Source organism: Euprymna scolopes, chromosome 16, assembly GCF_053919585.1.
Source record: "Euprymna scolopes isolate OS-2025 chromosome 16, ASM5391958v1, whole genome shotgun sequence".
NCBI lineage: Eukaryota > Metazoa > Mollusca > Cephalopoda > Sepiida > Sepiolidae > Euprymna > Euprymna scolopes.
In genome coordinates this window covers 148,005,627-148,077,715 of record NC_136497.1, presented here as the reverse complement: position 1 = coordinate 148,077,715, position 72,089 = coordinate 148,005,627, and the positions used below count along the sequence as shown (strand labels likewise).

Here is a 72,089-nt window from a genome sequence, read left to right as displayed (position 1 = left end):
CAACGTAGTGGTCGAAGGATCCCAGGGGAGATAGAACGGAACATGAACATAGCTCAGGGGAAGTTGTGAGAAAAAGGTCTAGAAGGCTTGCATACTGACCAGTAGTATCAGGCACACGGGTGGGTGCGTGAACAATCTGAGTGAGGTCATAGGCAATCGCAAAATCAGAACAGAACCTTCCCTCATCATCTGTCTTATTTGAGTGGGTCAGCCATTCCACATTATGGACATATATAAAGAGTGGGTCAGACATTTCACATTATGGACATATATAAAGGATGTATTAGCAAAAACAATATTCTTCCTTATCTGTAGCCTTGGCAAAAACAGAGCCATCTTTAGATTTTAAAGGAAATATAGATGAAGATTCTTGTTCTATATGCTTGTTTGATGTTGCTATAGAAAGCCTTTGCTTCTTTACAGAGAAAATATTTCAGCGGACAACGCAGTTCACCACTTATACTTTATCCGACGAAGTTGCACCACTGCCGTCTTTCTTTATACTTCGTTAAAGGCATCCTCTGTTTTTCCTGTGGGTGAGTCAGAAGAAGAAAGAAGTATAGCGTAGTCTCTCTCTGTTTCTCTTGAATAAGATGGAAGATAACATCATTTTCATTATTACAAACAAGTTTCAACGTTTGTTTTCCTTAAGACCCAGTCATTATATATATATATATATATATATATATATATATATAAATAAATTAAATACGATACGTGTTGAATTGAACCCTTTGAAACCAAATACACGCCACAAAGAAACAACACTACAGCTTATTTTAAAAGGTTTACTGAAAAAAAAAATGAATTCAGGTAACTTGACTATGTCGTAGAGTTTGCATCCAATGTAGCCACCTTCAGCCTCAATCACCGCCTCGATACGGGCTCAAAAGTGAGAGCATGCTTTTTAAACAAGCGGTGGTGAAAGCTCAGTTAATACTTGGGAGATTGCGGCGACTAGGCTGACCTTTGTGTTGTGGGAGGTCATGTTGGTGATGTTCTATACGGATAGCCAAACGAATTAGTCCAGAACGTTCAGAGACAAGAGACAAATAGTTTTGGAGCTAGTTTTATTAATGCGTGTATTTTGAAATGTAAATCACTGGCGACCATGTTTGAACAGGCAGCATATGAAAGGGGACAACCCTCAGTTTGTTCAGGTATGCTGAAAACGAATATCGCAAGGAAAATTAGCTGAGACGAATAGCTTTAAAGCAAGTTTTATTAATGCGTGTATTTTGAAATGTAAATCACTGGCGACCATGTTTGGACAGTTTTAACAGGCGGCGTATGAAAGGGGCCAACCCTCAGTTTGTCCAGGTATGCTGAAAACGAATATCGCAAGGAAAATTAGCTGAGACAAGTAGTTTTCGAGCAAGTTTTATTAATGCGTGTATTTTGAATTGTAAATCACTGGCGACCATGTTTGGACAGTTTTAACAGGCGGCGTATGAAAGGGGCCAACCCTCAGTTTGTTCAGGTATGCTGAAAACGAATATCACAAGGAAAATTAGCACAGACAGACAGACTACTAGTTTTGGAGCTAGTTTTATTAATGCGTGTATTTTGAAATGTAAATCACTGGCGACCATGTTTAAACAGGCGGCATATGAAAGGGGGCAACCCTCAGTGTGTTCAGGTATGCTGAAAACGAATATCGCAAGGAAAATCAGCACAGACTGACTATAGATTCACCATCAAAGTAGTGAAATATTTTTTTATTTTATATAGGAATCACTACTTATCAAGCCCCAGAGGCCACTCGAGGATAAGGAGTAAAGTGTGTACAGTAGTCAATGGACAATATCATAGTAATCGTTAGAAGTGTAAATTTGGTAAATTGGATTATTTAAGAGGAACGGCTCATCAAGAACTTATTTACATTGGACTTGAAGACGACGAAATAAAAATATAAAGTTGAAAGAACTATCATTTTAATGATGCCTTTCAAATCGTAAACTGCCTATTTACATTTTTCGAAGATAATAAAAAGTGGAAAAAAAAGCAAACCTATAGAATCCTAAAAAGATCTCCCGGGAGCATTTTTGCAACATGAAAAATATACAAACCAAAATAAAGAGAGGAGGCAACCCTACTCAAAAATATGGTTTATTACATCGCATAAAAAAAAGAAGAATCGGGTGCTCCAATAATACGATAATTTGGTGGGGAAGTAAATTGTTTTCTTTTTTCTAACTTGGTTTTAAAAAGTTTTTATTGCTAACATTTATTTTCATAAACTCTAACCACACCTCACAACCCTAATCCCGACCGGTCGGGGAAAAAAGTTTTTATTTTTTAAAATTTTGTTGAAACCGACAACACACATACGCACGCACGTACACACATACACACACACACACACACGCACGCACGTACACACACACACACGCACGCACGCACACATAAGCATCGCTTCTTGTCACCAAGCTGAAGAAGAGAGAAAGTGGGGGAAGGGGAGAAAGGGTCGGGTTCTCTGCACTGCACGTGCCGGGGTCAAACAGAAGTTAAATAAATGGCTCGACGAAGTTGTGTCTGAACGTTTTATTCTATGAAACTTAAGATTAATAAAACGAAATAATCGTGACCCGTGGAAATTCCACGGCGAATATTTAGCATTCAATAAAAGGAAAACGAAAAAGTAGTGAACAAATAAATATATAAGAAAATGAATGTAACCAAAGGCAAGATAAGTTACGCTTCTGCCTACCTAGATCACATTTTTGTTGTTTTAACTTATTTGAAAACGTTTAATTAACACAAACAAAAATGGCGCACAGTTTTAAGTTAAAACAATAAAGAAGTGTCTGACATTTTACAGACATCTTGTGAGACTCGATAATCGCTCCAAACTCGAAAATTAAGCAAAATACTGGTAGCAACACATCCAATAAATGTCAGCAAACGTTCGAACATGTTTTGTTTTTTCACATTAGCGAAACTCTTATCAGAGCAAAAGCGAAAATGAGAGGTGCCCGGAAAACTCGTCCCGGGAAAACTCGTCTCCGGAAAACTCGTCTCGGGAAAACTCGTCTCCGGAAAACTCGTCTCGGGAAAACTCGTCCCCTTTCGCTAGGTAGGAAAACTGGTCCCTTATTGAATTAATATCGATTGAAAACACATTTTATGATCGTTCTTGAAGGAGAAATTGTTATTTTTTAAAAATAGACTATAGCCCCCCGCATAATATTGAACAAAAAAATATTTTTACTTGTTTAATTTTTTTTTTTTTTTTTTTAAATAAAATCGATTTTCTAAGTGTCCGTTTTCTACCTAACTGGCTAAGTTCTTAGTGGTTTCACTTATTTTAAAGCGTTTATTATGTTCATAAACGAGACCGCATATTTTTTTATATTAATATAAAAAGAATTTACTTATTTACTGTTGTTATAAAAGGGTAAAATCGATTTGGGTTTGTATTACTGTACACATAGATTCGAAAAAATTGTCAAAAAACAAATATATAACAAATAAATGTTATCAAAGGCAAAATAAGTTACTTTCCTACCAAACTGGATATATTTTTCGTGTTTTTATTCCATGTAACATGTTTATTCAGCTCGAAAAACATACAGTGTTTACCGATGTATTGGACAATTCAAAATAGCGGCCGACTCTCTCTTAAACACAGTAAGTTCGGGAATAGGTGTTATAAATAATAAACTAGACAAAATACTATTTAAAAAAAACACCGAATATATGTCAACCTATGTCACGGTAATATATATTGAGCGAATTTCTAACAGCATTTTGTCTAGTTTATTATTTTTCGAATCTATGTGTACAGAATACAAACCAAAATTTTAATATTTTTTTAAATATAATTTAGAGAGGGGGGGGTTATATCTCCCTCGGAAAAACAGCCAACAAAAAATGAAATTAAAAAGATTCTTGATAAACGATAGCGGAGTTTTCAATAAAATTGATTAATAAATTTATTTAGTGATTACTTTTTCTCTGAATGATTGATTTTAGAATTTTGAAGTAAAAATTAAAAAAATTAAAAATGAGTTAACGAGAGATTGTTAGCACATGGCATCTCTCGCGCCAAAAAAATATTTCGCTTTTGATTTATTAGTTAATTTTTGCAGAATTTGACAGGACGACAATAAATGTTGATAATTGATAGAATTATAATTTTAAATAACGCATGAGTGCATTGCATTTGGTATGAGAGAAAACGAAAACATAACAACAAAAAACTATCATAATTAAAAAACCAAAACAAAAAAGTAACGCTCCCAGTTTTTAATTTTTTTGTTTTGTTTTTTTATTATTGTTTTTATGACTCCAAAAAACATCGTTAAAATAAGAACCAAAAATTTATTTAATTAACTTTGTATGAACATAATAAACGCTTTAAAATAAGTGAAACCACTAAGAACTTAGCCAGTTAGGTAGAAAAAAAAAAAAAAAAAAACATTAAACAAATAAAAATATTTTTTAAAAATATTATGGGGGGGGGGGCTATAGTCTATTTTAAAAAGCAATATCTCCTTCAAGAACGATCATAAAATGTGTTTTCAATCGATATTTATTCAATACGGGACCAGTTTTCCTACCTAGCGAATGGGGATGAGTTTTCCCGAGACGAGTTTTCCGGAGACGAGTTTTCCCGAGACGAGTTTTCCCGAGACGAGTTTTCCGGAGACGAGTTTTCCTAAATTCAAAATGAGAAGCAAACACAAATGAAGAAGTCGGTTTTTATCGTTGAGCACAAAAACAAAAACAGAAAGAGTATCTTATCTAATAGGCCCCGTGCTGTGCTATAGGTCAATCTCCAAAGTCTGTCCCCTCGCCTCAGTGTTGCATCCCTGTTTACAAGTACCTTAATGGGATGTGCTCTGATGAACCCATAGCACTTATACCAGTGCCCGGAAAACTTGTCCCGGGAAAACTCGTCTCCGGAAAAACCGTACCCGGAAAACTCGTACCGTTCAGTTTGTTCAGGTATGCTGAAAACGAATATCGCAATAAAAATTAGCAGAGACAAATAGTTTTGGAGCTAGTTTTATTAATGTGTGTATTTTGAAATGTAAATCACTGGCGACCATGTTTGAACAGTTTGAACGGGCGGCGTATGAAAGGGGCCAACCCTCAGTTTGTTCAGGTATGCTGAAAACGAATATCGCAGCAGAACTTAAAACACTTGTTCAGGTAGGTAGAAGAGTAACTTATCTTGCCTTTTGGTAACATTTATATATTATATATTGTTTTGTATTTTTTTTTTTTTAACTTTTACGCTTTGTTGTCTTAACTCCGAAGGATTAACCTTAGAATTTCCACAGGTCTCATTAGTTAAAACGAATTATTTCGCAGTTCAAATTGGCGTGAAATAAACAAATCTGACTGACACAGGATTTGCCATTTCCGGTTGTCGCCGCCGACAACGCTCTTACATTTACAATCGAAAGCGTCGCCGAGTTCGTTCGTCGCTGTGTCTGGGTGTGTGTAGGAGTGGGGGCAAAGTTGTAACATTCAATACATAGAATCAACAGCTTTAATTTCTATGAATCGTCATTCGCGTATCGGTGCGAAGTCGAGTGTCGGCGTTCTTGTCTCGAAGTAAGTTTTTTTAACACAGTTGAGTTGGAAATGGATTTCTGCACGTCCATGGCTGGATGATAAGAATAACAATACAAATAACAATAATTATTATCTTCAAGTCTCTTCTTAAAGGGGCATTCGGCTACGAAGTTACAACTAGCTAATCGACACCCGACACTGTCAATGAGTTATGCGAAACAGACGGACTCTTCCGCTGTATCAAAGTTATTAAGTGTGGTTAGACTGAAACTCATTAAAGCCAGTAATCTAAGTTTCAACTAGCTAATAGACATTCGGCACTTTCAATGAGTTATGCGATCACCGCCACTTGTCCAAAAACGGACTGTTCCGCTGTATCACAGTTATTAAGGGTGGTTAGAGTGTAACTCATCAGAGCCAGTAACCTAACTTACAACTAGCTAGTCAACATTCGACACTGTCATTGAGTTATGCGATACACTGCTAATTGTCCAGAGACGGACTGTTCTACTGTATCACAGTTGTAAAGGATGGTTAGACTAAAACTCATAAGAGCCAGTAATCTAATTTACAACTACCTTATCGACAGTAGACACTTTCACTGAGTTTACGTGTGTGTGTGTATTTTTGTGTGTGTGTGGTTCGTTAACATTTGGACTGTCCATTTTAAAATCGTTCGGGTATGCTGAAAACGAATATCGCAAGGCACAGACAAATAGTTTTCGAGATACTAATGCGTATATTTCGAGATACTAATGCGTATATTTTGAAATGTAAATCACTGGCGACCATGTTTGAACAGGCGGCATATGAAAGGGGCAAACCCTCAGTTTGTTCAGGTATGTTGAAAACGAATATCGCAAGGAAAATTAGCATAGTCTGACTATAGATTCACCATCAAAGTATTGAAATGTTTTTATTTTATTTTACAAAGGAATCACTGCCTATCAAGGCCCAGAGACCACTCGAGGGGTTAAAGAGTGTACAGTAGTCAATGGACAATATCATAGTAATCGTTAGAAGTGTAAATTTGGTAAATTGGATTACTTAAGATGAACGGCTCATCAAGAACTTGTTTACATTGGACTTGAAGACGACGAAATAAAAACTATACAGTTGAAAGAACTCGCGAAAAATATCATTTTAACGATTCCTTTCAAATCGTAAACTGCTTGTTTACATTTGTGTACATTTTTCGAAGATAATAAAAAGTGTAAAAAAAGGCAAACCTTTAGAATCCTAAAAAGATCTCCCGGAAGCATTTTTGCTACATGAAAAATATACAAACCAAAGTAAAGACAGGAGGCACCCTACTCTAAAATATGGTTTATTACATCGCCTAAAAAAAAAAAAGAAGAATCTTAATTTAGACGCTCCAATAATATGATAATTTGGTGGGGGAAGCAACTTGTTTTCTTTTTTCTAACTTGGTTTTAAAAAGTTTTTATTGCTAACATTTATTTTCATAAACTCTAACCACACCTCACAACCCTAATCCCGACCGGTCGGGAAAAAGTTTTTATTTTTTTAAAATTTTGTTGAAATCGACGAAATGTTCGTTTGGCATTATGTGACCAAGCTAAATCAAAACTAAATAAATTTGACCTGATGTCGAGTTTATCTAAAAGCGATACTCGAGTTTCACTCGGACTTATTCCTCGTTCAATTCAAGTTTCACAACATCTTGATTACATTGTTAGATGACAGTACAAAGAATAGATTTCTAAGTAATAATGTTTTTATTTCGGCACGGTAGCATAACTGCATAGGATGCATATATTTTTTTAAGGAGAGACTGGGTGTTTATACTACGCTGGGGTAGGTCGTAAAAGTAACCGTTTTTTTTTTAATTGCAATTTTTAAAGAAATCATTACCTTAAAAGTTAAGACAGCCATTCTTAATGTAGAGAGGGGAATGTTAACTATTCTGTACTTTCATCCAATAATTTAATAGACAAAAGATAGGATAAAAATTGAATTTAACTTCAAAATTTTACCCAAAAATATCGCAGAAGTTTTCTTTGATATTTTTTACAAGTTGCCCCAGCGTAGTATTATCACCTCTAACCTCTCCATGATAAGAACGGCTTTCTGAAAAACAAAAACAACCTAGAAAGCCGTTCTTAACATGGAGAAATCGGGGGGAAGGGGTTCATTCCGAAAATCGTTCTTAAAATCGGGAGGTTGGGGTGTTTATACTACGCTGGGGTATGTCGTAAAAATAACCTTTTTGTTTTTACTGTGCCGCACTGCCGCACTTTAATAAATAAAAAAAACTTGGGAAATTGAAACACTCGCCCAAAGTTATATTTACTGACGAAGTTTAATATCAGGAATAGACTCTGACCAAAGACCACATACCGTATGCTGTTACCCTCTCTCTCTCTCTCTCTCTCTCTCTCTCTCTCTCTCTCTCTCTCTCCTTTCCCCTCTCTCTTTCTCTCTCTCTCTCTCTCTCTGGCTTCTCCGTGCCCCTGCTACTAAGTTTATATATATATATATATATATATATATATATATATATATATATATATATATATATATATAGATAGATAGATAGATAGATAGATAAAGAGAGAGAGAGAGAGGGAAAGAGAGAGAGAGAAAGGGAGAAGAGACGGAGACAGAAGCGCACACACACACACACACACACACACACACACACTCTCTCTCTCTCTCTCTCTCTCTCTCTCTCTCTCTCTCTGCACGTGTCTGCACTCGTGCCGGGGTCAAATCAACTTTACGTTAAAAACTGTCATGAGGTGGGGAGGGGTGGGACTCAGGTATCAAGCGAATTTGAAAGTTAACGAAATGGATTTCATTTCAACGTGCAAATTTCTCCTTCCCTTCGCCCCCCCCTTCCCCACTGCCTCCCTCTTTCGAGTTGGGGTTGTTTTTAGGTAGTAAAAATAACCATTTTTTTTTTTAGTAAATTGTAATTTTTTAAGAAATCGTTACCTTAAAAGTTAAGAAAGCCATTCTTAATGTAGAGAGGAGCATGTTAACTATTCTGTACTTTCATCCAATAATTTAATAAGCAAAAGATAGGATAAAAATTGAATTAAACTTGGAAATTTTACCAAAAATATCGCAGAAGTTTTCTTTCATATCATAGAAAATTAAGCAAAATACTGGTAGCAACACATCCAATAAATGTCAGCAAACGTTCGAACATGTTTTCTTTTTCACATTAGCGAAACTCTTATCAGAGCAAAAGCGAAAATGAGAAGCAAACACAAATGAAGAAGTCGGTTTTTATCGTTGAGCACAAAAACAAAAAGAGTATCTAATCTAATAGGCCCCGTGCTGTGCTATAGGTCAATCTCCAAAGTCTGTCCCATCGCCTCAGTGTTGCATCCCTGTTTACAAGTACTTTAATGGGATGTGCTCTGATGAACCCATAGCACGTATACCAGTGCCCGGAAAACTTGTCCCGGGAAAACTCGTCTCCGGAAAAACCGTACTCAGAAAACTCGTACCGTTCAGTTTGTTCAGGTATGCTGAAAACGAATATCGCAAGGAAAATTAGCAGAGACAAATAGTTTTGGAGCTAGTTTTATTAATGCGTGTATTCCGAAATGTAAATCACTGGCGACCATGTTTGAACAGGCGGCATATGAAAGGGGCAAACCCTCAGTTTGTTCAGGTATGCTGAAAACGAATATCGCAAGGAAAATTAGCACAGACAGACAGAGTTTATTTTGGGAGCTAGTTTTATTAATGCGTGTATTTTGAAATGTAAATCCTTGGCGACCATGTTTGAACAGGCGACATATGAACGGGGGCAACCATCAGTTTTTCAGGTATGCTGAAAACGAATATCGCAAAGAAAATTAGCAGAGACAGACAGACTACTAGTTTTGGAGCTAGTTTTATTAATGCGTGTATTTTGAAATGTAAATCACTGGCGAGCATGTTTGTAACAGGCGGCATATGAAAGGTGCCAACCCTCAGTTTGTTCAGGTATGCTGAAAACGAATATCACAAGGAAAATTAGCACAGAGAATAAGTTTCGAGATAGTTTTATTAATGCGTGTATTTTGAAATGTAAATCACTGGCGACCATGTTTAACCAGGCGGCATATGAAAGGGGGCAACCCTCAGTGTGTTCAGGTATGCTGAAAACGAATATCGCAAGGAAAATCAGCACAGACTGACTATAGATTCACCATCAAAGTAGTGAAATATTTTTTTTATTTTACATAGGAATCACTACTTATCAAGTCCCAGAGGCCACTCGAGGATAAGGAGTAAAGTGTGTACAGTAGTCAATGAACAATATCATAGTAATCGTTAGAAGTGTACATTTGGTAAATTGGATTATTTAAGAGGAACGGCTCATCAAGAACTTATTTACATTGGACTTGAAGACGACGAAATAAAAATATAAAGTTGAAAGAACTATCATTTTAATGATGCCTTTCAAATCGTAAACTGCCTGTTTACATTTTTCGAAGATAATAAAAAGTGGAAAAAAAAGCAAACCCATAGTATCCTAAAAAGATCTCCCGGGAGCATTTTTGCAACATGAAAAATATACAAACCAAAATAAAGAGAGGAGGCAACCCTACTCAAATATATGGTTTATTACATCGTCTAAAAAAAAGAAGAATCGGGGGCTCCAATAATACGATAATTTGGTGGGGAAGTAAATTGTTTTCTTTTTTCTAACTTTGTTTTAAAAAGTTTTTATTGCTAACATTTATTTTCATAAACTCTAACCACACCTCACAACCCTAATCCCGACCGGTCGGGGAAAAAAGTTTTTATTTTTTTAAATTTTGTTGAAACCGACAACACACATACGCACGCACGTACACACACACACACACACACACACACACACACACACACACACACACACACACACGCATGCACACACACACGCACGCACACATAAACATCGCTTCTTGTCACCAAGCTGAAGAAGAGAGAAAGTGGGGGAAGGGGAGAAAGGGTCGTGTTCTCTGCACTGCACGTGCCGGGGTCAAACAGAAGTTAAATAAATGGCTCGACAAAGTTGTGTCTGAACTTTTTATTCTTTGAAACTTAAGATTAATAAAACGAAATAATCGTGACCCGTGGAAATTCCACGGCGAATATTTAGCATTCAATAAAAGGAAAACGAAAAAGTAGTGAATAAATAAATATATAAGAAAATGAATGTTACCAAAGGCAAGATAAGTTACCCTTCTGCCTACCTAGATCACATTTTTGTTGTTTTAACTTATTTGAAAACGTTTATTTAACACAAACAAAAGTAGCGCACAGTTTTAAGTTAGAACAATAAAGAAGTGTCTGACATTTTACAGACATCTTGTGAGACTCGATAATCGCTCCAATCTCGAAAATTAAGCAAAATACTGGTAGCAACACATCCAATAAATGTCAGCAAACGTTCGAACATGTTTTCTTTTTAAATTAGCGAAACTCTTATCAGAGCAAAAGCGAAAATGAGAAGCAAACACAAATGAAGAAGTCGGTTTTTATCGTTGAGCACAAAAACAAAAACAAAAAGAGTATCTAATCTAATAGGCCCCGTGCTATGCTATAGGTCAATCTCCAAAGTCTGTCCCATCGCCTCAGTGTTGCATCCCTGTTTACAAGTACTTTAATGGGATGTGCTCTGATGAACCCATAGCACGTATACCAGTGCCCGGAAAACTTGTCCCGGGAAAACTCGTCTCCGGAAAAACCGTACCCAGAAAACTCGTACCGTTCAGTTTGTTCAGGTATGCTGAAAACGAATATCGCAAGGAAAATTAGCAGAGACAAATAGTTTTGGAGCTAGTTTTATTAATGCGTGTACTCCGAAATGTAAATCCTTGGCGACCATGTTTGAACAGGCGACATATGAACGGGGGCAACCATCAGTTTTTCAGGTATGCTGAAAACGAATATCGCAAAGAAAATTAGCAGAGACAGACAGACTGCTAGTTTTGGAGCTAGTTTTATTAATGCGTGTATTTTGAAATGTAAATCACCGGCGAGCATGTTTGAACAGGCGGCATATGAAAGGTGCCAACCCTCAGTTTGTTCAGGTATGCTGAAAACGAATATCACAAGGAAAATTAGCACAGAGAATAAGTTTCGAGATAGTTTTATTAATGCGTGTATTTTGAAATGTAAATCACTGGCGACCATGTTTAAACAGGCGGCATATGAATGGGGGCAACCTTCAGTGTGGTCAGGTATGCTGAAAACGAATATCGCAAGGAAAATCAGCACAGACTGACTATAGATTCACCATCAAAGTAGTGAAATATATTTTTTATTTTATATAGGAATCACTACTTATCAAGCCCCAGAGGTCACTCGAGGATAATGGTTAGAGTGTGTACAGTAGTCAATGGACAATATCATAGTAATCGTTAGAAGTGTAAATTTGGTAAATTGGATTATTTAAGAGGAACGGCTCATCAAGAACTTATTTACATTGGACTTGAAGACGACGAAATAAAAATATAAAGTTGAAAGAACTATCATTTTAATGATGCCTTTCAAATCGTAAACTGCCTGTTTACATTTTTTTACATTTTTCGAAGATAATAAAAAGTGTAAAAAAAATCAAACCTATAGAATCCTTAAAAGATCTCCCGGGAGCATTTTTGCAACATGAAAAATATACAAACCAAAATAAAGAGAGGAGGCAACCCTACTCAAATATATGGTTTATTACATCGCCTAAAAAAGAAGAAGAATCGGGTGCTCCAATAATACGATAATTTGGTGGGGAAGTAAATTGTTTTCTTTTTTCTAACTTGGTTTTATAAAGTTTTTATTGCTAACATTTATTTTCATAAACTCTAACCACACCTCACAACCCTAATCCCGACCGGTCGGGGAAAAAAGTTTTTATTTTTTTAAATTTTGTTGAAACCGACAACACACATACGCACGCACGTACACACATACACACACACACACACGCATGCACACACACACGCACGCACACATACGCATCGCTTCTTGTCACCAAGCTGAAGAAGAGAGAAAGTGGGGGAAGGGGAGAAAGGGTCGTGTTCTCTGCACTGCACGTGCCGGGGTCAAACAGAAGTTAAATAAATGGCTCGACAAAGTTGTGTCTGAACTTTTTATTCTATGAAACTCTTATCAGAGCAAAAGAAATTTTATTCAAAAATCTTGCAGAAGTTTTCTTTGATATTTTTTTTATTTTACAAGCTGCCCCAGCGTAGTATTAACACCTCCAATCTCTCCATGATAAGAACGGCTTTCTGAAAAAAAAAAAACACCTCCCAATCTAGAAAGCCGTTCTTAACATGGAGAGATTGGGGGAGGGGCATTCCGAAAGTCGTTCTTAAAATGGAGGGAGGATGGCGTTTTGTAACTATTCCGTACTTGCATCTAACTATTTAATAAAAACCATCAAATGTTAAATAAAAATAAATAAAAATAAGATAAATAAAAATAAAAAAACATCAAATCAAATAAAAAAAATGATCAATGTGTAATATCTGTTAACGAAAATATATTTTTTAATTATTAGCAAATAATTCAAAGTGTAGTATCTGTTTTATTATTATTAATGACAGTTTAAAGGCTCCAAAATCACTTTCGAATTCAACATCAACTGTCGCATTAACTCGCATTCCTACAATTCTGAAATCTCGTCCCAATAGTGTAGAAGCGCCCATTTCAACCTAATAACATGGATTTCAATTTGATAAAACAACTATCTAATAAAAAAAATGTACTAATTTTTATACAAATACAGAAAAAAGAAACGGTTACTACGTTTAGCCAGAAAGAAATAATTAGTAATTATGCATTTATGTTACCGTGTTTTTGTGTTTGCATTTCCTTTTTTGTTTTGTTTTTTTTTCGTTTTTTCATTTGAAATTCAAGTTTCACGACAACTTGATTACAATGTTAGAATACAAAGAATAGATTTCTAAATAATACCGTTTTTATTTCGGCACGGTAGCATAACTGCATAGGATGCATATACTTTTGAACGTTTTTGTTTTTTTCCTATTATAATTATACGTATATTTCCTTGTGTCTATGACGTAACTGTTCCTTAGTTCGTCTTTATCAATGTTACAGCATATTCCAAATATCACATCAATCTGTAGAGTGGTTTATTTAAGTGATATTTTAAGTTTTAATTAAAGAAAAAACAGATACTAGTTTGATTTTGTCCAAAATGTATGGGTCGAAATATTTCTTTCCACGTGGCTGCAGATTCCCGCTAAATTTCTTGATATATATATATATATATATATATATATATATATATATCTATATATATATATATATATATATATGTATATATATACATATATATATTATTTTTTTAACTTTTTATAACTTTTTAAATTTCCGGGTGCTAACCTCTCTCTCTCTCCCCCTCTCTCTCTCCCCCCCCCCCTCTCTCTCTCTCTCAACGACGCACACACCCACATACACACACACTTGCATAAACACACACACACACACACGCCCACGTTCACTCTTCAAACTAAACAAATTTAACTCAGCACACACACTCACATAAACACATACACACACACACACTCGCATAAAGACACCAACACACACAAAGTATTACTCTGTGTGTGCGTGCGTGCGTGCGCGCATATCACGCCACATTCACTCTTCAAACTAAATAAGTTTAAATGAACCAATGAAAAGGCAGCTAGGTAACACAAACTCCATAAAAGGTAAAAAGGTTGTAACGTCTACTGTGAACTGTTCGATTTTTCCCGGAAAAAGTTAACGGTTTTCACGCCGATGGTGAAATATAAAAGGAGCCCTAAAACGGGCTGGAAATTCAGTTTGGACCCTGGCAGCGAGATGAGTTCGAGATGCCGCTCCTCTGTCTACTTCTCTGATGTCAAACAAAATAAGGTATTTCTTCTCATTTCAAAGTAGACGACGCATTTATTTCAGTTGTGTAAACTGCACAAGTGTTCAAATGAACGGTGTTAGTATGCACAGTTCATAAACACGTCGAATTTCTTTTCAAAGTTCGACACTTGTGTAGTTTACACGATTTTAACGTTTAACGTCTTTTTATATTTAATTTTATATTTTATTATACAAAATACTGTTAGAAACCTAGCCAATCGATATTACCGTGACAATTGTGCAGTTTATAAACCGTGCTGTTCTTGGAAAAAATATTTTAAATTTAAATCTAAATTAACGTCTTTTTTTTTAGTTTGTTAGATGAAAGCATACATATAATATTATTTAAGAGCGGTCAATAAACTATAGAATTACCCTGACAATTGTGCAGTTTATAGACCGTACTGTTCTTGGAAAAAATATTTTAAATTTAAATCTAAATTAACGTCTTTTTTTTTTAAATTTGTTAGATGAAAGCATACATATAATATTATTTAAGGGCGGTCAATAAACTATAGAATTACCGTGACAATTGTGCAGTTTATAAACCGTGCTGTTCTTGGAAAAAATATTTTAAATTTAAATCTAAATTAACGTCTTTTTTTTTTAAATTTGTTAGATGAAAGCATACATATAATATTATTTAAGGGCGGTCAATAAACTATAGAATTACCGTGACAATTGTGCAGTTTATAAACCGTGCTGTTCTTGGAAAAAATATTTTAAATTTAAATCTAAATTAACGTCTTTTTTTTTAAATTTGTTAGATGAAAGCATACATATAATATTATTTAAGGGCGGTCAATAAACTATAGAATTACCGTGACAATTGTGCAGTTTATAAACCGTGCTGTTCTTGGAAAAAATATTTTAAATTTAAATCTAAATTAACGTCTTTTTTTTTAGTTTGTTAGATGAAAGCATACATATAATATTATTTAAGGGCGGTCAATAAACTATAGAATTACCGTGACAATTGTGCAGTTTATAAACCGTGCTGTTCTTGGATAAAATATTTTAAATTTAAATCTAAATTAACGTCTTTTTTTTTTTAATTTGTTAGATGAAAGCATGCATATAATATTATTTAAGGGCGGTCAATAAACTGTAGAATTACCGTGACAATTGTGCAGTTTATAAACCGTTCTTTTTTGGATAAAATACTGGATGTGTATTTTCCCCCCTAAAGTCCAACCCTATCCTCACCGTGGTAGGGGGGTGTAACGTTGTAGTTTAACAGCTACACGGCTAAATGGGCTCTGGCAAAAAAAAAAAAAAAAATCCAGAAAATGTCGGCATTAGTTTGTTGCGTCCGTCATCTGGTCGTCTTTTTATATGCTTGCATGTGGCGAGCATAAAGGCGTGAAGGGAGCAGGCTGAAAGGAGAACAATACCCGAAAGATGTAAACCGAACGAAAGAGAAAAATGGGCCTCCCTGCAAGGCCCCGTGTTCTCCCCAGCCTGCTCCCAGTTTCCCCGACTTTGCATGCAACTGGTTTTGAGCTTTTGGAAAGCTCTTTTCTCAGTGTCGGGGTGTTGACTCCACTTCCAAGTTAACAAATAGCTGCAAGTCTGGGTACGGTCCGATTGGTTCCGAAGCTCTTCCGCTGTGAGGTGCGCTTTCGAATCTCCCGAAGGGGGCTACCCTCTAAGCAGGCGACACGTGCTCGTGTTACTATGTAATGCATGCTTGCCTCGACTCGACTAAGGACGACTAGAGTTCGACTAGATTGTGTGCTCACAAGCCGCTTTAAGGCCGCTTTTATTATTCCTACTGTCTAGGAACTCCGAAACGGTATGGTAGTGCAATTATATATGACCGTCCTCCAATACGAAATGGTAGTGCAATTATATATGACGGTCCTCCGATATGATAGTAGGAATGCCAGTTTTGTGAGCGATCATCGTCGTCTTATGAACACAAATTAGTGGTCTCTTTACGAATCCTGTTGGGTAGAGAGAACACCTCTGTTTTCTGCTCCGCCTGTTACTCTGAGTAGAAACCGCTTTTTAGGAGATGTTCGCAGCAAAGCTTGTTTTTATATAGTGCCCCTCCTTTCGGGAGTTCATCACCTCGCTGCCCAGACGAGAGCTTTCTCCGGTGGAACCTCTTTTTTTTTTCTTTTTTTTTTATTTTACTTTCCAGTTTAATGGCGAACGAACAGTCACCAGCAAGTGGTCTGCACCGACAGGAAGATGAGTATAGTATCACCCTTTCTTCTTTTTATTTCGATTTCAGTCTTTGTGATTTGATAATTTAATTTAACTGTTTCCATTGTTCCAGCTTTCACACAGCAGTAGATTATCAACACTATAAATATCATCTCTTTTTTATAGATTGGAACAAGCAATGAAACCTAGCAGCATCACCGTTCCTGTCTGCCACATGTCTTGTGCAGTTTGAATCCAGTATTTCTTTCTTTGCGTTCAAGCACATCTGGGTACAATCAAACTGCGTATGATGTATGTCTATCTGTTTCTTCCAACATTAGCATCTCGAAGTCTTGGCAGCAATCATTGTCATAGAAGTAGAGTAAGTATTCTTTTTCTTTCCTTCTGTGTGTATATTTTTGTAATTTCAGGTACTCCCCTTGATCATGGTGGAATTCTACTATCAGCTATTGTGAGAATTATGTGCATTGGAAAAAACAACTGAATCCAGCAGCATCACCTATCCTAGCTGCCACATGTTTCCTGTAGTTACAGAAGTCCTCAAGTAAGTGTTTCTTTCTTTGTGTACATGCACATCTGGGTACAATTAAATTCTAAACTATTAGCGTTATTTAAATGAATGCAGTTCTGCTTGTATTTCTTCTCATCAGCTAACTTATGCAACTACAAAAACCAAAAGTAGTACATGGGTGTTTGATCATAACCAGAAAGTTAAATATATCATTAAAAAAAAAGTTTTTAAATTATTAAAAAAAAGAAGTTTTTAAATTATTAAAAGAAAAAAATCCTCACAGTAAAAATTATATATATGTAACAAAGAACACAAACAAACATGAAATTGCCATAAGTTTCAGCAAGAAGCAGAAAAGAGAAAAAGTGAAGATAACACCTGGGAAGTAACAGGTAAGAGTTTTCCTTATTTTTATCTCAACTAGCACAGATTTTTTTCAAATATACATTAAAAAAAATTACCCAAGTCAAACAATTGATGGAATAACTAAGCATTAAAGTTCAATTAAGCATAAAAAAGATAACTTCTAATAATTATGTCATCTATATACAAATTGTCTCCCTTGAATATGTGTGTATATATATATATATATATATATATATATATATATATATATATATATATATATAAAATCAAGGGAGACAATTTGTATATAGATGACATAATTATTAGAAGTTATTTTTTTAATTGAAATATATGTATATATATATATATATATATATATATATATATATTCAAGGGAGACAATTTGTATATAGATCATCTAATTATTGGAAGTTATTTAATTCAAATATATATATATATATTTATTTAAATTAAAAAAATAACTTCTAATAATTATCATCTATATACAAATTGTCTTCCTTGAATATATATATATATATATATATATATATTCGAGGGAGACAATTTGTATAAAAATCATTAGAACTTATTTTTTAATTGACATAAATATATATATATATATATATATATATATATATATATATATATATATACAATATATATATATATACATATATATATTAAAGGCAGACAATTTGTATATAGATCAGATAATTATTAGAAGTTATGTTTTAATTGATATAAATATCTCTCTCTCTCTCTCTATATATATATATATATTTATATATATGAATATATATATATATGAATATATATATATATATATATGAATATATGTATATATATATATATATGAATATATATATATATATATATGAATATATATATATATATGAATATATATATATATATGAATATATATATATGAATATATATATATATGACTATATATATATATATATATATATATATGAATATATATATATATGAATATATATATATATATATATATGAATATATATATATATATATGAATATATATATATATATATTCATATATATATATATGAATATATATATATATGAATATATATATATATGAATATATATATATATATATATAAATATATATATATATGAATATATATATATATATATATGAATATATATATATATGAATATATATATATATATATATGAATATATATATATATCGGTGTATGCTGCCCCCCTCCCCAACCAAAAAAAAAGCAGAAAAACGGTTAATTTTTTAAAATTTGACCCCTATTATGAACCCTTAAAATTTATGGTTTTGGGCTCCAATGGAGATATTAAGTTAGATCCATGTCCAAGGAAACTATATGTAAAATTTCAAGTGTTTAAACCCATAATTGTCGGAGGAAATTTGTAGGGTTCTCAAAGGCCAAATCATTGAACTTTGACCCCTTAATCGCAAAATTTCTGTTCAAATACAAATCACATAAATTTTCTAAAATCTCAGTACCCTTTTTATCAAAATTTGGAATATGTAGACTAAAATTGACAGAGAAATGTACACCCAGACAGACATATTCAATTCTATAGATAGATAGATAGATAAATAATGAGAGACAGAAAGATAAATATATACAATGATTAATGAATTAGTAGAGATAGTTGTTAAATTTTGGGAAATATGTATGGCAATTTGATGGTAAGACTTAGAGCTAACTGTTAATATTTAAAATATATACACAGAAATTCAAATGACAGGACTTATATGTAGAGTGCTCAATACATCAGTAGAGCAAGGTAATAACTTAAAATAAATGTAAACGTCAGTTTAGATAACCACAATTGTTTTGGTATTCTTGTGTGAATATGACATAATTTAATATAAATTTTAATAATTTTATTCTAAATGTTAGGGTTTTCAATGAAAAATCTAAAATGTCAATATATATATATATAAATATTTATATATATATATTTCAATAAAAAAAAACACTACTAATAATTATGTGATCTATGTACAAATTGTCTCCATTTTTTTTAGCACTGTTTAAAGTGTAATTATTAAGTAGAAATCTAAATAAAATGTCTTTATTGCTCTATGTCTAATTGAGCACTCTTATATAACTCTAGTTAAATCTTAATGTTTACTTATCCTGTAATAACATAAACGTTTTATAATATCAGCTCTGTCTAGTTTTGAACACTATTTAAAGTGTATTTACTAAGTACAAACCTAAATAAAATGTCTTTATTGCTCTATGTCTCATTGAGCACTCTTATATAACTAGTTGAATCTTAATGTTTATTTATCCTGTAATGAAATAAAATAAATATAAAAATTGAATATATATATATATTTATAAATATATATATATATATATTTCAATTAAAAAAATAACTTCTAATAATTATGTGATATATATACAAATTGTCTCCCTTATATATTATATATATATATATATATATATATATATATATATATTTCAATAAAATAAAACTTCTAATAATTAGGTGATCTATGTATTAATTGTCTCCCTTGAATATATATATATTATACATATATATAAATATATATTTTGTATATATATATATATATAAATATATATATATATACATATTCCAATAATAAAATAACTTCAAATAATTATGTGATCTATATAACAATTGTCTCCCTTGAACATATACATATATAGATTATCTATATATATATATATATATATATATATATATATATATATATATATATATTATAAAAATAAATAACTTCTAATAATTATGTGATCTATATATAAATTGTCTCCCTTGAATATATATATATATTTATATATATATATATATATTAATATATTTATTTCAATAAAAAAATAAGTTCTAATAATTATGTGATCAATACACAAATTGTCTCCCATTTTCAGCACTATTTTAAGTGTAATTATAAAGTAGAAATCTAAATAAAATGTCTTTATTGCTCTATGTCTTATTGAGCACTCTTATATAACTCTAGTTAAATCTTAATGTTTACTTACCCTGTAATAAAATAAACGTTTTATAATATCAGCTCTGTCTAGTTTTGAATACTATTTTAAAGTGGATTTATTAAGTACAAACCTAAATAAAATGTCTTTATTGCTCTATGTCTAATTGAGCACTCTTATATAACTAGTTCAATCTTAATGTTTATTTATCCTGTAATAAAATAAAATATATATAAAAATTGAATATATATATATATATATAAAAATATATATATATATTTCAATTAAAAAAATAACTTCTAATCATTACGTGATATATATACAAATTGTCTCCCTTGAATGTATATATATATATATATATAGTATATATATATATATTTATTTCAATAAAAAAAACTTCTAATAATTAGGTGATCTATGTATTAATTGTCTGCCTTGAATATATAAATATATATATTATATATATATATAAATATATGTTTTATATATATATTTATTTATATATATATATATTTCAATAAAAAATAACTTCTTATAGTTATGTGATCTATATAACAATTGTCTCCCTTGAACATATATATATAGTTTATATATATAAACTATATATATATTATATATATATATATATATATATATTGATATATATATATATTTATTTAAAAAAAAACTTCTAATAATTATGTGATCTATATATAAATCGTCTCCCTTAAATATATATTTCAATAAGAAAAATAAGTTCTAATAATTATGTGATCTATATACTAATTGTCTCATTGAATATATATATATATATATATATATATATATATATATATATATATTTCGATGAAAAATTACTTCTCATAATTATGTGATGTATATACAAATTGTCTCCCTTTTTTTAGCACTATTTTAAGTGTAATTATAAAGTACAAATCTGAATAAAATGTCTTCATTGCTCTATGTCTAATTCAGCACTCTTATATAACATTAGTTAAATCTTAATGTTTACTTATCCTGTAATAAAATAAACGTTTTATAATATCAGCTCTGTCTAGTTTTTAGCACTATTAAAAGTGTATTTATTAAGTACAAACCTAAATAAAATGTCTTTATTGCTCTATGTCTGATTGAGCACTCTTATATAACTAGTTGAATCTTAATGTTTATTTATCCTGTAATAAAAAAAATACATATAAAAATTGAATATATATATATATAAATATATATACATATATATCAATTAAAAAAAAAACTTCTAATAATTATGTGATATATGTACAAATTGTCTCCCTTGAATATATATTTATATATATATATATATATATATATATATATATATATATATATTATATATATATTTATTTCAATAAAAAATAACTTCTAATAATTATGTGATCTATATATAAATTGTCTCCCTTAAATATATATTTATATATATATATATATATATATATATATATATATATATATTTCAATAAAAAAATATGTTCTAATAATTATGTGATCTATATACTAATTGTCTCATTGAATATATATATATATATATATATATATATATACATACATATATTTCAATAAAAAATTACTTCTAATAATTATGTGATGTATATACAAATTGTCTCCCTTTTTTAGCACTATTTAAAGTGTAATTATTAAATAAAAATCTAAATAAAATGTCCTTATTGCTCTATGTCTTATTGAGCACTCTTATATAACTCTAGTTAAATCTTAATGTTTATTTATCCTGTAATAAAATAAACGTTTTATAATATCAGCTCTGTCTAGTTTTGAGCACTATTTTAAAGTTTTATTATTAAGTAAAAATGTAAATAACATGACTTTATTGCTCTATGTCTCATTGATGGAATTGAAATAAAAATATATATATATTTACTTCAATTAAAAAAGACTTCCATTAATTATGTGATCTATATATAAATTGTCTCCCTTGTATATATATATATATATATATATATATATATATATATATATATATATATATATATATATTTCCTTAAAAAAATAACTTCTGATTATTATGTCATCTATATACAAATTGTCTCCCTTCATATATATATATATATATATTTATTTCAATAAAAAAAACTTCTAATAATTATGTGATCTATATACAAATTGTCTCCCTTGAATATATATATATATATAGATTATATATATATATATATATATATATACATATATTTATATATATATATATATATGTATTTCAATTAAAAAAATAACTTCTAATAATTATGTCATCTATATACAAATTGTCTCCCTTGATTATATATATATATTTCAAGTAAAAAAATAACTTCTAATAATTATGTGATCTATATATATATATATATATATATATACCAATGATGCTTGCATGTGCTCCATAGTTTTATATAGCTGTGTAGTAAGTTTAAAAATTGCTTTGTTTAATTATACAAGACGATTTTACTTTAAGAGTGCTCAATGCATTTAAAGAGCTTTGTAGTAATAGTTGGAAACATTTTGGCAATTATTTTAGACAAATCTACTTCCAGAGTGCTCAATATATTAGTAGAGCTAAATAAAACATTTGAGAAACAGATATGGCATTTCAACTGCATAAATTTATTTTGACAGAGTACAATACATTAGTAGAGCTAAATATAGACTTTCAAAAACATGTATGGCAATTCAGCTACACGAATCGAAAGCATAAAATTCAGAAAACATGAGGAGCTCTGCAGTATGTTTTGAAAACCTAAATGTCAATATGTAAGTATAGATATACTGTAAGTTTTTAATATATATATATATATATATATATATATACATATATATATATATATTAAAAACTTACAGTATATCTATACTTACATATTGACATTTAGGTTTTCAAAACATACAAATATATATATATATATATATATATATATATATATATATATATATATGACAAGTATTTGAAACAAGTTTCCTATTTGAGTGCCTAATATATTTGAGAGCTCTATGGTAACTTTATAAAACATATTGCAAAATTATGTTAGATAAATTGTCTTTGAGAGTGCTCATTTCTAAGTAGAGCTCTGTAGAAAATTTCTGAGACATGTTCAGCAATTTAAGTTCATATGAGTTAATAAATAGAGCTATATAGTGACTTCTGCAAACTTATGTGGCACTTATCCTAGACAAGTTAACTCTTGTAGCTGTGCAATACGTAAGCAGAGTTCTGCATTAGTTTTGGGGTATGGTTCTCACTTTATTAGGGCAATAACTTGGACACATTATACTATGGACAAATCCATTGATGACAACCAAAGGTAACCTGTTTTTTTCGACTCTGCTGCATAAGACTCATCCGTCTTGGTTCACTCTTGGGACATTAAAACAAAAAAGGTGAAGAATTAAAAAAAGAATGCAAAAATGTAAATGTCTTTGCAACTCATTCATTTTCACTTTCATAACACAAAAACATCTGTAAAAACTTGATAAAAGAATGCACAAACAATAAAATACAAATTTGCTGTCTTGGAATCTGAAATCAGTAGAAACATCCCCTACTGAAATTCCTGCACACCTCAAAAAAAAAAAAAAAAAAAAAGAATCCTTCCCAATGCAATACTTTTCAAGCAATTACAGTGTCAGACTTGGTACTGCAATGACTCTGTAAACTGAAAAAAATATACATAATAAAAAATGTTAAGCAAAATTGATTCATGTTAACACCTCTCCCAACACCACAGATTAACTACAAAAATACTTGATAAAGCAAGACACAATTACAAATGTGTATGAAAAAAATTAAAATAAAAAAAATAAAAAAAATCAACCAAGCAATTGCTCATGATTTTCTGGTGTTTGATGGAATGTGAGTAGGCATACAGCCTGGATAATTTTCCAAGGTAAGTGATGATATTCATCATTATTGTCTTTTTGGATTAGTTCAGATATATCTCATAACTATAATTGTTTTATCTATATATTTATATGTCTAGATGTTATGTCTGCTATTTGCATGTTCCCTATAGAAAAAAGCTACATAAAATCTACAAGTGTATTCTGATGTAAAATTAACCAGTAAAAACAATGCTTGTGTTCCTGATATACCAACTATTTCTTATTAGCATATAAGTTGAATCATGAAATGTATCTCCCTTACCTGTCTCTCTTTATACCTCTGTATTTATCTAGATCTGTCTATCTCTCTTTTCTTATTCTATATCCCTATTCCTCGCCTTGCTATCCCCTATGTGCGAACTTATAAATTTCAACATGTCTAGATTGATAAGCTTCTCATTTACCGGTACCTAACTCCCGTTTTGAAGTTAGAAGTTTTAACTTGATTACACGTTGATATGCCAAGGTAAAAGTAGGCATCGATGAGGCACATCCAGACGCCAACCTACACGGTGCAGAGAAAGGACAGAAAAAAACTAAGTCCCGATGTGCCTAGCAGATTAGAAGGCATTTTGCTACGCCTACATGCACCCAACATGGCAATAGGCGTCGATCGGGCACTTCCAGACACTTACTTACACTGTTTTGAACTTAGAAATTTCAATTGAATACTCGTGGACATGTGTTGGTCTAGTAGCTCCTCATCTACCTATACCTACGTCCACCCCTGTAAGGACTTAGAAATTTTAACTTGAATACACGTTGACTTGCCTTGGTCTATAGGATTCTAATCTATCTATACCTACATCCCCTCTTGTTTGTACTTGAATACAATCTGAGATGCTTCGGTCTTAAGGATTCTCATCTATCTATAACTACATCCCCTGTTGTTTGGACTTAAAAATTATTCACTTGAATACACGCTGAGATGCCTTGGTCTATAGGATTCTCATCTACCTATAACTACGTCTCCTCTTGTTTGGACTTAGAAATTATCAATTGAATACACGTTGACTTGCCTTAGTCTATAGGATTGTCATCTATGTATACATACATCCCCTCTTGTTTGGACTTAGAAATTTTTCAATTGAATACAATTTGAGAAGGCTTGGTCTATAGAATTGTCATCTATCTATACCTACATCCCCTCTTGTTTGGACTTTGAAATTTTTCACTTGAATACAATCTGAGAAGGCTTGGTCTATAGGATTATCATCTATCTATACCTACATCCCCTCTTGTTTGGACTTAGAAATTTTTCAATTGAATACACGCTGAAAAGGCTTGGTCTATAGGATTCTCATCTATCTATACCTACGTACATTCTTGTTTGGATTTAGAAAATTTTCAATTGAATACAATCTGAGAAGGCTTGGTCTATAGAATTCTCATCTATCTATACCTACATCCCCTCTTGTTTGGACTTAGACATGTTTCAATTGAATACAATCTGAAAAGGCTTGGTCTATAGAATTGCCATCTATCTATACCTACATCCCCTCTTGTTTGGACTTAGACATGTTTCAATTGAATACAATCTGAAAAGGCTTGGTCTATAGAATTGCCATCTATCTATACCTACATCCCCTCTTGTTTGGACTTGGAAATTTTTCAATTGAATACAATCTGAGAAGGCTTGGTCTATAGGATTGCCATCTATCTATACCTACATCCATTCTTGTTTGGACTTAGAAATTTTCAAATTGAATACACGCTGAAAGGCTTGGTCTATCAGATTGTCATCTATCTATACCTACATCCATTCTTGTTTGCACTTAGAAATTTTTCAATTGAATACAATCTGAGATGCCTTGGTCTATAGAATTGTCATCTATCTATAGCTACATCCCCTCTTGTTTGGGCTTAGAAATTTTTCAATTGAATACACGCTGAAAAGGCTTGGTCTATAGAATTGTCATCTATCTATAGCTACATCCCCTCTTGTTTGGACTTAGAAATTGTTCAATTGAATACAATCTGAGAAGGCTTGGTCTATAGAATTGTCATCTATCTATAGCTACATCCCCTCTTGTTTGGACTTAGAAATTTTTCAATTGAATACACGCTGAAAAGGCTTGGTCTATAGAATTGTCATCTATCTATAGCTACATCCCCTCTTGTTTGGACTTAGAAATTGTTCAATTGAATACAATCTGAGAAGGCTTGGTCTATAGAATTGTCATCTATCTATAGCTACATCCCCTCTTGTTTGGACTTAGAAATTTTTCACTTGAATACACGCTGAAAAGGCTTGGTCTATAGAATTGTCATCTATCTATAGCTACATCCCCTCTTGTTTGGACTTAGAAATTTTTCAATTGAATACACGCTGAAAAGGCTTGGTCTATAGAATTGTCATCTATCTATAGCTACATCCCCTCTTGTTTGGACTTAGAAATTTATCAATTGAATACAATCTGAGATGCCTTGGTCTATAGAATTGTCATCTATCTATAGCTACATCCGCTCTTGTTTGGACTTAGAAATTTTTCAATTGAATACAATCTGAGATGCCTTGGTCTATAGAATTGTCATCTATCTATAGCTACATCCCCTCTTGTTTGGACTTAGAAATTTTTCACTTGAATACACTTTTAAAAGGCTTGGTCTATAGAATTGTCATCTATCTATAGCTACATCCCCTCTTGTTTGGACTTAGAAATTTTTCAATTGAATACACGCTGAAAAGGCTTGGTCTATAGAATTGTCATCTATCTATAGCTACATCCCCTCTTGTTTGGACTTAGAAATTTTTCACTTGAATACAATCTGAGAAGGCTTGGTCTATAGGATTGCCATCTATCTATACCTACATCCACTCTTGTTTGGACTTAGAAATTGTTCAATTGAATACAATCTGAGATGCCTTGGTCTATAGGATTGTCATCTATGTATACCTACATCCCCTCTTGTTTGGACTTAGACATTTTTCAATTGAATACACGCTGAGAAGGCTTGGTCTATAGGATTGCCATCTATCTATACCTACATCCATTCTTGTTTGGACTTAGAAATTTTCAAATTGAACACACGCTGAAAGGCTTGGTCTATCAGATTGTCATCTATCTATACCTACATCCATTCTTGTTTGCACTTAGAACTTTTTCAATTGAATACGATCTGAGATGCCTTGGTCTATAGAATTGTCATCTATCTATAGCTACATCCCCTCTTGTTTGGACTTAGAAATTTTTCAATTGAATACAATCTGAGATGCCTTGGTCTATAGAATTGTCATCTATCTATAGCTACATCCCCTCTTGTTTGGACTTAGAAATTTTTCACTTGAATACACGCTGAAAAGGCTTGGTCTATAGAATTATCATCTATCTATAGCTACATCCCCTCTTGTTTGGACTTAGAAATTTTTCACTTGAATACACGCTGAAAAGGCTTGGTCTATAGAATGTTCATCTATCTATAGCTACATCCCCTCTTGTTTGGACTTAGAAATTTTTCAATTGAATACAATCTGAGATGCCTTGGTCTATAGAATTGTCATCTATCTATAGCTACATCCCCTCTTGTTTGGACTTAGAAATTTTTCACTTGAATACACGCTGAAAAAGCTTGGTCTATAGAATTTTCATCTATCTATAGCTACATCCCCTCTTGTTTGGACTTAGAAATTTTTCACTTGAATACACGCTGAAAAGGCTTGGTCTATAGAATTGTCATCTATCTATAGCTACATCCCCTCTTGTTTGGACTTAGAAATTTTTCAATTGAATACACGCTGAAAAGGCTTGGTCTATAGAATTGTCATCTATCTATAGCTACATCCCCTCTTGTTTGGACTTAGAAATTTATCAATTGAATACAATCTGAGATGCCTTGGTCTATAGAATTGTCATCTATCTATAGCTACATCCCCTCTTGTTTGGACTTAGAAATTTTTCAATTGAATACTATCTGAGATGCCTTGGTCTATAGAATTGTCATCTATCTATTGCTACATCCCCTCTTGTTTGGACTTAGAAATTTTTCAATTGAATACACGCTGAAAAGGCTTGGTCTATAGAATTGTCATCTATCTATAGCTACATCCCCTCTTGTTTGGACTTAGAAATTTTTCACTTGAATACACTTTGAAAAGGCTTGGTCTATAGAATTTTCATCTATCTATAGCTACATCCCCTCTTGTTTGGACGTAGAAATTTTTCACTTGAATACACTTTGAAAAGGCTTGGTCTATAGAATTGTCATCTATCTATACCTACATCCCCTCTTGTTTGGACTTAGAAATTTTTCACTTGAATACAATCTGAGATGCCTTGGTCTATAGAATTTTCATCTATCTATAGCTACATCCCCTCTTGTTTGGACTTAGAAATTTTTCACTTGAATACACTTTGAAAAGGCTTGGTCTATAGAATTGTCATCTATCTATAGCTACATCCCCTCTTGTTTGGACTTAGAAATTTGTCACTTGAATACAATCTGAGAAGGCTTGGTCTATAGGATTGCCATCTATCTATACCTACATCCACTCTTGTTTGGACTTAGAAATTGTTCAATTGAATACAATCTGAGATGCCTTGGTCTATAGGATTGTCATCTATCTATACCTACATCCCCTCTTGTTTGGACTTAGACATTTTTCAATTGAATACAATCTGAGAAGGCTTGGTCTATAGGATTGCCATCTATCTATACCTACATCCATTCTTGTTTGGACTTAGAAATTTTCAAATTGAACACACGCTGAAAGGCTTGGTCTATCAGATTGTCATCTATCTATACCTACATCCATTCTTGTTTGCACTTACGAATTTTTCAATTGAATACGATCTGAGATGCCTTGGTCTATAGAATTGTCATCTATCTATAGCTACATCCCCTCTTGTTTGGACTTAGAAATTTTTCAATTGAATACAATCTGAGATGCCTTGGTCTATAGAATTGTCATCTATCTATAGCTACATCCCCTCTTGTTTGGACTTAGAAATTTTTCAATTGAATACACGCTGAAAAGGCTTGGTCTATAGAATTGTCATCTATCTATAGCTACATCCCCTCTTGTTTGGACTTAGAAATTTTTCACTTGAATACACGCTGAAAAGGCTTGGTCTATAGAATGTTCATCTATCTATAGCTACATCCCCTCTTGTTTGGACTTAGAAATTTTTCAATTGAATACAATCTGAGATGCCTTGGTCTATAGAATTGTCATCTATCTATAGCTACATCCCCTCTTGTTTGGACTTAGAAATTTTTCACTTGAATACACGCTGAAAAAGCTTGGTCTATAGAATTTTCATCTATCTATAGCTACATCCCCTCTTGTTTGGACTTAGAAATTTTTCACTTGAATACACGCTGAAAAGGCTTGGTCTATAGAATTGTCATCTATCTATAGCTACATCCCCTCTTGTTTGGACTTAGAAATTTTTCAATTGAATACACGCTGAAAAGGCTTGGTCTATAGAATTGTCATCTATCTATAGCTACATCCCCTCTTGTTTGGACTTAGAAATTGTTCAATTGAATACAATCTGAGATGCCTTGGTCTATAGGATTGTCATCTATGTATACCTACATCCCCTCTTGTTTGGACTTAGACATTTTTCAATTGAATACACGCTGAGAAGGCTTGGTCTATAGGATTGCCATCTATCTATACCTACATCCATTCTTGTTTGGACTTAGAAATTTTCAAATTGAACACACGCTGAAAGGCTTGGTCTATCAGATTGTCATCTATCTATACCTACATCCATTCTTGTTTGCACTTAGAAATTTTTCAATTGAATACGATCTGAGATGCCTTGGTCTATAGAATTGTCATCTATCTATAGCTACATCCCCTCTTGTTTGGACTTAGAAATTTTTCAATTGAATACAATCTGAGATGCCTTGGTCTATAGAATTGTCATCTATCTATAGCTACATCCCCTCTTGTTTGGACTTAGAAATTTTTCACTTGAATACACGCTGAAAAGGCTTGGTCTATAGAATTATCATCTATCTATAGCTACATCCCCTCTTGTTTGGACTTAGAAATTTGTCACTTGAATACAATCTGAGAAGGCTTGGTCTATAGGATTGCCATCTATCTATACCTACATCCACTCTTGTTTGGACTTAGAAATTGTTCAATTGAATACAATCTGAGATGCCTTGGTCTATAGGATTGTCATCTATCTATACCTACATCCCCTCTTGTTTGGACTTAGACATTTTTCAATTGAATACAATCTGAGAAGGCTTGGTCTATAGGATTGCCATCTATCTATACCTACATCCATTCTTGTTTGGACTTAGAAATTTTCAAATTGAACACACGCTGAAAGGCTTGGTCTATCAGATTGTCATCTATCTATACCTACATCCATTCTTGTTTGCACTTACGAATTTTTCAATTGAATACGATCTGAGATGCCTTGGTCTATAGAATGTTCATCTATCTATAGCTACATCCCCTCTTGTTTGGACTTAGAAATTTTTCAATTGAATACAATCTGAGATGCCTTGGTCTATAGAATTGTCATCTATCTATAGCTACATCCCCTCTTGTTTGGACTTAGAAATTTTTCAATTGAATACACGCTGAAAAGGCTTGGTCTATAGAATTGTCATCTATCTATAGCTACATCCCCTCTTGTTTGGACTTAGAAATTTTTCACTTGAATACACGCTGAAAAGGCTTGGTCTATAGAATGTTCATCTATCTATAGCTACATCCCCTCTTGTTTGGACTTAGAAATTTTTCAATTGAATACAATCTGAGATGCCTTGGTCTATAGAATTGTCATCTATCTATAGCTACATCCCCTCTTGTTTGGACTTAGAAATTTTTCACTTGAATACACGCTGAAAAAGCTTGGTCTATAGAATTTTCATCTATCTATAGCTACATCCCCTCTTGTTTGGACTTAGAAATTTTTCACTTGAATACACGCTGAAAAGGCTTGGTCTATAGAATTGTCATCTATCTATAGCTACATCCCCTCTTGTTTGGACTTAGAAATTTTTCAATTGAATACACGCTGAAAAGGCTTGGTCTATAGAATTGTCATCTATCTATAGCTACATCCCCTCTTGTTTGGACTTAGAAATTTATCAATTGAATACAATCTGAGATGCCTTGGTCTATAGAATTGTCATCTATCTATAGCTACATCCCCTCTTGTTTGGACTTAGAAATTTTTCAATTGAATACTATCTGAGATGCCTTGGTCTATAGAATTGTCATCTATCTATTGCTACATCCCCTCTTGTTTGGACTTAGAAATTTTTCAATTGAATACACGCTGAAAAGGCTTGGTCTATAGAATTGTCATCTATCTATAGCTACATCCCCTCTTTTTTGGACTTAGAAATTTTTCACTTGAATACACTTTGAAAAGGCTTGGTCTATAGAATTTTCATCTATCTATAGCTACATCCCCTCTTGTTTGGACTTAGAAATTTTTCACTTGAATACACTTTGAAAAGGCTTGGTCTATAGAATTGTCATCTATCTATACCTACATCCCCTCTTGTTTGGACTTAGAAATTTTTCACTTGAATACAATCTGAGATGCCTTGGTCTATAGAATTCTCATCTATCTATAGCTACATCCCCCCTTGTTTGGACTTAGAAATTTTTCACTTGAATACACTTTGAAAAGGCTTGGTCTATAGAATTGTCATCTATCTATAGCTACATCCCCTCTTGTTTGGACTTAGAAATTTGTCACTTGAATACAATCTGAGAAGGCTTGGTCTATAGGATTGCCATCTATCTATACCTACATCCACTCTTGTTTGGACTTAGAAATTGTTCAATTGAATACAATCTGAGATGCCTTGGTCTATAGGATTGTCATCTATCTATACCTACATCCCCTCTTGTTTGGACTTAGACATTTTTCAATTGAATACAATCTGAGAAGGCTTGGTCTATAGGATTGCCATCTATCTATACCTACATCCATTCTTGTTTGGAGTTAGAAATTTTCAAATTGAACACACGCTGAAAGGCTTGGTCTATCAGATTGTCATCTATCTATACCTACATCCATTCTTGTTTGCACTTACGAATTTTTCAATTGAATACGATCTGAGATGCCTTGGTCTATAGAATTGTCATCTATCTATAGCTACATCCCCTCTTGTTTGGACTTAGAAATTTTTCAATTGAATACAATCTGAGATGCCTTGGTCTATAGAATTGTCATCTATCTATAGCTACATCCCCTCTTGTTTGGACTTAGAAATTTTTCAATTGAATACACGCTGAAAAGGCTTGGTCTATAGAATTGTCATCTATCTATAGCTACATCCCCTCTTGTTTGGACTTAGAAATTTTTCACTTGAATACACGCTGAAAAGGCTTGGTCTATAGAATGTTCATCTATCTATAGCTACATCCCCTCTTGTTTGGACTTAGAAATTTTTCAATTGAATACAATCTGAGATGCCTTGGTCTATAGAATTGTCATCCATCTATAGCTACATCCCCTCTTGTTTGGACTTAGAAATTTTTCACTTGAATACACGCTGAAAAGGCTTGGTCTATAGAATTGTCATCTATCTATAGCTACATCCCCTCTTGTTTGGACTTAGAAATTTTTCACTTGAATACACGCTGAAAAGGCTTGGTCTATAGAATTGTCATCTATCTATAGCTACATCCCCTCTTGTTTGGACTTAGAAATTTTTCACTTGAATACACGCTGAAAAGGCTTGGTCTATAGAACTGTCATCTATCTATACCTACATCCCCTCTTGTTTGGACTTAGAAATTTATCAATTGAATACAATCTGAGATGCCTTGGTCTATAGAATTGTCATCTATCTATAGCTACATCCCCTCTTGTTTGGACTTAGAAATTTTTCAATTGAATACAATCTGAGATGCCTTGGTCTATAGAATTGTCATCTATCTATAGCTACATCCCCTCTTGTTTGGACTTAGAAATTTTTCACTTGAATACACTTTGAAAAGGCTTGGTCTATAGAATGTTCATCTATCTATAGCTACATCCCCTCTTGTTTGGACTTAGAAATTTTTCAATTGAATACAATCTGAGATGCCTTGGTCTATAGAATTGTCCTCTATCTATAGCTACATCCCCTCTTGTTTGGACTTAGAAATTTTTCAATTGAATACACGCTGAAAAGGCTTGGTCTATAGAATTGTCATCTATCTATAGCTACATCCCCTCTTGTTTGGACTTAGAAATTTATCAATTGAATACAATCTGAGATGCCTTGGTCTATAGAATTGTCATCTATCTATAGCTACATCCCCTCTTGTTTGGACTTAGAAATTTTTCAATTGAATACAATCTGAGATGCCTTGGTCTATAGAATTGTCATCTATCTATAGCTACATCCCCTCTTGTTTGGACTTAGAAATTTTTCACTTGAATACACGCTGAAAAGGCTTGGTCTATAGAATTGTCATCTATCTATAGCTACATCCCCTCTTGTTTGGACTTAGAAATTTTTCACTTGAATACACTTTGAAAAGGCTTGGTCTATAGAATTTTCATCTATCTATAGCTACATCCCCTCTTGTTTGGACTTAGAAATTTTTCACTTGAATACACTTTGAAAAGGCTTGGTCTATAGAATTGTCATCTATCTATACCTACATCCCCTCGTGTTTTGACTTAGAAATTTTTCACTTGAATACAATCTGAGATGCCTTGGTCTATAGAATTCTCATCTATCTATAGCTACATCCCCTCTTGTTTGGACTTAGAAATTTTTCAATTGAATACAATCTGAGATGCCTTGGTCTATAGAATTGTCATCTATCTATAGCTACATCCCCTCTTGTTTGGACTTAGAAATTTTTCAATTGAATACACGCTGAAAAGGCTTGGTCTATAGAATTGTCATCTATCTATAGCTACATCCCCTCTTGTTTGGACTTAGAAATTTTTCACTTGAATACACGCTGAAAAGGCTTGGTCTATAGAATGTTCATCTATCTATAGCTACATCCCCTCTTGTTTGGACTTAGAAATTTTTCAATTGAATACAATCTGAGATGCCTTGGTCTATAGAATTGTCATCTATCTATAGCTACATCCCCTCTTGTTTGGACTTAGAAATTTTTCACTTGAATACACGCTGAAAAAGCTTGGTCTATAGAATTTTCATCTATCTATAGCTACATCCCCTCTTGTTTGGACTTAGAAATTTTTCACTTGAATACACGCTGAAAAGGCTTGGTCTATAGAATTGTCATCTATCTATAGCTACATCCCCTCTTGTTTGGACTTAGAAATTTTTCAATTGAATACACGCTGAAAAGGCTTGGTCTATAGAATTGTCATCTATCTATAGCTACATCCCCTCTTGTTTGGACTTAGAAATTTATCAATTGAATACAATCTGAGATGCCTTGGTCTATAGAATTGTCATCTATCTATAGCTACATCCCCTCTTGTTTGGACTTAGAAATTTTTCAATTGAATACTATCTGAGATGCCTTGGTCTATAGAATTGTCATCTATCTATTGCTACATCCCCTCTTGTTTGGACTTAGAAATTTTTCAATTGAATACACGCTGAAAAGGCTTGGTCTATAGAATTGTCATCTATCTATAGCTACATCCCCTCTTGTTTGGACTTAGAAATTTTTCACTTGAATACACTTTGAAAAGGCTTGGTCTATAGAATTTTCATCTATCTATAGCTACATCCCCTCTTGTTTGGACTTAGAAATTTTTCACTTGAATACACTTTGAAAAGGCTTGGTCTATAGAATTGTCATCTATCTATACCTACATCCCCTCTTGTTTGGACTTAGAAATTTTTCACTTGAATACAATCTGAGATGCCTTGGTCTATAGAATTCTCATCTATCTATAGCTACATCCCCTCTTGTTTGGACTTAGAAATTTTTCACTTGAATACACTTTGAAAAGGCTTGGTCTATAGAATTGTCATCTATCTATAGCTACATCCCCTCTTGTTTGGACTTAGAAATTTGTCACTTGAATACAATCTGAGAAGGCTTGGTCTATAGGATTGCCATCTATCTATACCTACATCCACTCTTGTTTGGACTTAGAAATTGTTCAATTGAATACAATCTGAGATGCCTTGGTCTATAGGATTGTCATCTATCTATACCTACATCCCCTCTTGTTTGGACTTAGACATTTTTCAATTGAATACAATCTGAGAAGGCTTGGTCTATAGGATTGCCATCTATCTATACCTACATCCATTCTTGTTTGGACTTAGAAATTTTCAAATTGAACACACGCTGAAAGGCTTGGTCTATCAGATTGTCATCTATCTATACCTACATCCATTCTTGTTTGCACTTACGAATTTTTCAATTGAATACGATCTGAGATGCCTTGGTCTATAGAATTGTCATCTATCTATAGCTACATCCCCTCTTGTTTGGACTTAGAAATTTTTCAATTGAATACAATCTGAGATGCCTTGGTCTATAGAATTGTCATCTATCTATAGCTACATCCCCTCTTGTTTGGACTTAGAAATTTTTCAATTGAATACACGCTGAAAAGGCTTGGTCTATAGAATTGTCATCTATCTATAGCTACATCCCCTCTTGTTTGGACTTAGAAATTTTTCACTTGAATACACGCTGAAAAGGCTTGGTCTATAGAATGTTCATCTATCTATAGCTACATCCCCTCTTGTTTGGACTTAGAAATTTTTCAATTGAATACAATCTGAGATGCCTTGGTCTATAGAATTGTCATCCATCTATAGCTACATCCCCTCTTGTTTGGACTTAGAAATTTTTCACTTGAATACACGCTGAAAAGGCTTGGTCTATAGAATTGTCATCTATCTATAGCTACATCCCCTCTTGTTTGGACTTAGAAATTTTTCACTTGAATACACGCTGAAAAGGCTTGGTCTATAGAATTGTCATCTATCTATAGCTACATCCCCTCTTGTTTGGACTTAGAAATTTTTCACTTGAATACACGCTGAAAAGGCTTGGTCTATAGAACTGTCATCTATCTATACCTACATCCCCTCTTGTTTGGACTTAGAAATTTATCAATTGAATACAATCTGAGATGCCTTGGTCTATAGAATTGTCATCTATCTATAGCTACATCCCCTCTTGTTTGGACTTAGAAATTTTTCAATTGAATACAATCTGAGATGCCTTGGTCTATAGAATTGTCATCTATCTATAGCTACATCCCCTCTTGTTTGGACTTAGAAATTTTTCACTTGAATACACGCTGAAAAGGCTTGGTCTATAGAATGTTCATCTATCTATAGCTACATCCCCTCTTGTTTGGACTTAGAAATTTTTCAATTGAATACAATCTGAGATGCCTTGGTCTATAGAATTGTCCTCTATCTATAGCTACATCCCCTCTTGTTTGGACTTAGAAATTTTTCAATTGAATACACGCTGAAAAGGCTTGGTCTATAGAATTGTCATCTATCTATAGCTACATCCCCTCTTGTTTGGACTTAGAAATTTATCAATTGAATACAATCTGAGATGCCTTGGTCTATAGAATTGTCATCTATCTATAGCTACATCCCCTCTTGTTTGGACTTAGAAATTTTTCAATTGAATACAATCTGAGATGCCTTGGTCTATAGAATTGTCATCTATCTATAGCTACATCCCCTCTTGTTTGGACTTAGAAATTTTTCACTTGAATACACGCTGAAAAGGCTTGGTCTATAGAATTGTCATCTATCTATAGCTACATCCCCTCTTGTTTGGACTTAGAAATTTTTCACTTGAATACACTTTGAAAAGGCTTGGTCTATAGAATTTTCATCTATCTATAGCTACATCCCCTCTTGTTTGGACTTAGAAATTTTTCACTTGAATACACTTTGAAAAGGCTTGGTCTATAGAATTGTCATCTATCTATACCTACATCCCCTCGTGTTTTGACTTAGAAATTTTTCACTTGAATACAATCTGAGATGCCTTGGTCTATAGAATTCTCATCTATCTATAGCTACATCCCCTCTTGTTTGGACTTAGAAATTTTTCAGTTGAATACAATCTGAGAAGGCTTGGTCTACAGGATAGCCATCTATCTATACCTACATCCCCTCTTGTTTGGACTTAGAAATTTTTCAATTAAATACAATCTGACAAGGCTTGGTCTATAGGATTGCCATCTATCTATACCTACATCCCCTCTTGTTTGGACTTAGAAATTTTTCAATTGAATACAATCTGAGATGCCTTGGTCTATAGGATTGTCATCTATCTATAGCTACATCCCCTCTTGTTTGGACTTAGAAATTTTTCAATTGAATACAATCTGAGATGCCTTGGTCTATAGAATTGTCATCTATCTATAGCTACATCCCCTCTTGTTTGGACTTAGAAATTTTTCAATTGAATACACGCTGAAAAGGCTTGGTCTATAGGATTCTCATTTATCTATACCTACATCCATTCTTGTTTGGACTTAGAAATTTTTCACTTCAATACACGCTGAAAAGACTAAGTCTATAGGATTGTCATCTATCTATACCTACATCCCCTCTTGTTTGGACTTAGAAATTTTTCAAGTGACTACAATCTGAGAAGGCTTGGTCTATAGGATTGCCATCTATCTATACCTACATCCCCTCTTGTTTGGGCTTAGAAATTTTTCAATTGAATACAATCTGAGATGCCTTGGTCTATAGGATTGTCATATATCTATACCTACATCCCCTCTTGTTTGGACTTAGAAATTTTTCAATTGAATACACGCTGAAAAGGCTTGGTCTATAGGATTCTCATTTATCTATACCTACATCCAGTCTTGTTTGGACTTAGAAATTTTTCAATTGAATACAATCTGAGATGCCTTGGTCTATAGAATTGTCATCTATCTATACCTACATCCATTCTGGTTTGGACTTGGAAATTTTTCAATTGAATACAATCTGAGAAGGCTTGGTCTATAGGATTCTCATCTATCTATACCTACATCGCCTCTTGTTTGGACTTAGAAAGTTTTCAATTAAATACACGCTGAAAAGGCTTGGTCTATAGGATACTAATCTATCTATACCTACATCCATTCTTGTTTTTCAATTGAATACAATCTGAGATGCCTTGGTCTATAGGATTGTCATATATCTATACCTACATCCCCTCTTGTTTGGACTTAGAAATTTTTCAATTGAATACACGGTGAAAAGGCTTTGTCTATAGGATTCTCATTTATCTATACCTACATCCCCTCTTGTTTGGACTTAGAAATTTTTCAATTGAACACAATTTGAGAAGGCTTGGTCTATAGGATTGTCATCTATCTATACCTACATCCATTCTGGTTTGGACTTGGAAATTTTTCAATTGAATACAATCTGAGAAGGCTTGGTCTATAGGATTCTCATATATCTATACCTACATCGCCTCTTGTTTGGACTTAGAAATTATTCACTTGAATACACGCTGAAAAGGCTTGGTCTATAGGATACTAATCTATCTATACCTACATCCATTCTTGTTTTTCAATTGAATACAATCTGAGATGGATTTGTCTATAGGATTGTCATCTCCCTATACCTACATCCCCTCTTGTTTTTAATTGGAAATCCAGAATCACCACATTCTTTCACCTTTTCAATTTTTCACGGTATTAATTTTGTCTTAATTTTTTGTCTAAATCAGAGAAAATCATCAAACAAGATCAAAGAATAGCATTAAAAGCTTTCGATTAGATAGGAAAAATGAGAAATAACAGATGAATGATTCCAGAATCACCACATTCTTTCACCTTTGAGGACATGAAAATTTTCCAATTTTTAAAGATATTAATTTTGTATTTATTTTATGTCTGAATCAAAGAAAATCATCAAAAAATACCAAAGAATAGCATTAAAAGCTTTCGATTAGATAGAAAACATTAAAAATAACAGATGAATGATTCCAGACTGATTCCAGAATCACCACATTCTTTCACCTTTGAGGACATGAAAATTTTCCAATTTTTCAAGGTATTAATTTTGTATTTATTTTATGTCTAAATCAAAGAAAATCATCAAAAAGTATCAAAGAATAGCATTAAAAGCTTTCGATTAGATAGGAAACATTAAAAATAACGGATGAATGATTCCAGAATCACCACATTCTTTCACCTTTGAGGACATGAAAATTTTCCAATTTTTCAAGGTATTAATTTTGTATTTATTTTATGTCTAAATCAAAGAAAATCATAAAAAAATACCAAAGAATAGCATTAAAAGCTTTCGATTAGATAGGAAACATTAAAAATAACGGATGAATGATTCCAGAATTATTCCAGAATCACCACATTCTTTCACCTTTGAGGACATGAAAATTTTCCAATTTTTCAAGGTATTAATTTTGTATTTATTTTATGTCTAAATCAAAGAAAATCAGCCAAAAATATCAAAGAATATCATGAAAAGCTTTCGATTAGATAGGAAACATTAAAAATAACAGATGAATGATTCCAGAATAAAAAGTTTTAAGAAGGAACGAGCCAACCGAAAATCACGGCGAAAAAAGCCTTTTGTAGACATACACAAAAAGCGAACATACATACATACATACACACATTTTCACTATTATATATATATACATATATATATATTATTTTCACATTTGCTGCATTGGTTTAAGTGAGCAACCGAAATAATTGGACATTTTTAAATATTGAATTAATATATACTGGCGGGACCTTTTGAAATTCCACCACAGTATCTATCATGTATTGCGGCTGGGCATTCCGTGGACATTCGGCATGAATGGAGACCCCACAATGCTATACTGTAAAAGTATTCAATTAATTTGGTTAATGTAGTTTCAGAATATATCTGCTTATTAAAGTTAATCTTCAATATCCTTACAGGAGTCTGTGACGTATTTTCATTGTATGGACGCCGGCACGGACGGAAACCGCTCGATATCTATACCATCTTTAGACAGAACAGACACTAACCTTGGATTCTTCTCAGAAAAATAAAAAGGCATACTTGTTTTATTTATTTTTTACATTGCCTTTTCGGTGATCGGGAGATTCTATTTATTAAAGAGGAGGACAGAAGGTGATAACATATTACGAACATTAAATTAGCGTATCTTTATACTACTATCCTCTTTTTTTTGATAATTAAGATATCTCGATCGAATAATTTATAGTCTGGAAACCCTAACCCTAACCATATTATACAATAAAAGTATTTACCTAAGTAACCTAATTAAGATGTTGTGTTGCAGGGGACTCATATTGGGGACTTGTTACGGGTACATGTAATACAGGGACTCAGATGATGATAATGACGTTTATATACTGTTTACATCACGAACGATGACTGCGATAATTCTTGGAGGTTTCATATTAATACGGGCTGGGAGATGTATGATACAGCAGTTCTTAAACTCATTAGCGGGGAGGACACATAATCTTGGAAGGATTATACAGGAGTTCGCTACATTTACCTTTTCTGTTTGTGAATAATGCCGACACAAGACAAACTTACAAAACATAGTTGGTTTCTTTATTCTTCAATCGCGATTGGTGATGTCAGGAATTCCAGCCTTTTTGACTACATGGTTTACTTTTCTACCCTTCGCCTCTAAGGGACTCTCACTCTCCAACTGACAATCACCGTGTGTGATCTGCTCTGATTATCTCATCCTCATCAACTCTTGACTAACCAACTCTGTCTTCCAACTCTTCTAACTTCGAACCCTTAGATTCCTATATCGAGAAATCTCCCTTACTTATGATGTTAGAAGTGTGTTTTTCAAACGTGACTAATTTTCACATGGCTTTACATATGTTTGTCCAAACACACTTTTGGCAAACAAAAGAATCCTCAATTCTAATTCTAAACTATTTTTTAAACAATATATTTTTAATTTGCATTGTCTATTCTTTTAACTGACATATTTAATATTCCGATTTCTACAGGAATGGACAATCGACTCTTTCCGCCATAAACAATATTTAACTATTTCTAATAGAATTAACAATATTTAACTATTTCTAATAGAATTAATAATAGACTTAATTTCTAACATTCCCCAACCATTATCTTTAACACTAGCCTACAGGGTTCGATTCTAACCTTATCCTAACATTATTTTCACTTATCTAGTATGTTTTCTTACTTACATGATAAGGGACAGCCTTTTCATGTAATAAATGTAGTGTCAGAATATATCCGATTATTATGGTTTATCTTCAATATCCTCACAGGAGTCTGTGACATATTTCCTTTGTAGAGATGCCCGGCGGGAACGGAAACCACAGAATATCATTATACCATCTTTAGACAGAACAGATACTAAACTTAGATCCTAGCCAGAAGACTAAGAATATATATTTTAGTTTCACGTACTGCCCAAAAGCGACATCATTTTTATTTTATTTATTTTTTTACATTGCGTCTTCGGTGATCGGGAGAGTCTATTTATTAAAGAGGGGGATAGATGAAGAAAGCATACTACACCCATAAAATTAGCGTCTGTATACTATATCTATAAACTAATTTACTGTTCATAGTGCATTATCACATACTATCCTTCCTTTATATAAATAGGATATTTCTATCGAATAATTTATAATCTAGAAACCTTGTCTTTTATATATATATAAAAAAAAAACACCCAGTATTTTTGCTGATGAGGAGACTTTGTTTAAAAAAATTTATATATATAAATAATTATCCATGGCTTAATGTCTATCGCAATAAAAACATCGTTTCCGCAACGATTGTACAAATTATTGACTCTGTTGTTGTTCCTTCCTATGAAACAGATTTTTAATTTTTAATTCTAATTTGAATTTTAAATTATCAATCACATTACTAAATATTACAGTAGCTCTAGGATATTTGCCTATCGAGCTTATTATATATCTGAATTACAATTAAAATTTCATATATATATATATATATATATATGTTAAAATCTATGCATATATATATATGTATATGTATTAATTTGAATTTTAAATTATCAATCACATTACTAAACATTAAAGTAGCTCTAAGATATTTGCCTATCGAGCTTATTATATATTTGAATTACAACGAGCACTGTTCTTTTCTTGTATTTTTAATTAAATTAGTAATTTTACTATCACATTAAAATACACTCTGCTCTTTAGACTACTGTTCTAACTCCCTTTAAATATATATATATATATATATATATATATATATATATATATATATATATATATATATATATATATATATACTAGAAGGGGTGCCCGGCGTTGCTCGGGTGTTTGGAGGTGTATGCTGTGCAAAAAAAAGCAAAAAAACAAAAAAAAAATGGTTAATTTTTTAAAACTTTGACCCCTATTATGACCCCTTAAAATTTATAGTTTCTGGCTCAAATCACTTTATTAAGTTAGATCCAGGTTCAAGGAACCTATATCTAAAATTTCAAGTGTCTAAACCCAAAATTGTCGGAGGAGTTTGGTAGAGTTCTTAAAGGTCAAATCGTTGAAATTTGACCCCTTAACAGCCAAATTTCTGGCTGACACCCGTCCCATCGATTTTCCCAAATCTCAGTACCCGGTATTTCAAATTTCGAGTCTATAGACTAAAAATTGACAGAGTTATTGCGTAGGGAAATGTACACAGACAGACAGACAGACACGTTCACTTTTATAGATATATAGATAGATATATATACACGCTACCGCCATCTCAGCTTGTATATATAGGGTGTCCAAAAAGTCACTGAATTTCGTAAAACAATTTCACAATATACGTATACTTTCAATGCTATGTTTATCCATAGTATATTTCCTTAGATATTATCTGTAAAATATCTGAAATAGTAAAAAAAATAATCTTTAATGGTAAAATTACAAGACTTTTCAACCCTTCAACTTTTCGGACACGCTGTATAAAAGGCATTTTAGTCTTCATGTGTGCAAGGACGATCTTTATTGACTTCAAAACATTTAAGACGTTGTTTTTTTTTTAATTTTACACAAATGTACGGTCTGGATGTCAAAGACGTATCCCTGACCTGTACAAATAACGTCTACTCAATCTGTGTCATATAATGTTCCTTGTCAATTTCGGAAAATATACCTGAGCAGCCCCGTCTCCCTGTAGGAGATCATCAAGCGGCTATCCCTATTTTAAGAAATAAAATAAAGTCAGGACAATTGTGTTTTTATTCTTTTATTTGTTAAATAATCATTGAAAAAAACGTGTCGATAAAAACAACTGAAAATATTAATAAACAATTGAAATTTTATCATTTAATTACAACAAATATATCGAAGCATTCAAATATAAAGTTTTAAAATTCATTTTCAATAAAATATTTTCAGAATTTCAATTATCCTTTCTCCATCTTTTTCAAAACAAAAAAATACTTTATTTTGGAAAACAAACAAAAGTGGAGGTTTTTTTGATTGATTTATATTGACAGGGAGCAGACATTCTTGTGGACAACAAGAAAACACACCGTCGTAAGTACAATAAAATTGTCCAAACTCAGTCAAACTAAAATAAAAAAAAATATTTTCTTTTTTAAATGAATGAATTTTTTCGCCTTCCAAATTAAAGCATATCATTTCAGAACGATCCCAACTTGAACCCCAAAATTCCCCACTCGAGAAATCAACACGGATTCGTGGACAATATTTTGACTCACCCATTCCTTCATTTGTGGTGGTTTTAATTTCTATGCCTTCTTTAGTAAAGTGATGAATTGCGAAATCAAGATCACAAGTAAAAATTGTTTCTTTTTTTACACACACGGAATAAAATTCGCTTGTTGTTGGAACGATTTTTTGTATTTGTAAAAATGGATCATTTTCAATTCTTTTCAAAAAAATTAGTTTATTTTCTCCACTTCCACAAACAACAAATTCTTCACATGAAATTGAACACATGTCAACAGGTTTAAAATTTTGATTTTCTTTATCAGACAAAAGAAATTCACTCACAAATTGTCCGATTTCACTCATTTCAATTATTGATTTATTTTCATTATCACACAAAAAAATGTGAGCATCTTTTTCATTGATTAAAATAGTTCTGATATCTCGTGATTCTGGTCCAGGTAGAATCCATTGATTTTCTTTTACAAGTTTTTTTACAGAAATTGTTTTCCGAACACAAGACACTGATGGGATTTGTCGGTTGACCAATGGTTCCATTGCTTGATGCCACCAGTCAGGCAATGTGAAACAGAATTCACGTTTCTCAATCGGTCGCATCCATTTATGGTATCGTGATGGAAGTCTTGATGTCAATAGTTTTAATCCATAAAAGATCTCCCGGTCTTGGTGATCTTCACGAAACACGTGCTGTACATTCTGCAACCAGATTTCGATTTCTTTGAGAATTCTTGTATTTTTGTCAGTAATGTTGCTCCATATTTTAATTTCTTTTGCCGTTTCTTGTCTTATCTTTTCGCACAGATCCAAAGCATCAGACTTGGCATTTTCTATGATCTGTTCATATTTTATCCAAACATTCGCGCATTTAGATTCGCATTCACGATTTAATTTATCCATATATTTGAAACTATTTTCATTTGAAAACTGCAAAAATTCATTAAATTCATCCATTTCTTTCACCAGATTCGGGACTTGAGTTTTCCTTTTTAAAGCCTCATCTTTCAGTAATAATGGAGGCACGTTCATACATTTGCTGCTGCCGGGGTCAGTCGAGTGAGACTCGTAACATGCGTTGCAAAAACACATGTTACATTTGTTACAATACAATTCTACAGCTTTTCCATGCAACGGACATTCATTTCCCATGATCATTTCAATGGCATCCACTCTTCTCATTTCGTCCAAATTTTTTAAAATGTGTTCTTCTATAAATCGATTATGGAGTCGCTTACAATTAATGCAAAACGATTTCTCACATTGGATGCACCAAAAGTTTGCCATAGATGATTTGCCTTCTTCTAGACAGGAGTTACATTTCAATTTGGACAGCAATAATCGTCGTTTAAATTCATTGGCCAAAATAGGTGAAAGGGTCAAACTTTCGTCATTTTGAAATCTGTCACCACATTGCGGACATTTGCCTTCTGTCCCTCCATCTTCTAATGTGTTGCGGAAACATGATTCACACAAACTATGAAGACATGGTAAAGTCTTGGAAGTTTCGTTTAATTGCGATTCACATACAACACACTGGAAAAGTGTTCCATACTCTACAGACGCCATCGATGAAGAATAAAAATGCAAATCAAACTGAAAAAAAAAATACTCAAAAAATTATAATTTAACATATATACAAATTCATTGTCTAGGTTACAATATATATAAACATATATATATATATAAACATATATATATATATATATATGTATATATATGCATATATATGCATATATATACGTATATAATGGGACAACATATACAGAAATCATGAAAAGAGACTACATACATAATATAGAATATATAATACTGTATATTATATAACTATTATAATATATGTGATTACTTGTATATAATATACATAATATCTAAAATATTTATAGAATATGCATAATAATTTGTATATAATACATAAAAATATAATACGTAAAATATAATATGTATAATATCAATATAATACGATGTACACATACGTTAATATAATATTAATTATCTCCATATATTACATTTAGATTGCAGAAATTCCACTCTGCACCAAAGTAGCGTAGGTTTGCAGCAAATGTATTATGTCTAGAATATTAATCATTATCTTATGTAAATTTAGGACAGTATTTTAATACACAGTCGTTCTTATAAAATGCTACATTTCATCCTAGAAACAACATCATTTCTATTGCACCATCTTTAGAAGAAGTAGTTCCTTTTTTTTCCTCTAAATATCAAGTCCTTCTACCGACACCAGTCAACACCGGGAGGAAATACACATCTTTTAGAGATGTGGGGTTACGTCCTTCGTAACTGGATCATAAACAAAAAAAAATTAATAACACAAATACTATAACCGCCTCCCGGAAATTACCGAAACATTTCAAAGTGAACTATAATGTTTGACTCTAACCTTTAATCCTAACCAGAAATTGAGAGTTTAAATACTTCCTAATCCTCTTTACGTGTAATTTTGGAACCTATAAACTGTACATTTCCGACTATTATCACAATCTGTGTGTGTGTGTGTGTGCGTGTGTGTGTACGTTTCTGTTTAACCAGACTGAGCCACAGCAAGGCGTGTGCGGTACAGCTAGTATATATAATGTAATATATACGCTATATTATTCATAACATTATAAAACATGATAGGATGCAATATATATAAAATCATATATCATGGAAATATTATATATATATATATACATATATATACTAGCTGTACCCGGCCACGCGTTGCTGTGGCTCAGTTTGTTAAAATGGAACACATGTGAAAGTAGAGAAAAGTTTGATTCTTTTTTTTAAGAGAATGTACAAATTATTTTTTTTAACAGATGCTAAGAAAATAAACAGAAAAATACTTCCATCATTAATTATGCAAAAAAATAAATAAAATGTTGATTTAGTGTTTCAATATGCTTATAAATTACGATAAAACTTGCTGAGTATGCACTGTTTTACGGTTGTTGTAAAAATGGAACGGAAACTTAAATTTCGCTTCATTTTAATCTTTCTTAATTTTTTAATTGTGCCCCCCAAACGAATATAATCAAAACAGTAACATTCAACAATTGTACTTTATGTATATAAAACACAAAATATTTATTAAAAAAAAATTAAAAAAAAAAAAGTTAATAGGGAAAGGGAAATAATTCCATTTTTAAACGAAAAAGTCAGTTTACCTAACTTAATGTATTAATGCTATTTTTTTTAAGCAAGAAAAAAAAGGTAAATATCCAGATACGCTACTACAGAACTTCGACCACTGTAATTTGTTTTTTTATAGGTAATTGAGGTCGCTGACAACGAATCTGATAGTCAAACTTGGGGCAAATTTACCGTTTGCATGGTATTTACCCCTGAACCCACGAACTTCTTTCCACCATTTTGCAGCTTCCGTTTATGCTACGCGCATGCACGCTGTAGCATAAACGACGGCTTCACCAAGCAAACTACGTTGGGGGGAGGGGATTTTTTTTTCCAGGACATAGAATTTTCTAATTTTCAAAAATACATTATAGTGCTTTTTGGGTGGAAAATTTAAAATTAGCTGAAAAAGAAATAAAATAAGAAAAGGAAAGCACACCAAGTTGGAAATTTATCTTTTTTTTTTTTTACCTGGAACATCGAATTTTCAAATTTTCCGTAAGTAATGCACCGACATTTACCAATTAGAACACCATTTAACATTTTCCGAAGATTTTACTTTGTACATTGGGGGGGGGGTGTAATTATGGGGCGCGCGCGCCCCAACATCAGATTCCCCCCCCCCCAAACAAATTAGAGTGGTCGGTGGGGTTTGTATTACTGTACACATAGATTCGAAAAAGTTGTCAAAAAACAAATATATAACAAATAAATGTTATCAAAGGCAAGATAAGTTACTTTTCTACCAAACTGGATATATTTTTCGTGTTTTTATTCAATGTAACATATTGGGTTTGTATTACTGTACACATAGATTCGAAAACGTTGTCAAAAAACAAATATATAACAAATAAATGTTATCAAAAGCAAGATAAGTTACTTTTCTACCAAACTGGATATATTTTTCGTGTTTTTATTCAATGTAACATGTTTATTCAGCCCGAAAAACAGTGTTTACCGATGTATTGGAAAATTCAAGATGGCGTCTGATTCTCTCTTTTACACGGTAAGTTTGGGAAAAGGTGTTATAAATAAAAACACAGATAAAATACTGTTAAAAACTCGCTCAATATATGTTACCGTGACATAGGTTGACATATATTCGGCGGGTTTTTAATAGTATTTTGTATAGTTTTTTTATTTATAACACCTTTTCCCAAACTTACCGTGTTAAAGAGAGAATCAGACGCCATCTTGAATTTTCCAAGTCATCGGTAAACACTGTATGTTTTTCGAGCTGAATGTTGGGTTTGTATTACTGTACACATAGATTCGAAGAAGTTGTCAAAAAACAAATATATAACAAATAAATGTTATCAAAGGCAAGATAAGTTACTTTTCTACCTAACTGGATATATTTTTCGTGTTTTTATTCAATGTAACATTTTTATTCAGCTCGAAAACCATACAGTGTTTACCGATGTATTGGAACATTCAAGATGGAGTTTGATTCTTTCTTTAACACGGTAAGTTTGGGAAAAGATGTTATAAATAATAAACCGGATAAAATACTGTTAAAAACTCGCTCAATACATGTTACTGTGACATAGGTTGACATATATTCGGCAGATTTTTAATAGTATTTTGTATAGTTTTTTATTTATAACACCTTTTTCCAAACTTACGGTGTTAAAGAGAGTGTGAGACGCCATCTTGAATTTTCGAATACATCGGTACACACTGTATGTTTTTCGAGCTGTATAAATATGTTACATTGAATAAAAACACAAAAAATATATCCAGTTTGGCAGAAAAGTAACTTATCTTGCCTTTGATAACATTTATTTGTTATATATTTGTTCCCCCCCCAAAAAAAAACAAATTAGAGTGGCCGGTGTTCTGTAGAAGCGTATCTGGATATTTACCAAAAAATAATATATATTTAGGTTTGGCTATAAATTCCTAAACTCATTTCACCTTAAATAATTTAGGTGACTGAAATAGGAATCTAATTGAATCTTTAATTTCCTGAATAGTATCCGATAATTAATTTTTCTTCGAGTTATATCGAATACATTAATACGGACTTTAGGGCGTTTTTCGTAATGTTACTGTAAAAATTATTTTTTATTGTTACAAATTACGATGCTTTAAAAAAAGCAAAAATAAATTCTTGCGTTTTTTATTTACTACTGAAAACCATAACTTTAGTAAAGGTATTTTTTGTTTAAACAAAATAAAACATTTTTACTAAGAGTTAAGTAAAAATAATTAGTTCATTATATTCTGCGATCATTATTTGAAAAATACTGCAATTTTCATTAAAATTCGTTAATTTCCTGATTTTTGGTGAATTTTTAAGTAAAGGGAGGAGTCAAAATGTGTATACACTTTGAGCGTCGTCATTCATTTTGAGACCACGTGTGGTTAATTTAAATATCCAGTTTGGCAGAAAAGTAACTTATCTTGCCTTTGATAACATTTATTTGTTATATATTTGTTTTTTGACAACTTTTTCGAATCTATGTGTACAGTAATACAAACCCAAACTTCGGAGGTTGGAATCCCCCCCCCCACCTAAAATGTACATGGAAAAATCGATTTTATAGCGAGATTTAAGAATGGTTAGTCGAAAAAAAGGTGAAAAACAAAACAAATAATCAATAAATAATTGTTACCAAAGGAAATAAATGCTACTTTTTTTTACTTACATTGAATATTTTCAAGCGCTTTTGTGGGTGCCAAATACCTCCAGATTTTCTAGAATTTCCCGCTAGATTGTAACCGAAATCTCCAGATATAGCAGGAAAACCGCTAAATTGTAACACTGGTCACGTGACAGGAAGTGGTAATAAATAATTGTACCTAAATAAAAAAAATGACCTCTCGGTAAAAAGAAATCCACCTATTTATCATAGAAAAATTAAGTAGAATGTTATAATTAAAAAGAAATATATAAAAACACACATTGATATAGTAAACATATTATACCAAAACGTGGAAGCCATCCGTCCAGTGGTTTTTTAGACAATTAATTCCGAACGAACCAATATTTACATTTTTATATATATATATATATATATATATATATATATATATATATATATATATATATATATATATATATATATAGAGAGAGAGAGAGAGAGAGAGAGAGAGAGAGAGAGAGCAAATGAGGGTGAAACTCGAGTTTTGGAGTTTTGGAGTCTGTACATTTTTCACTGCAATGACTCTGGACCTTGGACATGGGTCTAACTTAATAACTTGATTTGAGCCCAAAATAATAAATGTTAAGTGGTCATAATAGGGGTCAAAGTGTGAGCTCTGCGGTGTCTAGCAAATTACTCTGGTCTAAACATTTGAAATTTGACATAAAGGGTATTCAGAGATAGGGCGGTTTATGTTGAAAATGTTTAGTTACCAATATATAAATGCATGTATGTATGTATGTATGTATGTGTTTGGGTATGTGGGTAATCTGCTACCTCAGGGAGATGAACGCCTCTGCCTTGCATTATTTCAGGTCACCCTTGGGCAAGGTGTAGTACCTGTTAGCCTCCCTCTCAAGTTCTGGAGGGTTACTATATTGTGAGAACTAGGGATATATAAATACATATGCATGTTTGCTTGCTTATGTGTATGTGTGTGTATATGTCCAGCTGCCGGAGAGGTTAAAACTCTGTGATAATAAAACATGCCCACTATGCCACTGCTCAGTCATCTCACTATTTCAGTTTGTCACTGTGCAACCAGTGGTAGGGTGCGAGAGGGTACAATATGTGTAGCACAAGCATGTTGTGTCGCGATCTTAATGTGCAGATATCTTTCGCCGAGAAAAAAAAAAAAGAAAGTAAAAGTCCTATGGCGATAGGTGAGTGGCGACATGCACAGGCTTAGCGGGCTGGAAGTGCATAGCTGCAAATCTGCACATAGGCGGCCAGTAAATTATCTAACATTGTCGACTAAATCGCTTACAGGGTGGAAGCAACTTCGGCGGATGATCTGGCGGCTGAACAGCCTTTTCTAGGGATACACTGCTCACCCTTGAATTTGGGAAGGGTCTAGAAAAAGTGACCTACCCTTTTATTAGCTGGTCGGCTTCCTGCAGTTGGCGGCTGCTCTATATTTGCAGGAGAAACAAGATAAAGTTGGAGAAAAATAATAAACAAGGAAAATCAAAATTTTATCAGGAGAGGAATAACCTGACTGTTTCTATGTGGAATGTGAGAACTTTGCTAGATGTCCTGGATAGTGAAGGACCTGAGCGTAAGACAGCTATTGTTGCAAAAAAGTTTGCTAGGTACAGCATAGATATTGCAGCATTGTCTGAAACACGATTGAATGGTGAGGATCAATTGGTGGAAGTGGGCTCGGGATACACCTTTGGAAAGGAAAGCCATCGAGGCTGAGACGAGAGGGTGAAATTGGCTTTGCAGGTCGTTCTGATTTAGTGAAGAAGATTGAACAGCCAATCTGTGTAAGTGACAGAATTATGATGATGTGCTTCCCTCTTGCACACAGTAGGTATATGACAATTTTATCTGTGTATGCCCCTACCATGGGTCATGATGAAGACACCATCACAGCGTTTCACCGAGATCTCAGTCGTACCATTTCCTCTATTCCTTTATCTGAGAAGATCTTACTCATGGGTGGTCTAAATGCAAGTGTTGGCAAGGATCATCACACCTGGGACTCACTAGGCCGGTTTGGTGTAGGTAGGGTCAACAGTAATGGTCTGCATCTTCTCCATCTATGCACTCAGTTTGACCTTGCTATCTGTAACACTTTCTTCAGCCACAAAGACGTCCATAGGTTTACCTGGACCCATCCTCGTGAAAAGCTTTGATCCGTAGTCAATTCTGCTGATTTTAATGGGTCGTGGGCGTATTTTAAAAATAGAATCTATGAAATAAGTGTAGATGTTCTTGGCTTCCGCAAATCTAAACATCAGGATTGGTTTGATGATAATGATTCTGAAATTACTCAACTCTTAAGTGCTAACCATAAGATGTTGTCTGCCTCTCATGGAGGCCGAGAGTCCCTCCGACAGTCACTTAAAGCAAACAAGGGTATTCTCCAAAAGCGACTCCTTCAAATGAAGAATCAGTGGTGGGCTAAACTCGCCAACCAAATCCAAATGGCTTTTGATTGTAAAGACCTGAAACGCATGTACCATTTGCTTAAAAAAAGATTTTGGTCCTCAAATACTATCTACATCTCCCCTACTCTCAAGTGATGGAATTGCCCTTATAAAGGATCCTAACAAGATTCTCCTTTGTTGGACCGAGCATTATTCTGATCTCTTTGACAACCCCTCTAATATTGATGAGGACGTCATCAATTAATTTTTATCACAACAGAAGCTTATCCATGAAATGTCTGTGTTCCCATCTGAGAATGAAATTAGAGATGCAATCAAGGAAGTTAACATTGGGAGGGCTCCAGGGCTTGATGGTATTCCTGTGGAAGTCCTCTTACATGGGGGTGATAAAATTGTTGATGAAATTCTTCATCTTATCACTGATGTCTAGAGGGGTGTTCCCGTCCATCAGGATTGGGTTGATGCAATTCTTATATCACTGTACAAGGGAAAGGGGCCCAGGACCGACTGTGGAAGTTATCGTGGGATACGTTTGTTGGAAGCAGTTGGCAACGTATTTTGATATGGTGAACAGAAGTGCTCTATGGATAATTCTGGGGAAGTTGGGATGCCCACCTCAATTTCTACGATTACTCAGGGAGCTCCACACTAATATGAAGGCTCGACTGAACTTCAACGGATGCCTGTCGGAACCCACATTGGTTGACAATGGTGTGAAACAGGGTGATATCCTAGCACCTACACTTTTTTCAATTTATTTTGCAACTTTGTTATCGTATGCCTTTAGGGAATATTCTCTAGGTGTTTGTTTGTGTTTCAGGACCACAGGTAGAGTCTTTGATCTTCGTCGTTTTCATGCTTCTACAAGGACCTTTCAGCACCTGGTTCGTGAATTGCTTTATGCGGATGACGCTGATCTTGTGGCTCATGGTGAGAGGGATATGCAGGGATCTGTTTTCGGGGGCCTGTGCATCTTTTGGGCCTAGTATTAGTCTTAAGAAGACTAAAGTCATATTCACACCTCCACCCGGTGGAACCAAAATATTTTTGTCAACAACCAGAGACTTACCGTGATTGACACATTTGTGTATTTGTGTAGTACTCTCGCCAGAGATGGAACCCTGGATGCTGAGGTCAACTATAGGATACAGCGTGCCACTAAGGCTTTTGGTGGCTTAGAGAAGCGAGTATGGTCTGACAGGGGTATAACTATTCATACAAAGATCAGTGTCTATCAATCTTGTATTTTACCATCCCTGCTTTACATTTCTGAGGCCTGGACAACTTATGGTAGACACATGAAAGTCATGGAGAGAGTGCACCAGAAATTACTGAGACACATTCTGGGCATCAAGTGGACCACTTTTATATCTGATGTGGATGTTCTTATGCGGGCTGATATACCTTGTATCAAGAAGTTGATTATACGCAACCAGATGAGGTGGGCTGGACATCTGACAAGGATGGACGACGATAAAATGCCAAAGCGCCTGTTCTATGGTGAAATTACACAAGGAAAGCGTCCACAACATAAACCGAGGAAACGCTTTAAGGATAATATCAAAGATAATCTTAAAGCTCTTGGTAGTGACGTGTTCAGTTGGGAAAGTGCTTCCAATGATCGTAAAAAGTGGCGCTCCTTAGTCTATCATGGCTGTGTGATAGTTTTGAGAAGAAAAAATATGAGCATGCAAAAATGAAGCATGATATCAGGAAAAAAATCTGTCAGATATATCAGGTCTGTCGGAGGATTTCATGCAGAACCACACCTGTGATTTATGTGGTAAAATGATTTTATCCAGGGCTGGCCTAGCTAGCCACAAGCGTTCACATGGAGATCAATCTTTCTTTGATGGGGGAAACTTTGCAGGGCACAGATGTTCTGTTTACTCTCTGGTCTGTAAATCGAGTGGAGACCTGAAGCGTCATATGGCTACCTGGTGCTATCGCGGTAGTTATTCCCAGTGGGAATTATCGATATTGGATGAAATAACACAGAGGTGGAGAGAGAGCGAAGAAAAGTGTCCGATCCGCTTGGCGTATCTCTCGATAAGAAAGAGTTTTTTTCCTTCAAACTGGAAGCTGTCTGATTTTCTAAGGGGAGAGAAAGGATCAATGCACTGCACCCCTGATTGGTCAGTATGTGGCCAAATACACAGGGGAGAGGCATTGACTTGCGAAAGAAAAAAGTTCCATTTGTTTCTGCTACACCTGTACCTCTACAAAGCCACCATTCGCCCATGCATAAAGTATTGTTGCCACATCTGGGCTGGTGCATCTACCACTTGTCTCTCCCTATTAGATAAAGTCCAAAAAAGAGTTGTCAATCAAATCCGTCCCACTTTATCAACTAAGCTCCAGCCCCTGTCTCATCACCGCAATGTTGCATCACTGTGCCTGTTTTACAAATATTTTAATGGAATGTGTTCTGATGAACCCGTTTCACTTGTATCCCCATATACGTATATATCTCTGACAAACCCGCTTAGCAACAAAATCTCACTCCTTCACTGTTGATGTCCTTCAGTGCCAGAGAGCATGTGAGTAAAAATGAATAAATAAATAAATAAATGTAATGTAAATAAACATATTGTTAATCTTTTCTAGGCATGGTCCTAAATAGTAGGCTGTTATGTCCAAGTGGCGATATTCGCCCATGCATAGAGTATTGTTGCCACATCTGAACTGGTGCATCTACCACGTTTCTCCCTCTTCGATAGGCCCCCCCCCCAAAAGAGTCTTTGTCAACGAATCTTCAACTCCTATCCCATCGCTGTAATGTGCCTTTTTACAAGTATTTTAATGGAATCTGATGAACTTGTTGCACTTGTGCCCCTTGATGTACATATTTTCGACAAACCCACTTAGCAACAAAATCACACCCCTTCACTGTTGAGGTCCCTAAATACCAAAAAGCTTTCTACTCTAATAGTTTCTTCCTTTGAACAGCTAGATTTAGAATCTCCTTCCTGCTTACCTGCTTTCCTCACTTTATTTATATGCAAATGTAATGTAAATAAACATCTTGTTAATCTTTTCTAAGCATGGTCCTAAATTGCTGTTATGTTCAAGTGGCGATATGCCTTATTAGGGGTGAATATGAGTAAAAAAAAAAAATTAATAAAAAAGATTTATTCCACTTATTTGATTTGCTTAAAACTCAACAAGAAAAAGACCTGCCATATAGTAGATTACACTGTCCCAACGTGAATATAAAAGCAGCAGAAAACGAAGCAAATTCAAAGAGCTTAATGGTATATGGAACAGAAAACAAACTATAGTCATGCCAATAATATGAATAGCATTTTCAACAGTTTTTTTTACATAGGCATCACCACATTATCAAGGCCAAGAGGCCACTCAAGGATAAGGGTTAAAGAGTGTACAGTAGAAATTGGACAATATAGTAATCATTAGTAATGAAAATTTGGTAAATTTGATAACATATGGAACGGCTCATCAAGAACTTATTTACGTTAGACTTGAACACAATCATATTGTAGTCAGCCGGAAAGCAGGAAAACGGAAGACAATTCCACAGGCGTGCAGTTCTAAGAAAGAAGCTTTGTTCATGGAATCTACGTTTAGGTTTAGGCACAGATAAAGAGTGGGGGGAATTATTGATAGTGTTTACAGCTAGACGAGTGTTTCTTGTGAAAGTTTGGCGAGGGGGGACCATAGATTGAAGCTCAGTCGAACACTTTCTATGAAAATAACGATACATCAGAGACAAACTCGCAACATCTCTTCTGTGAGATAGAGGTTGCAAGGAGGAGAAAAGGACATCTCCTACGAGGCTACGAAGTCTATTTTGAACTATATCAAGGCAGGACAAGTCCTTTCTAGCAGCTCCTGCCCAGATGTGGCAACAGTATTCCATCCTTGGACGTATCTGGCTCTTATATAGATAGAGAATAGCATCAGCAGTGAGATATCTACCGGATCGATAGAAAGATCCCACCATTTTTCCAGCGGCCTTGGCAACAGATTTGATGTACGTGTTCCATTTAAGATCAGGAGTAATGGTCAAGCCCAGAAAACTTGAGGCCTCCTGAAGACGAGAGCCATTCATTTTAATTGATGCCAGATGTGGATCAGAATGTTGATGATGTAAAAAGAGAAGCTTGGTTTTAGATGCATTAAAAGTAACCAGCTACTCCTTTCCCCATTGTACTACGTGCTCAAGATCAGAGGAGAGCGAATTGGAGAGAACTTGGTCGTTTACTATCTTAGATGTGCTACCATAAATGGTAGTGTCGTCAGCATAAATGTCTACAAATGATGTAAGGATGTGATTTGGAAGATCATTAATGTAGATCAGGAAAAGAGTTGGGCCCAGGATGGACCCCTGAGGGACACCCGCATTAATACTGTGAGTTTCAAAAACTATGAAACCCCCCCCAAAACTAGAAGAAATTCTGATCAAAGGAAAGACTGACACCATACACTAATGAAAACAACTGAATTCTTCAGGATAATCGTTGAGTCTAACTCACATAACCAGGTGATGCTGACCAATCACAGGTAAGTTGAAAAAGAATAAAACAGAAAGAACATCACACGAACCCAAGGAAAACAAGACGGATAGAAATCCCATAATAGATTAATTAGATTTATTTGTCGTTTAATTACTCCATTATACAGCAGTCAAATTGTATTAATCATGTCGCAAAATTATTCAAGTATAAACAGCTTAGACAGAGTTGTTCCCCTTTTTAATAATTCCTAGAAATAGTAAAAGTTATTCAATTAAGCATTACCACATATCAATTTAATTAAGAAATTACATAGCAGCTAAATATTTTCTCATTTGGTTTTATAGTCAACAACTCAAAAGCTTACAAAATAGTAGACTGTGTCATCCCTGTGTGACATGAAAAAACACACACAGCAATTACAGAAAGCTTAAGAATATATGGAACATATAGCAAACTATAATCATGTCAACAAGTATTCGAAACAATTTCTAAAACAATAGAAAAGACTATAAGCAATTCTAATCAAATAGGATATTGACATGATACAAAAGATGGCACTGATGAAAACAGATGACATCTCCAGGAAAATTGTTGACTGAAAGCTAAGACACATAACTAGCAACAAAATCTCACCCCTTCACTGTTGATGTCCCTAAATTTCAGAAAGCTTTGTATTCTGATAATTTCTTCCCTCGAACAGCTAGATTTTGGAATTCCCTTCCTGCTGCCTGCTTCCGTGGCTGTACTGCTATGCAGAAGTTTAAATGTAACGTAAACAAATATTTTGTTAATCTTTCCTAAACATGGCCCCAAATAGTAGCCGCTTATGTCCAAGTGGCGATATGTTTTTTAAGGGGTGATTGTTGTTGTGGTTGGTTGTTTTTGTTTTACGGCATATCAACCCTTTTCAGGTTATTTAATGATGAATCCAGTGATCTGGAAGAAAAATTTTTTAATAGAATATATTTGTTTTCTTTTTTCAAATCAGTTTCTATTTAATCCATAGTTGGGACCCTAATAGATACTACCACTCCGGATCAGAGTGGACCTGGGAGCAATGGCAATTAAGAGGTGGCTACACACTCCCCAAAGCCCACAAGCTGGGACCTCACCATCGGATATAGTTTAAGGTCATATCCAGAACTCGTGAACATGAGTAATATATATATATATATATATATATATATATGTACATATTATAATAATAAAAATATATATACATATTATTATTATAATATATATTATATTATTATTATAGTAATATATATGCATATTATAGTAAAAATATATATATATATTATAGTAATATATATATATATATATATATGTATAATATATATATATATATTATTATTATTATTATTATTTTTATAGTAAAAAAATAATCATAACAGCCCCTTTAAGAAACTCGTTTCTTATCGTTGAACACTTCAGTTGAATTAAATCGGTGAATTTAGCTCTTATGCATGGATCATCGTATAACGATTTGATCACTGTCTGCCTGACGTAAAGAACATTTAAAATTAAAATGTTTAAATTCAACGTTATTTCACACGGTTAACGGTAGCCGAACGGATACGGTCTTTGCTAATCGAGCCAGGGATGGCTCGTGTTGCCGAGTTCGAATCTGTAGACTGGTGTCAATCGTGACACCCTGCACTGAAGATTCCCGAAAGGATGAAACACTAGTGTCTGTAGGTATTTAATTATTATAGTAAATATATATATATATATATATATATATATATATAATGACCTCGTATCGATTACATGTATACGACAAAGACTCATCGAAAATAACAATATAACCTTTGTTTTAATTGTAAGATAAGTTAAACATAAAAATACTTATTTCTCTTAGAAAAAAAACACTTTCGCTTATTATCTTCTTGTAAATTGAAAAGATTTCACGGAAAATACAGTTTTATAATCTATAAATATGAGAATGCGTGTGTGTATATATGAGGACACCTCTCAACCTATATACTCCACGAATTTTTATCTACATACTTTAAATTTGGTATATAGGGTGTTCAGATATGTGGAAAGCTTTCTAATCCGTTTTCATCGGGGGGACGGGAAAAAGGGCTACGAAAGGTCCAGATTGAAAAATTGGTACTTGCGTATCATCAGACATTTATCTGTTTTTCACTGTTTCACGACTGCGCATGCGCGACTCGTTCACATGTCAGCTTCTTTATGTTATGTCCTTAAATGCCAGAAAGCTTTCTATTCTAATAGTTTCTTCCCTCGAACAGCTAGACTTTGGAATTCCCTCCTTGCTTCCTGCTTCCGTGGATGTACTGATATGCAGAAGTTTAAATGTAACATAAACAAATATCTTGTTAAATCTTTCCTAGACAAAGCCCCAAATAGTAGCCCCTTACGTCCAAGTGGCGATATCATAAACAAATATGGTCGCTACATTATATCACTACTAGTATTTTTGCAATATCCTGAAAATTAGTTGCCAGCCCTAATTTTAAATGCGATATTCGTTTTCAGCACACTTGAAAACTCCTTGAAAACAAGTTTTTAAGGTAGCTTCTGTATTGGTTTAATCATGTAAATTTTATCAAACTAAAAAAAGGAAAACAAAAAAATAAATCGCAGCAATTTTTTTTACTGGTTGTCCGACTCGAACTCAGACCTTACGATGTACATGAAAACCAGATTTCTTTTACGGGGGAGGGGGGGGGAATGACAAAGAAAATATCAGAAAAAGGTGAATGGAAAACAAAAAAAAAACGTAAACGATCCAAACAAGAGACAGGAGTATACTATAAAAATATTCCTATTAAACGCTAAAGATAAAAAAAAAGGAAGGAAGAAAATATCTGTGTATGAACGAATTGCTTGAAATAGCGACACGTACTTGACCTTTGCTGAAGTATTTTAATTTATATATATATATATATATATATATATATATATATATATATTGGGTATTAATCGAAATGGTCCATATACAACAATTTAAGTGAAAGTATATATACGCGGTGACTATATATATATATGATGAAAATAATAGTATTCCCACAAAATAGAGAAATAAAAAGGAACAAATCGTATTATGTGTTCATCAACGTTTCGTCTTTATTTCGTCTTATATATATATATATATATATATATATATATATATATACGGAGGGAGAGAGAGAGAGAGAGTGAGAGAGAGAGAGAGAGAGAGAGAGAGAAACAAATTCCGAAATTAAATGACTTCTAAAAAATAATTTAAACCACGACGTCCTTATTTTTATTCTTTAGCAGAAGTTTGGAATTGAAACCGATTTGTAACTACCCCACCCCTGACGATCCCCCCCCCCAAGTTATTATTTAAAAAAACATTCTTAACACGGAGGGCGTTTTGTAATTATTCTGTACTTTCACCTAGCAATTTAATAAAATAGAAACATATCATAAACTTAAATTTAACCTGAAAATTAGTACGGTAACATAAGTGCATATAAGGACCTAAACAAACTTAGGAATTTCATCTTATATTTTATCCAGATGAAAAAAAAAACAAAAGATTCAAGTAAAGTGAATTCCAAAGGTTATTTTTTACTTTCTTTCCAACTTAACACTCACCTTTAATTGGCGACTTTTATGGATTTTCAAGTATGCTGAAAACGAATATCACATTCAAATTCGGGGCAGTTTTCTAGATATATTGACATTTTATCCGATGTAGGACTTAATAAATGTAAGTGACATTCGCCATTCTTAACATAGGGAGGGGGAGGTGTTTCATAACACGCATGCACACATTAGTACTAGTTCAGTTGGGAAGACACATGGCCACCAGTGAAAACACAATGGATTACATTGTATATAATCTTAATATCTAAAAAACTGCTGATCTGCCTCAAAATTTAAATGTGATATTCGTTTTCAGCATTCCCCAAAACTTTTTAAGTCGTCATTTTAAACGGTGACTATTGAGTTGGAAAGAAAGTAAAAACAAATAGCATTTAAACAATGGTGTATAATATATATATATATATATATATATATATATATATATATATATATATATATATATATATATATATATATATTTAAGTCTGGAACCATTTTACAATAAAATATTATCGTAAAAAAGGGGGTTAATTTCTTTTATTATAATCGTCCTCCTTTCCTTTTGGAAAAATAAAATGAAAGAAAATGTAAAAAAAAACAAACAAACCAAAAACTAAAAAAAAAAGTAAATATATCGACAAAAAACGAAATGACCTCAATTTTGAACCGTATTTTTTTCTTTCCATATTAAAACAAAAGATACAAAAAGATGAATCAATATTGTTTCTATTGTGAAAAAAATATAATTTAAAAAATAATGTAATATTTGGAAATAAGATTTTACTTACAATTTATCTTTTGTAAATGTTTTTTTTAACTTCAAGAAGAAAAACGTTTGAGTTGTTGAATTGCTGGAAAAGTTGCTAAAAGTGAAACAAAGTTAGTGAAAAAAGGTGTGACGTCAGACAATTTTGAAGCAATTTGATTGGTTGATTTATAAATAGTACTGGGGCTTTCCGTGAAATCTTTAACTTATTTGAAACCAATAAGTGGAAAATACATGTTTTCGTTCATTTAAATCAAGTTTTGTTTTTGTTTTTTTAACTTTCACCCCAAACAAGTCACAGTGCCACTTTGATGTAGGGGGCTACTATAAATTGTAGGGACATTATGAAGGGAGATGACCTGCATGTTCACAAACTACATTTGAACTTCTGAATGTCAGTACATTGGGAAAGCAATTCCGGGGAAGAAACTATTGGAGGAGAAGGTTTTCTTACACCTAGGGATCTCTACTGTGTAGGGGTGTGATTTAACTGCTTGTCGGGTTTGACGGAGGTATTTACGTCGAGGGAGTACCAGTGCTTGTAGTTACTCAGAGCATTCGCCATTAAAATACTTGTAGAACAAGCAGAGGGATGAAACATTTCGTAGATGGGACAGAGGCTGATGCTTAGATGACAGTTCAGGGCCTATTAGGTTGGCGACTCTCTTTTGAACCTTATGTAGGAGTGAGAGACTAGTAGCAGATACACCACACAAATATGACAACAATAGCTTAAGCTTAGATGACAGTTCAGGAGCTATCAGGTTGGCGATTCTCTTTTGAATCCTATCCAGGAGGGAGAAATTAGTAGCAGACGCCCCATCCCATATATATATATATATATATATATATATATATATATATATATATATATATAAAATATATATGACGATTAAGCTAAACTGAATATTCGCATAAGCCTCACGAATCCTACAGTGGATGAAACGCAGAATATTCAGTGTAGCTTAATCGCCATATATATTTTATAAATTACTAACTAGCTCTACCTACGTATTGAGCACTTTTGAAGTAAATACTTAAAGTTTACGCATAAATCTATACTTTCGTATATTAAATTTGTGTGAGTAAATGAAGTAGTTATATATATATATATATATATATATATATATATATATATATATATATATATATATATATATATATATATATATATATATACTAGCATGGGTGCCCGGCGTTGCCCGGGTGTTTGGAGGTGTATGCTGAGCAAAAAAAAAGGGGGTAATTAGCGATACCTCATGGGAAGGTAGAGTTATTTAAGCAACGCGTCGCAACGATTTTCTTTTACGTATTTTTCTTTTATTGTCAGGTTCGAACACAAACCTTACGACGTAGATGAAACTGCACCGTTTTGTCTGAAAGAGATCGGAGGAAAAACAAAAAAAAAAAAATGTAAATACCGAATTAAAGAGGGAATTCATTTCATAAACTATACTGGTAAATAAACAATTAAATGTTTTATTTCGAAATAAAATGCCGAATTTAAATCACTTCTCCAAAATCATAAAACAGTCAAACTGTTTTTTAATAATTGGCAGAAGTTCCCATCAATTTGAGGATAAACAGCAGCTAAAAAAAAACAAAACAAAACAAACAAACAAAAAAATAAAAATAAAAACTCCGGATTAGTATCGGTGATATCGTTTCAAATACAGAAACAAACATTTTTTTTTAAATTTTTAATATGCACCGGCTATAAAGTCCGGATCACTTTTACAAATAAAAAAAAAATACACTCGTGAAAAAAAAAAATCGATATTAATTTATTAATAAAAAAATACAATCCTAAAAATGCATGTGATGTTTTGAAATAAGGTTTTACTTACGGGTTGTCGTCTTAAATGGATTATGCCTTTGGTTCAAGATCAAAGTGTAGTATCTGTTCTTCAGATGCTAAAATTCAATTTCTTGTTCTCTGTTAGTGGAAGAGAAATCTTTCACGACTGAGACAAATTTTATTTTTTGTTCCTTTTCTCCACATTAAAAAACGACCCTGGTGTCTAACTCTGTCCCGTGGGGAGGCAATGCAAATAGGTACAAGTTTGACAGGTTGAATTGCTGAAAAAAAAAATACAAGTAAAAACAGGTCAGGTAAACACGTGTGACGTCACATAATTTCGAAGCAATTTGATTGGATGATTTATAAATAGATAATGAAACTGAGTTTTTCTGTGAAATCTTTTTAACTTCCTAGATCATAATAAGCAAAAGATATGTTTTTTTAAAATTCTATTAATTAAAAAGGACTAAAATAATTTTTTAAATGTTTATATATTTTTATCTACTCATATTTATACGATTAAAACTCATATCTTATTGTTGTCTTTATGTTATTTTTATAAGAAAATCGAAAAAATAAATCATAATGATTTTTATAGTTTGACAGTTTGAACGCGTACCCCACAATGTAGATAAAAACGCGCTTTTAGTCGAAGGGAGGCAGTGAAAAAGGGAGCATCTTTGAAGATGGCCGAAGAATAAAAACAAAGAAATGGTCCGAATTAAAGTGCGAATTGATTCTGTAAAAATACCATTAATTAAACATTGAAACAAGAAGGAAAGGGAAAATTGTATGAACGAATTTAATAAAAAGTGAGAAAGAGCTAATTGTATAAAAAATACACGTACTTGACTTTTGTTGATGTAATGTTTTTCTTTTTAATACGGATTTGAGCATTAATCGCAATAGGCGAGTTATTTAAAGGGTTCCCATTATTAAACTGAATTGAGTATGTTTTGAAATAAAATCCCGCAATTAAATCACTTATTAAAACTCATCACAAAACTATGTTGTTTTATTTGTTAATTTGCAATTTCGTATCAGTTTAAACCGCTGCAAAATAAATAAATAAATAAATAAATTAATAAATAAATAAAAAACCTCAATATTTCTATTGGTTATATCGTTTGGAACACCTAAATACAGAATCAATTAAAAAAAAGTGTATAAGCACCTGCTATAAAGTCAAGATCGATTTTACAATAAAATACACTAGTGAAAAATAGATATTTCTTATATTAATTAAAAAAAATACTAAAAATTAATGTTAATTTTAACTATATTCTTGCCACGGTTTGCTTTTGCCGAATGGTACGTTTCATGCTAATGGATTCACAGATATATATATATATATATATATATATATATATATATATATATATATATATATATATATATATACAGGCGGAAAAGAAATCTGCACTGCAAATTTTAGCTAAATTTAATGTAACTGTTTAAATAAACTATACCTCATTTGATTGGCCTTTTATTCTTCTATAATTTTAATTGTTCATATTTGACTTTTAATCCATGATCATTCAGGCTTCCAGTAAATGCACTTGTTCTTTGTTTAATTGCAGCCTTATTTTTTTGCCCCCATAAACATAACATGCACATATGCAATAAAAATATACGGCACTCGTCTGCTTTCAATAAAATCCCCCCAATCATCTCCCTTTGATTTTTCATTCTCTCTGTTTCACTTGCTACTTCTCTTGTTGCCAGAGTGGTGAATTAGTAGCAACAGTATTCGCTTTAGCGACGTGGTTGCTATGGAAACTAGTCATAAAAACCTCGCACACGTCCTTACGGTTTTTTACGATTTTGAACACCAGTAAATTCATCATAACTTTTGTTTTACTGAACGAAAATCGAAAATTCTTTTTTCACAATATAGCTGAGAAGGTGATCTATACACTCTTATTAATTTTTGAAATTTGGTCGAAAAATGAGTGAACGGTGAAGCTTTAAAACAACTTTAACTGACTAAAACTGCTACTTAAACATACATCATAACTCCTATAATTTGAACATCTGCTTCATTTAAATTAGAGGATGCTGTTCAAGTTTCGTGATAAAAAATGTGCTACAGTTTACTTTAATTTTCTAAGAATTAAGAAATAGTGAATCAAATTCATTGCTATATGATACTTTAAGTATATATTAAGTTGAGTTTATGATATATTGCAAGTAGGAATTGTTAAATATTATTACCAGGAAAAAAAAACATTGAAAATAAATTAAATCTACTCTTACTTGTTAGGTATTTATTACCTAAGTTATCATCTACAGAAATCATATATTTATGTAAAATACAGTTTTTTTTTAATTTATTAATTGAATGAGTCTCATTGCAGTTTCTATTTTCATCGATTGAGCTCTCCGGCGCTGCCATTGTATTACGTAAGCGATCGCGAAAATCTACAATTTCTTGGTTCTGTAGCTTCTTTATGATTATATCTCTTCGGAGTGTCATTGCTTGCAAAACATAGTTGTCACTTAAATAAGGACTTTTTTCTAGAAATTTTATAACCGTCTCCATAGACTTTTCTGCATCATCCCATGATACTGCTTCATCAGAGTATTCTTAATTATTTAAATTAAGGTCAAGAGAATGGGAGCGATCACGAAAATCTATAATTTCTTGGTTGTGTAGCTTCTTTGTGATTAGAGAAAGTCCGGGTTTAGAAGAAGTTCAAATGAGAGGAAGTCCAAATGAGAGGAAGTCCAACTTTAGAGGAAGTTCAAATTAAAGGAGTTTTACTGATATATATTGAGAAAGAGAGAGAGAGATAGAGAGATAGAGATAGAGAGATAGAGAGAGAGAGAGAGAGAGAGAGAGAAAGAGAGAGAGAGTGAGGGAAGTGTAACGTGAGAGAGAAAGATATCACGACAATGGTGTAAACAAATTACACTTTCCACAATCGATCAATATTATCGCATAAATGCATCTTTGCGCACATGTCATTTGTTTCTTGCCTCTTACTCCGATTTTCATCTTCCACGTGACCTTCTACCGATTTCCTGTGCCCACGTTGAACGCCAAAGCTTCTATTCATGGAAACAAAACAGAAACATAAAAAAGAAAACAACAGCACACATTGTTCACAAGTATACGAAAATATGTGTAGCGGAATGCTTAAGTCGTGATGCGTGCGAGGAAGCGTTGACATGTCCAATCATAATTGATCGCGTCATTGCGTATACAAATTCGACGCATTTAGGCGCGAACTCCCTTCGTAGGCTGAGGGAGCATCCAAATAATTCTGTTATTGAAACATACACATACATTTGTGTAAAGTGCGCCATATCTGAGTCATGATTCAATTTTGTCTCACAATGGTAACAGTAAAACAGACAAGTGCTTCATATATGTATATATATATATATATACATATATATATATATATATATATATATATATATATATATATATATATATTAAGTAATGTGATTTATAATTTAAAAATTTGAAAAAAATTTTTGAATTTAAAAATCAAATTTTAATTAAATTAAAAATCAGTTTCATAAGAAGGAACAACAACAAAGTCAATTATCTGTACGATCGTTTCGGAAATCCGTGCTTTTTATTTGTGGTATACATGAAGTCAGGAGGATTTCTATTGAATTTAAAAGACACCAAAAATAAATTTGAATTGGTTTATTTTTGGTGTCTTTTAAATTCAATAGAAATCCTCCTAAATTTGCTGATGAGGAGACTGTGCTTACCAAAAAAACTATGTATAATTGTGCTACGTGACTTCATGTATACCACAAATAAAAAGCACGGATTTCCGAAACGATCGTACGGATAATTGACTTTGTTGTTGTTCCTTCTTATGAAACTGATTTTTAATTTAATTAAAATTTGATTTTTAAATTAAAAAAATTTTTTTTTAATTTTAAAATTATAAATCATATTACTTAATATTGAATTAGCTCTAGGACATTTAACTATCGAGCTTATTATATATCTAAATTACAACGAGCATTTCCTGTATTTTAATTAAACTAGTAATTGCACTATTACATTAAAATACACTTAGCTCTTTAGAGTATTATTCTAATCTCCTTTAAATTTATATATATATATATATATATATATATATATATATTAATATATATACACACGCACACACACACACACACACACACACACACACACATATATATATCAAGGATGAGAGTTCATATAGAGACGTTGTTTTAATTTGAATAAAATAAAATACGCATCAAGTGCGCTTGGTTGGTTGGTTGTTTTTGTTTTACGGCATCTCAACCCTTTTCAGGTTATTTAATGCCGAATCCAAAGATTATGAAGAAATTTTTTTTAATAGAATATATTTGTTGTTTTCACGTCGGTTTCTATTTAACCCATAGTTGGGACCCTAACAGGTACTACCACTCCGGGTCAGAGTGAACCTGGGTACAATGACAATTAAAGGGTGGCTCCACACTCCCCAAAGCCCACAAGCTGGGGCCTCACCACTGGATATAGTTTAAGGTCATATCCAGGACCTCAAGTGCGCTTGAAAGCCAAAATCACAACGTAATATTAGGGAAATAAACAAATATTTTATTAGTTTGAATTTTATCACAAATATATTTCAGAGGTATACTCCATCTTCAGTATGTTGTTTTGTTTCTGTTGTTTTTTTCTTCTTCCTTGCCATGTTATAAATTTGGAGAAAGATGTCTGTTTATAAAGAGCCGCGCCTTGTTTCTAGTAGTTGTATTTTGAAATGTTTGAACTGTGCGTAGGCAACGCGATAATAACGTCAAATTAAAACAACGTTTCTATATGAACTCTCATCCTTGACGTTATTCTCGCGTTGCCTACGCACAGTTCAAACATTTCAAAATACAACCGCTAGATACAACGAATAAATAAATATTAATCCGAACTCTTCAAAATCATTTGGTATATACATACACGCATATATACAGGGTGGCACGATAAAACATGACAATTGCGAGCACCCTCAAAATGCATCGCTGGATTGCCACTAATAAAAGGGACGTACACAGGATGTTGAAAACAAACTTTACTGTTATTTAAAATGAGGGCAACATCAAGCCACCTCACATTTTTGAAGTCGGCTTAAAAGTCAACACCAAAGTGTACCTGGATGTGCTAAAAGTCTGGTGATCCCCCGGTGCCATGAAGTTGCCGCTGGCAAACCCTGTGTGTGGAAGTAGGACTTTGTGCTACAACTTTGTATCCTTTTGTTCCTGCTCCCACCTCTTTCCCAGACCTGATCCCGCTGAAATACTTCATTTGGTCATATGTGGAGAACATCACCAACATAACCTCCCGCAACACCAAAACCAGCTTGATCGCCGCCATCCGCTGCGTATTCGCCAAGCTTCCACTGGCGCTATATGGAAAAGGTTGCTTCCAGTTCCGGACCCGTATCGACACGGCGGTTACATTGAATTGATGTTAGCTCTACTACATAATCAAATTACCTGAATTGATTTTTTTGTCGATAACGCTGTATTGTTGTATTTAGGGCGACAACTTTATCGTTCTACCCTGTATATATGATTACCAATCCTTGACAGAAGCTTGCCATCTCCTCAGGTTGATGTTGGGTGCCCATGTGCACGTAGATGACTCTTCAGTCCAATTATATTCTTGCATAATCTTTTCCAGATGTGGTTGGGGAACTTGCCAGTATTTGGTAGTGCTTATAGAGAGACTATATGTTCCTTTTACTGTCTATACGTCACATTTACAGACCAATCAAATAGCACCACAATACCTGTGCGATCTGGGCGGCAGCATATTCTCATAAAAGTATTGGTCGAGTCTTAGCTGGTGTGACTTCACGTGCGCCACAATGCCAGCTTTAAACAGATTAAATCTGCCAAAATTTGCACATTCAGTTCTTGTTGAAAGTCAGCAGGAACTGCAGATTCATCTTGCTTTGTGAGAGCGCATTCTTAACATGCTTCTTATCAAACTTTCTGCATATTTCAATTGTTACTTAGCACCACTTGTATCAATCAAAAGTTTGAATTTTTCAGCTATTCACATTAAATGCCCATCAACGTCAGGGTATTACTCTGTGCACTCTTAAACCTTGTTTAAAGTGTGTACCAATGTCTCTTTTCGATGGAAAGCTCACCATAATGCAGCTGTTTTTATATTATTCCATCTCTCATGCTCACTAAGTGCCCAGTTCAACGAATTTGATCTTTAATGATTGATTTTAATTGTTGGAATGCTTAAGGATGACAGTCTCAGGTGTAAAGGGCTTCTAACTTATGTTCGGTATTTACGTATGCACTTTGGATGACTCTTTTCTAGAACTTTAAAATGCTTTTGATATATAGTCGATGTTTCTGATGCATCCAGTAGACAAGGCAAGACACATGCTTCTTTGGTTTTCTTAATATCCCCAATCGACTGGACACGTTTCTCAAACCTTCCGAAAGCAGAACTAATCTGTGAGTTATTTCAGAATCTAACGTTCGATATCTACTCAGCAAAATACCAAAATATTTAAAAGTATCATAAACCTTCAACTTCCGCCCGTATTGCACACGAGCTTTCGAAAATTTATCCATATAACCCGAGGCTGCATCTCCTCCCCTACGAGTGTGCCACAAGATCTGCGTCTTCTTCAGACAGCAACTCACGTATGATAGGAAAGTTTTTTAATTTTCACTCAAACGTCGACGATTGAATAGTCTGATAGAACCTTGAAAACGCAAGGAAACCCCGACATCAATGTCTTTAAAAGTATAAAAAAGAATTGTAGTAAAGTAATTTTTTTAAAAAGCGTGGTTACTGATATGCCACCTTGCTTGACTCCATTGTCTACTAATATTGGTTCGAACAATATATCAGCAAAGTTTTTTTTATTATATTTTCACCCCAAACAAGGCAAATTGCCACTTTGGTGTAGGGGGCTACTATCAGAGGCAGCAACTACTGGGGTACTATGCAGAGATTTGGGCAAGATGTCGGTTCACGTTACATTTGAACTTCTGCATGTCAGTACAGTTGGGGAAGCAGGGATCTGGAATTGAATTCCAGAGTCTAACGGTTCTGGGGAAGAAATTACTGAAGTAGAAATATCTTTTACATCTAGGGATCTCTACTGCGTGGGGGTGGGATTTAGCTTCCTGTCGTGTTTGTCGAGGGTGTCTACGTCGTGGGGGCACAAGTGTATGCAGTTCGTCAGAGCATTCACCATTATAATACTTATAGAATAAGCAGAGGGATGCAATATTTCGTCGATAGGACAGAGGCTGAAGTCTAGATTCCAGTTCAGGGCCTATCAGATTTGCGACTCTCTTTTGAGCCTTGTCTAGGAGCGAGAGACTAGTAGCAGATGCACCAGCCCAAATGTGATAGTAATACTCCATACATGGGCGAATATTGGACTTATAGAGGTACAGGATACTTTCGAGTGTTAGTAGTTTTCTAGCACGGTAGAGAGACCCTACCTTCTTCGCAGCGGCCCTGTCAATGCTTTCAATGTAATTGTTCCAACTTATGTTTCCAGTGAACGTTAGGCCAAGGAGTTTGAAAGATGTACTCTCAGAGAAAGAGTCACTGGCCATTGCTATTGGTGGCAGAGAAGGTTTCTTGTAATTATTGAAGTAAACTAGTTCAGTCTTGGCAGCATTGAATGTGACCATCCATTTTTGTCCCCATTCCACTACAGATTGGAGGTCATCCTCTAGTGTTTTTGCCATTTCGTTAGATATGTGTTCATTTGTTTTCCTGTCATGCCTGTTATAGAGTGTGGCGTCATCAGCATACATACCCATCCCAGAGGCAATTTTGTCGGGGAGGTTATTTATAAACATCAGGAACAATAGAGGTCCAAGGATAGACCCCTGAGGCACTCCCGCATTTATATTACACTGTTTAGATGTTCGACCGTCGAGGACAACCTGGATTTTTCTCTTATCTAAGAAGGATTGAACTATGTTAAGTATTCTACCAGTGATACCGTACGATCTAATTTTCCTGAAGAGACCCTCATGCCATACCCTCTCAAAAGCCTTAGATATATCAAGAGTTTCCGCTCTGCCTTCCCCCGCTTAGTCTAGTGAATGGTATATACGTTCAGAGATTACAGTGAGGATGTCTGCTGTGGAACGGCCTTGTCTAAATTCATACTGTTGGTCAGTCAGAAGTTTAGCATCTGTAAGGTGATAGACTAGAGCATGGTTAATTATGGTCTTAAATATTTTGGCGAAAAGTGGGAGGAGGCTAATGGAGCGATAATTTGATGGGTCAGTTCTTTCGCCAGAATTCTTAAATACTGGCACCACAGAAGCAGTTTTCTAACAGCCCGGAAAGCAAGATTCATTTAGGAATTTGTTGTTGAGTTTAGAGAGAACTGGAGCTACTTCGGCTGAGTACTTTTTTTAATAGCACAGCTGGGATGAGATCGGGTCCACATGCTTTTGAAGTGTCAAGGTTGTTGTGGTTTAATCGGGCCTTCATATGCAACTTCCCCAACGTTTCCACAAAAGGGAGAGGACATCCAAATTTTCCAAGAATACTCGGGATTTATCACAACAGCTGGCGTCGAAAACATCAGTTCCATAAAAAATTGGTACAACGATACCTTGCCATCTTTACATTTTTAATTGGAGAGCGGAGAAAAGTATGTTAAGACTATTTGTAAACCCAGACTGAATTTTAGCCATATTGCAGGGCTGGAATAATCTGCGACGAAGTAATTAGACCATTTCGAGTGTCAATCAAGTCTCATATTTTATTTTTTAATGAGCATTTATCACCATGGCTTGAGGACCTTCCATTGGTGCGTCACCGGAAATTACATTTTATACACGACAATGCGCCATCGCACTCAGTCAAGGTTACAACATCTTACCATAACTCCTTAGGCCTTTTTATCTGTGCCTAAACCTAAACGTAGATTCCATGAACAAAGCTTTTTTATTAGAACTGCACGCCTGTGGAATTGTCTTCCGTTTTCCTGCTTTCCGGCTGACTACAATATGGTTGTCTTCAAGTCTAACGTAAATAAGTTCTTGATGAGCCGTTCCATATAAGTTATCAAATTTACCAAATTTTCATTACTAATGATTATCATATTGTCCAATTTCTACTGTACACTCTTTAACCCTTATCCTTGAGTGGCCTCTTGGCCTTGATAATGAGTTTATACCTATGGAAAAAAAAAGAAAAAGTCCAATGTGAACAAGTTCTAATTGAATCGTCCCCCTAAGTTATCCAAGTTTCAAAATTCCCACTGTTTACTATACTAAAATCACAATGACTAATGTATACCTATTAACCCTTATCCTCGAGTGGCCTCTCGGCCTTGATAAGTGGTGACACCCTTGTAAAAAAAAAAAAAAAAGGCCTTAGTGGCGAAAATTTGATGACATGGCCACCTTGTTCCCCAAATATAAACCGGATTTAGCAGCTCTGGTAACGAATAAATATGAAAGTTTACGAAGGAAGTGTTTAGTTTTCGCCGAAAGGGTGAACTTTGTAGGAAGA

The 72,089-nt window shown here is 33.4% G+C and overlaps 1 protein-coding gene across 2 annotated transcripts; it reads right to left on the bottom strand.

Moving 5' to 3' along the window:
- Positions 1-43,325: 43,325 nt before the first annotated feature.
- LOC145296154 (uncharacterized) lies at positions 43,326-62,883 on the bottom strand. 2 transcript variants are annotated; one of them, XM_080142357.1, is made up of 4 exons: positions 62,637-62,876; positions 60,812-60,886; positions 49,571-49,724; positions 43,326-45,380 (listed from the first exon to the last, which is right to left on the bottom strand). In XM_080142357.1, the coding sequence occupies exon 4, from the start codon at positions 45,351-45,353 to the stop codon at positions 43,476-43,478; it is 1,878 nt and encodes a 625-aa protein (XP_079998483.1). In that variant the 5' UTR covers positions 45,354-45,380; positions 49,571-49,724; positions 60,812-60,886; positions 62,637-62,876; the 3' UTR covers positions 43,326-43,475. The 2 variants fall into 2 exon arrangements, with proteins under 2 accessions (XP_079998483.1, XP_079998484.1); XM_080142358.1 differs by lacking the exon at positions 60,812-60,886 and having other exon boundaries at positions 62,637-62,883.
- Between the last annotated feature and the right edge of the window lie 9,206 nt (positions 62,884-72,089).

Excerpts from the sequence above, each read along its gene's own strand:
- LOC145296154 (XM_080142358.1), bottom strand. The coding sequence starts at position 45,353 with ATGGCGTCTGTAGAGTATGGAACACTTTTCCAGTGTGTTGTATGTGAA.